Source organism: Amblyomma americanum, chromosome 7, assembly GCF_052857255.1.
Source record: "Amblyomma americanum isolate KBUSLIRL-KWMA chromosome 7, ASM5285725v1, whole genome shotgun sequence".
Classification (NCBI taxonomy): Eukaryota; Metazoa; Arthropoda; class Arachnida; order Ixodida; family Ixodidae; genus Amblyomma; species Amblyomma americanum.
Genome location: NC_135503.1, coordinates 135,232,855 through 135,304,943, shown reverse-complemented (window position 1 = coordinate 135,304,943; position 72,089 = coordinate 135,232,855). Strand labels below are relative to the sequence as shown.

At 45.5% G+C, this 72,089-nt stretch overlaps 1 protein-coding gene across 1 annotated transcript; it reads left to right on the top strand.

The window, feature by feature from the left end:
- The first annotated feature begins 39,354 nt into the window (after window positions 1-39,354).
- LOC144097473 (thiol S-methyltransferase TMT1B-like) lies at window positions 39,355-60,820 on the top strand. Its single transcript, XM_077630193.1, has 4 exons — window positions 39,355-39,485; window positions 47,797-48,445; window positions 53,724-53,873; window positions 60,543-60,820. Exons 2-4 carry the CDS (start codon window positions 48,071-48,073, stop codon window positions 60,774-60,776), a joined length of 759 nt encoding a protein of 252 aa, XP_077486319.1. The 5' UTR covers window positions 39,355-39,485; window positions 47,797-48,070; the 3' UTR covers window positions 60,777-60,820.
- Window positions 60,821-72,089: the final 11,269 nt, after the last annotated feature.

Below are 72,089 nucleotides of genomic sequence, written 5' to 3'. Positions count from 1 at the left end.
TACGCCTTCTAGTTGGTTGGGTTCGCGTGTTACGGTATCACCTGATGACTGGAACGCCACAAGCATGAGAGATATTATCTTTTTTTTTCGGGCCAGCATAAAACGCTCAAAGGTGCGACATGCCCACTGTAGTAAAAGAAATAGCAATACAATGCTATCAAATCTGCCCTGCACTGCAAGTAAGAACGCGGCAGTGCCAAAAATCACGGAGCGTATTTAAGGGTACTTACCGTCTTTCAATACAAAAGTGATGTTTATTTATTATTTATTTATTATTAAATTTTTTCTTGCTATTTAATGGCATACCTACTTTTTAGCATAGAGTAATAAGTTAACGCATGTGCTGGTTTGGTTTATGGGGGTTTAACGTCCCAAAGCGACTAAAGCTATTAGGGACGTCGTAGTGGAGTCCTCTGAAAATTGCTACCATCTGGGGTTCTTTGAATGTGCACTGACATAGGACAGTACACGGGCCCCTATAATTTCGCTTCCATCGAAATTCGACCGCCGCAGCCGGGATCGAACCCGCCTCTTTTGGATCAGTAGCTGCGCGCCATAACCACTGAACCACGGCGGCGGCTTAAATGAGATTTTGTCGAAACAACTGATTCACAGTGGCGGTCTATCATTCTAGTCTTGCAGAAGCTCTACAGTCCAATCAGAAAAAAAACTGATCACTAGGTTCATCAGCATCTTGCACTCCGGTGAGGTATGGTATGGTATGAGAACTAAAATAACTTCGCTTTTTTTGTTTCTGTTGCCAGACATCCCAAACCAGAATTGCGTCCTTACCATAGATGAAGCAATGTTGAATTGTTTCACAAAGATCACACAGGCGGCTGTTGACAGATGACACAAAAATGCTTTTTTTCTGAAGCGAAGTCATTACGAGCAATGTTTCCTCGTGTAAACTGTAGAAGAAAGTTTTAGTGCACGGTAAAAGTAACAATTTTTGATCCTTACCTCTTGTCTAGTGCTCTGTTGCTCTGTCTTTTGAGAAATTTTTCGTGGCTTTCGCCGAAAGCTTTTGTAGGTAGTAGATTTCTATAAAAAATTTCAAGGTAAAAAAAAGCGTTTTAGTGGTCTCTGGGTTGCGTGCCCCCTGGCAACCAAAAAGTGCTGTGTTAAATTCCCCGAACTTTCAGAATACATTTTATTATCTTTGTCAGCATGTGGATGTAACCTGGATTTTTTCTTGCTGACTTTTATGGTTAACAACGACAACGCCGGGCTTCGTTACCCATTACATACAATGCATTCGCATTGAAAGAAAACTACTAAAATTCAGTGCGGACCAGTTAGCGCACCAGGCTCCGTCTCGAAGCTGGCTGAGGGTGGACCTCCTCAGCAGGGCCAGGAGGGGCGGTGCTCGCGGCCAAACCGGGCACGGGAATGTCTCGGCGGCTGCGACAGGCCGCCTCCGCCGCAATACCCGCAGGCAGCGTGACCGCGCTCGCGCAGCGCTCGCGCCGCACTCCCCCACTTCGGCTGCCCTGCTTACCAAGCGTCTCCGCAGCTGTGAGCCCTATACCACCTGGCGGTGAACTGGCCGAAGATGCGCCGCCCCGTCACGCATGAGCGCACTCGGCTGCACTCAAAGAAAAGGGAGCGTGCGCCTGAAAGCCGTGTGTCGCACAGACTTTGTGGTGTGCCGTCAGTAGCTCGGAGGCCCAAAATACACACAAGCGACATCAAAAAATCGTCTGCGGCGGTGGCTCACCGCTCATGATGCTGACTGTGCACCCGAAAGCCGCGGGTTTGATCCCGGCCAAGCCGGTCGGATTTCGATGGAGGCGGAACAGTAGAGGTCCGTGTACTGTGCGATATCAGTGCAAGAGCCCAAGGTGGTCGAAATATCCGGAGCCTTTCACTACAGCGTCCCTCATGGGCTCAGTAACTCTAGGAAGTTAAAGACCATAAATCTAAACTATGCTTAGGCCTTGAATAACTCAAATATTGCTCATATAACCGACCCGAAAAAACGCCGCCGTTTTCTGTGACGACAACTTCAAAAACAGGACCGACTCCGACGTCGCACTGCACGCTACCGCGGTAAATATATGTTGGCATGAAGGTCCAGCGCCGTGATGCAGTTCGTTTGTGTGGTGGTGGAATATATAAACCTAATACATTCTCTGCACCTCCGCAAAGTTTTTACAAGGATGGGTTTATTTGCAGGATGAGCAGGCATACCCACCAATTCTGGACAAAAGCGCTTTTTAGCGGGAAATCGTTTAAGAACGCAATTTTCTATACAATTTTAAATTCCACAATAGCAATAAATGTATCCGCAGATCACCCTACGGCCGTCTCGAGTTTTTTTTTATTCCTGTTTTTGCTACCGCCAGAAGAGGGGCGGATCGGGCTGGTTGGTGCACGTTTTTCATTTTTCTAAAGCGCTAAAAGAACGCGGACAGAGAACGGACAGACAGGGACTAGCGCTACTTCCAACTTTTTTATTTCTTGAAACTGCTAGTGCTTAATACAGTGCTCAAAGGCTACTTTGACACGGCAGAAGATTGCACGTGCGCGATAAAAAAGTGTAGCTGCCGAAACTGACAGAAACCAGAAGACATGGGCAAGATTACGTTCGTAGGGTGAGGAATTCGAGTGCTTTTTTTGACAATGAAATGGAAGGAGCGTTAATACAAGTTCTTCCCAGTGATGCTATTTCCTGTGCTTCGATAATCTCTGGGGTAAGTTGATCGCGACTACGTCCGATAGTATGACACTGATTTAACAATGGATCACAGTTTCGGCACTTACTGCAGTTAATGGTTAAGTTGCTTAAAGAAGAATTTCTAACTTATTGTTGTTCTGGCGTAGCCGGTCGTTGAGACATCAGCCTGTTTATCCAGTGTACTTTTTGACACAAGATAGAAAGATGCAGTAAATAACACAATCAATACAGTTCACGTACGCCGTTTGGTGTTTGATACCATATTTTTGTTTGACCGAGGGGTAGGACTTCGCGAGCTTGCAAAGCTTGCTAAACTTATGAGGGGCCGTAAACACAACTCTCACGTCTAATTTCTGCGCTATCTTTTTTTACGTTGTGGGAGCACAGCAACCTTTTTTTACCACTGCACTTCTGTGCGATATCTTCCACAAGCGTTAAGGTTCCTAAGGGTGTATTCTGCTACCGAGACCAGAAGAGGAACAGGGTAGCTAGCGGCGGATAACCGGTTAACTTACTAATGGAAGCTGCGGGGCATGCAATGGTGGCTGCCGTCAAAAACGCTCCCCATTGGTTTTCGATGGCAGTCTTAACTGCTCTATGCGATCGCTGGAATCACTTTAAAGGAAATATTTTGCAACATATCAGAATAATGGACCATGATCTTCAATGATGTCACAACAGTGTTTTAAAATTTTCCAATTTTCAAAGTTTTTGCCGAGAAAGCTGGACTTGAGGGAACGACCACCGTCAGGATAGTTGTTGCTGTTTTCCTCTGAAGGAATTGCACATACCCACAGTGGGGGAATGGCCACGGTGCCTTGCACATTCAAACATTACGAAGTTTAGGATTGACATAGGGCGAATTTAGATAAATAAAACTGACCAAGTAATCTCTCTGATGCAATGATGTTATTACGAAGTTAATCGCACACCGGTGTAAGGACATATCGCCTGGCGCTTCCCGAGATGAGCGAAGAGCCGGAGTAGAAAGTGGAAGCCCTAATTAAACGCGGGCAATCTCCTGATCAACCCCTCGCAGAGAAGCAAGCCGCAGGCAGGAGAGGAGAAAGGAATCAAGTGGTTCAGTTTCGCCACATGATTCACAGAGGTTCGACGGAGTGAAGCACGATCGGCACAAATAGATATAAAACCGTGGTATTCGACACCACAAAAGGGTAATGGGCACCTCGCATTGCCTTTAACTGCATAAATGGACACTACAAAGGAATGATAAATGCTAAAATCCGTTCTAGCAAGGAAAGGCTCATTACTCAAGGAGCGCAGTTTCAGAAAACATTGAAATCGGGATACTGTCAAAAGCGCAGTGTTATGATTAAGTGGCACCACAGGTCCACAAACGGCAGACTTTACTCAAGTATCAGTCACCACATCAGCATCAATGCATAAATGACCGGGTACCCAGTGAAAACGCACTTCATTAGCATGCGATGGAATGAACAACCTTAGGGAACGGCGCAGAAGAGCGTTCCTCGAGCCGTCGAGCGCTTTCAGGACAGAAAGCCTATCAGTAGCAATTATTACCTGATTTACTTTGCAAGACATCTTTTGTAAGGCCAACTGAATCGCAAGCAATTCGTCAACGAATGCAAGCGCAAAATCAGGAGCCCGAAAAGAATAACTCCAATCAAGAGCCCTAAAATAAATGCCTATAGCTGCCTTGAGGCGAAGTGGGGGCTAAGTACGGAGTTAATGTTATTTTTTCAGCTTCTAATAAAGTATGTAATGTAGGGGCCGCAGTACAAGGAAAAAGCGAAGGACATAGAAAGAGGAAAGTGTGTAACATCAACCATGTCAATCAATATGTCCCGTGCAGGACTGGCATTGTCTACCAGATCCCGTTGTTCTGTGGTTCTACGTATATAGGTTAGTCCGGCCGGTATATTAATGTACGCCTCATGGAGCACGTCAATTCCTTGGGAAAAAAAAGAGTCGAGCCTAGCCAAGCATATCTTGAGGTGTAAATGCCCACCGTACTTTGTCGAAACGGAAGTGTTGTTTGTGCACAATGATCGGCGCACAAGGGAGATAGCTGATGCCTTCCATATCATCAGAAAGACAAGCAGTTGCGTCAGCACGCCTTCAGTAACCCTAACCTCCAGGGAAATGAGCCTGTTGAAACAGGGGATAGCATATAGACGATAACTGCACGAGCCTTTGATAAGGAGTTATTTTTATTTGCATTTTTAATGAGTGCGTCTGTGTTTGACCATGCGCATGTGCGTAGTTCTGGTGCACGTATAAATTGACGTGCTTACTTCAAATAAAATCTAGTTGTAAGATCAGCGCCATCGTGTGTGTTCCCTTCGTTCTTGGTCCTTGTTGCTTAGCGCTGATTTAATAGTATGGACCTTCCAACGTTATTTTGAGGAATACGGAAGCTGTGCTCATTTGGCAGGCAAGAGGGGCGCTCGTGAAGAGCGGATAGGCTCCCGTTTGCGACCACATTGCAGTCACTTACTACCTCAAGAACAAGAAGTAACGTTCAGACCATCCTTAAGAAGCTTCGATGCGCTTTATGCGACAACTTCCTCGAGAATATCAACTTTTTCGTGGCCCTCAGTGATGTCACTAAAGCTGCAGTAAACACCATGCGAACAACAACGCGGACGATTCAACAGAAAGCATTGCCAAATGAGACATGCTCGAAGTGCAGTAATGCCACATTCGACGTGTGAGCGAGGCACGGCAGTTTCGTCAGTAGGCGCTGCGTAACAATTACGGCCTGGGCCTAGTTGCATGTGAGGAAGCCCAGGCAGCATTTTCCCCGAGTGATTTCGCAGCTGTAACGGAAGTGAAGGGGGTCGTAATGTGAGTGACATATACCGAGTGTTTTTTTTTAAGTTTAACGATATTATTGTTAAAACTGTTAAATACATCAGTACTGTCGTGCAAATAGGTTGCAGAGCAAGGTGTGCATTATGTACGTGATAGAGCACAAAAATTAGGCGTAAATTTACATGCAATTGCCTATTAAACTATTTTATTTTTGACTTAAGGAGCAATACGATTTGAAATTGAAGCCTGCGAAATTTGAATTTAGGCCTAAGTATTGCAATTTTTTAATCGGCAATGTGCCTCGAAATATCGACCGTCAAAAAATACGCATTTGAAAGCTCGCTGAGTTGGCTTTCCCGTGTCGCCGATTTGTAAAATGCGGTCGCTCGCGTTTTTAATGCCTCAAATACAGACGCTGCTTTTGCTTTTTATGACGAAGAAGCAGTGAACGTGATTTTTTGTAGTGATCCTAAGCGCAGCCGGACCATTTTTAAATGAACAATGCAAACCAAACTGCCCATTAGAAAATTTAGAAACTTCACTCATTTTTCAGTTTGAAAGCCTTCAATTCTGTCATATCTAAAATAGAAAAAAAAGATTATCAGTTGCTTTAGCAAATTAACCGTCTATTTATTGAGCTCTACTCGTACATAATCTCCGCCTTGTTGCGCAATCCCCCTGCACTGACAACGCCGATGTGTCTCTCATGGTTGCTACAACAAATATGCCTAAACGTTAAAAAAAAAATCACCGCTATGAGTGCAAGGGCATCTCTTGCAGGCAGCCTGAGAAGTAATGCTAGCCGTTCTTGACTGGGCAAGTACAATGTTTTTCTCTTTTCGAGACCACGCCTATAAATGACGGCACAACGAAGAGTTTTTTTTCTAGACGTTTGCATTATTAAAAAAATATCGAATAGCCAATTAAAAATTTTGGGGTCCTTCTTCGCCACAATTTGAAGACGAAAAAGCGATGGCATTTAGGTTGCCTTCTATGGTGTCGACAATGATTGTATAATGTTCTTTTGAAGTTCCAGCCAAAATATCGGTTGGAACCTGTTCCATTGCACTTATATGAATTGCCTGAGTCATCAGCTTCTAGAAAGTTCGAGTAACTACAATTGAATTTTTTATATGCAAGTATGCTAATTCAAAGCACTAATGCAAATTAATCTACCAACTAACCTCGCTTCACTTTTTAACAATTTTAGGTGGTCCCAGTTCCCAGATTTTGGGGGCCGTTTAGCATATTTATGGGCGCGCTATGTTGCCAATTTTTGGGGTATTCATAATTTCCAAATTTGGGGTGCACTGCTATTTGTCCGCTCATAGTCACATGGTGTTGATCATATGAGCACCGTATCAATCACCTTCTTAGATCTCGGCAGTACTCATACCACTATTGGCAAAGTGTGCAGATGTCCTAGAATGGATGTTTGCAAAAAACAGCGCACCTTAAAACAAAGACGGTGGAAGATATAACGACAAAGCGCTGTCTGCAACTAAAAACAACAAATCATGCCTTCTTATAAATGAACCGAGCTAATTAATGGGTCCAGTTTTCTCCTTGAACATGTAGCGCGACAAAACCTGATCGCTTTCAGACAAGCAGCTAGAAAATTCAGCGTCCGGAACACGATTTGCCACTTGCCTCACCATGCCAAGTAGTTCAGGGTGCGACGTTTTGGGTTCAGCGGCGTATTTTGGGCCCAGGCTGAGAACGCACTTCGTCCGGCAGCACCACATTTCCGAGCGTGTGCATCTTGTTGTTGAAGCTGGAGCGCTGTTTCGCTGTGTTGGCTCGTAGATAGCAGAGCTTGTACTGCCATAGGGCTTCTGCAGTTCTGTCAGCAAGAGCAGAAAGCTCCCGCCACTTCAGCTTCGTTCATGGGGAGCTGTCGAGGCCGCGAAGCTGTAGGTACAGAGCTTCGCGATAGAAACGAGCTTGTTGTTGCCACTGAGAGCGAAGAATCTTCATGATTCTTGTTCCATGGTGGAGGGACGGCTCAAAACCTCCCAGGAAGGTTTTGACTCAATCAGGAAGCAACTTGACTCGAATACAATAAGCCAAAGTACGAGCACTACAAACAGCAGCAGCCAAGAAGGCAACGAGGCGTGAAGGGAGGCCAAACGGGCTAGTTGGTGTGCATACTTCGAAAAAACAGCGTACCTTAAGATAAGGACTTATTTGTTTCTCTGCTCATCCTTCACGCCTCGTTGTCCTCTTGGCTGCTGCTGTTTGCCGTGCTCATACTTTGGCTCATTGTATTCTGTCATGTTGCTTCTTGATTGGGTCAAAAGTCTCCAGGGAGGTTTTCAACCGTCCCTTAACCATGGAACAAGAATCGTGAAAATCCTCCGGTCTGAGTGGCTACGGCAAGCTCGTTTCTACCGCGAAGCTCTGTACCTGCATCTTCACCGCCTCCACAGCTCCCCAAGAACTAAGATGAAGTGGCGTGAGCTTTCTGCACTTGCTTACAGAACTGCAGAAGCCCTATGGCAGTACGAGCTCTGCTAGCTACGAGCCAACAAAGCGAAACAGCGCCCCAGCATGAACAACAAGGTGCACACTCTCGGAAACGTGGTGCTGTCGGAGAAAATTACCCGCGTTCTCAGCCTGGGCCTGAAATACGCCGTTGAACCCAAGAAGTCGCACCCAGAAGTACTTGGCATGGTGAGGCAAGTGGCAAATCGTGTTCCGGACTCTGACTTATCTAGATGCTTTTCTGAAAGCGCTCAGGTTTTGTCGCGCTACATGTTCAAGAAGAAATCTGGACCCATTTATTTTGTCGCTTCATTTCTAAAAAAGCATGATTTGTCGCTTTTAGTTGCCGACAGTGCTGTGTCGTTATATCTTCCTCAGTTGTTGTCTTAAGATGCGCTGTATTTTTTTCCAAATGTCAATTAGTAACTAGCCACTTTGACCATGCTTGCAAGAAATGGATGGATGGATGGATGGATGGATGGATGGATGGATGGATGGATGGATGGATGGATGGATGGATGGATGGATGGATGGACGGACGGACGGACGGACGGACGGACGGACGGACGGACGAATGGATGGATGGATGGATGGATGGATGGATGGTGGATGGATGGATGGATGGATGGATGGATGGATGGATGGACGGACGGACGGACGGACGGACGGACGGACGGACGGACGGACGGACGGACGGACGGACGGACGGACGGACGGACGGACGGACGGACGGACGGACGGACGGAAGGACGGACGGATGGATGGATGGATGGATGGATGGATGGATGGATGGATGGATGGATGGATGGATGGATGGATGGATGGATGGATGGATGGATGGATGGACGGACGGACGGACGGACGGACGGACGGATGGATGGATGGATGGATGGATGGATGGATGGATGGATGGATGGATGGATGGGCGGACGGACGGGTGGATGCATGGATAGACGGAGGGACGGACGGACAGGCGGATAAATCGCAACGTCCCTTTTCAAATTGGATCGTGGCAGTAGCCATCATGCTCATTGTTTCACCGTATATTTCCCTAAGCAATCAGTCCAATTTAAGGGTGTTGTCTATAAATACGCTATTCTCTTTAAAGGGACTCTGAGTCGGTTTTCAAATCTGCTAAGCTACGGTTCTGAAGCAGACTTCTCGTTTACCACGTATGTGACATTATTTTTTCGAATCTGGTTAAAAAAGCTGCGCAATCACTTCTGTTGTGAGTGTTGTGAACATATAGAACGTGTAAGTTGAGTTTTGAGCACCAAGTTCAACACAAGGTACAGGCACGGAGAGAAATAAACGGTGCACGCGATTTTGTTCTAAGTGCTAACACGTCTTCCCCGTATGGAATGGAGAAACATTGTTCATCCATGAGAAAGCGCCCTGGCGTCCCCTACCAGTATGCACACACCATGCCTTGCAATTTCTATTGGGCAACGCGCGAAAAATGTTGGATGCCGATAGCGTGCTCCGTTTACTTTTGTCCGCGCCTGCCCTTCTCTGCGTCTGAGAGCACGAACAGCTACTGCCGTGACGATGCCATCATCCACTGTTTCCCCAAAGATCAAAATTTCGCAGCGCATAGGGCCGGTACTGTAAAGATTGAGAAGTTCGAGCCCGCCAAAGCAAGCGTACTACTCTGGTCGAAGCACTTTCTAGAAAGCAGCTGCAAGGAGAGCACGTTTCTAATGCGATCTCTAGGGCTTTCTCACAGAAAGGCACAGCGGAACCGCGACATAGTTCCTTCGAATTTATTGCGTATGCGAAGCACAGCACCACTGCCAAGCTCCACCTCTACTGAAAGAGGAAGCGTGAGCTAAAGACTTCTACTTCTGATTCTCACTTATTTACATTGCGATAGATCTAGTCTGTTTGAGCTGTTGACCGCAATGCCATGTTAGACAGCTTCGGCACATGGCGACGCTTGCATGTCTCCTTTTATCTCTCAAGGGGACACACTGCAGACTTTTGTATTAATCATCGCGTAAATCATCGCATAACTCACGCGCTGATGACTATTCGCGTGGAGACGAGCTATTGACAACAGCCCATTGTTGTGCCGGAGGTAGTGGTGGCTGTGGGAGGAGCTTCCCCGCACGGCAGGTGCCTTATAGGCTTGCGGAACCTTTACGGGAGCTTTATAGAGGCTCGGCATGCATCCTCACCTCAGCGCGCCTGTTTCCAGATATCCCGTGGCTCGCTCAGCGAGGCTTGGTTCAACGCGTCCAACAAGCAGGCATGCATCGAAGCGGTTCATATGTGACACCTTCTTTCTCCACCCGTTGCTGCTTGTTCACTAATCATAGTTGGGCGACTAAAATGAAATTGTTCGACAGAGGTCTGTCTGGCTTGGGATGCCAAATTTAGCGAAAAATGAACGGCAACCAAGTTATTTTAAGAAAACACGACGTTTGGAAAGCTACTCTGTTACTTCGTCAAGGTGTGACTGCGGGCGGACTGCAGCTAGGCTTTCACATATGCATAGTCGATCGCCGGGTTGCCAAGCTTAAACCATGGATGTAGGAAGAGAGAAGGGTTCCGAGGGTGCGTTTAATATTTCCCGGAGTCTACTTAATGTGCCATGACTGAATCACAGCCTTCTGCGCGCGTTTGGCTTGATCCAGCTCAGCAGTTCCGTCAAAGTCAGTCCTGTGATAACATGCCCCGCAGTGCTCGAATTCTACACTTCGCCCACTTTGCATAAGTCATCAGATTTGTGCTGTTGGGTCCTTTCCCTGAAATTCTTTAGTTTCCAAGCATGCAACGCCGGGCACTCGGAGCAGGGTATTTAGTACACAATTCCATGGGCCTTTTCTCTAGGATTACGGTCCTGTGGGAAGCGCAGGAACAGTCTGATGGCGGTAACCGGATTGAGTGTTGTTCGCACCCCTTCCATTCAGTGAATACGGGCCAAGTTTTCGCTGACGCCTTTTACGCATGGAATGCATGCGCATTTTTCACGCTGGCGTAAGCTTGGGCTAAGCATATAATTGTTTATGAGAGCATTAGATAGTGCTTACGATTGTCAAGTACGCGTCTGTCTACAATGAAGTTCAAATTGACCAAACAGTAACATCATAGCATCACATCGCAACAGTGCGCGCGTAGCGCCTCAATTGATAGCTATACTTTCGATCTGTTATATCTGTGCCAGTATAGCGGCCATCGAAGTGGGACTGCCATTTGCAAAAAACTATGGGGCCACCCGTTTGACGCAGAATGTTCGAGGTGGTGTCAAATAACCTGTCATGTCCCTGAGGATAAAATTTACTAATTTAGATTTGGCCCAAAATATGTGTGAGATGCGCAATGATGACCTTTCTGCTCCCAAACTGTGCATTCCGATGACCTTGAGACGGCCATTACGACTGAACCGTTTGTCGCAGGGGGTTCCAAATGGAGTAAAACAATTCGACGTGTTGTGATGCACACGCTTATAAAATTTTGTGAACTGATATAACGAGGAATTAAACCGGATATAACGAAGGTGGCTGTAAATATAAATTTTAATCATTAGCGTTAAGGGACTGCCTTCTAGCCTTATAGCCTTAAATGACCGCCCTGCTTTTGAGCCGCCAGTCTTCCAATCTCATTTTGCAAACTGCTACCGCGGATTTCTTCACATGACCTTTGTTGTCACGTGACCATCCACATGACTTTTCACCAACAGAGTTCCCACTTCGAGTTAGCGATCAATTCGCTCTCGCCCTGCCATATGCTAGCAGTCTCCGCTAGCTCATTTGATAGAGCCATTGCACCGGTGAAGCGGTGGTCCTGGATTCGAACCACGGACCAGGCGGAATTTTTTTTTAACTGCGAAGTTTATGTGGAAGCTGTATGGCTTTCCTTTGTAGCCATATGGCGGCGCGAGGGTAGATTGCAATGAGTATTTTGCTCCCTTATTACGAATTTACCCCACCTTGGGGGATGCACCTATACATTTGACCATGACTTGTGTTATCTCTAGACCCAGGAAACTGAGGGAGAGTGGCTTTGCCTGCGTCGAGAGCCGGGTGGATATCGCCAGATTCTATTATAAGATGTTCAATTGTTTCTACAGATTACCACAAAATGCACATGCGTCATCGTCTTGGTTCAATTTATTTTGCTGCTTCGTGTTTCAATATAGCCTGGTCTAGCTTCAAAGAGTAGTGCACTTCCTCTCGAGTTATCATAGAAAGATTCCTTCCTGATCTACATTTTTCAATTTCCGTATAGTTGAAGAGTTTGCTTTTTCGCATTGAATTGGTTCACTTCTCGGCTTTTGCGTTTTTTACCTTTCACCTAGCACTTTTTAATCCCCATCATTGTTTCCTGCATATGCTGGTTAGTTTTCCCACCTTTTTCCGCCCCTGTGAGTTAATGCTCTTTCTGCAATAGCATTTAAACACCTTAGCATGCCCACCTGCTATTGTCAAAGTGTATGAATTATTCTTTATATAATAGCTTACCCTGAGCTTCCCGTGCTTCGAACTATGCCCAGTTCATGTCCCCCTGTACTGCCTCGTTTGTGGTTTCGCTGTGGACACCTAGCGCTAATCTTTCCACAGTTTTCTTATTTATTTCTAGTCTATTCTGAGCCCTTAGGCACGAAACTGCGTTCCCAAAAGCAACACCTGCCACCATTATTCCTTTAAAAACACATCTCAATACTTCATACCTGCTGTACTCTCATAATGCATTTTAATAGTAAACTATGACACGTCTCCAAGCAAAACTTCTTTATTTGTAACCGAATGTTTCGAAGCCAGTTGTGTTTAATGAGAACAATTATTAACTGCGCAAAAAGTACGGGACAAGATAGAAGAACCACATGAGACAAGCGAGAGACTGCGCTTGTCTCGAGTGGTTCTCTCTTGTCCCGTCCATTTTGAGCAGTTATCCATTGTTCCTATAATGTCGTACCAGCTAGTCCCTAACCGCACTCTCCTAGATGTGTTTAATGCCCTGTGTTTTATTATCACTTCATCTCTTCGCCCTTTTTTCGAAGCCTGTTGCGTATAATGCCCTGTGTTTTATTATCACGACATCTCTTCGCCCTTTCACGAACCCTAACAGTCTGTTTGTGCTTTTCGCTGTATAACCTTCCTTCGTTTGCCCATACACCGCGATATTTGTATTCTGTCTGTCTGCTTATTTCATGGCCCTTTATCGTAAGCACCTGATCAGTGGAATCGTTGAAAATCATCACTCCAGACCTAATTGTGGCAGCAGTGTGCATGGAATATAGATATAACTTTTCTGTGCTGTCTACAACGTCTGACCCGGGCGGCGACATTAGCCGGCGACTTTGACTGCCACTGGCTTTCTACACGTGCGGAATCGGCAAAACCACGAAGACATCACGTGGTTCACATGCGTCAGCGGTAAGCTATAAAAGATCGACGAACACAGCTCCGGCCTTCAGCTTGGAAGCGGTGTGCATGGAATGCAGAACTAACTATTCCTGCGCTTTCTGCAGGTGAGGACCAGTTTTATTGTGTTAATGATAAGAAATTGCAGTCGCACTGCTGGCAAACACTGCATGAGTTGCCTGTTTTGATGTGCTTGGATTCAGGGTCTTGACGTTGTTTGTGCGTTTTGGGAACTGTTTTGTAACCTCTTTTTGTTAGCTACTGAAAATGAGCAAAGAAGTGAAATATTTAACAAAAGCCGTTGAATGTTACATATGCGAGATGTGGGCTCAGCTTCGAAATTTCAAAGGCATTATGAAGCACTGCAGCGACATATGCGACGGCGTCAAAAAATCAAAACCACGATATAAGAACTTGGGAAGGAAGTCAACTGCTTATAAGCAAAATGCTAAAAATCGATTGCTTGGAGAAAAAAATGAACTAGAGCAGTACCAGAAAACAAAATATCTATAAATAAAAGGTGGGCCTGAGGAGGGTGATGCAGTCGACATAGTAATGAGGATTACAAATCTCGTGAATGAGCCAATCGTCCACTCTGATATTGATGTTTGCCACCGCATCACTACCTTCAGGTCCAATGAGAACATTGTTGTCCATTTTGTACAGCGCAGAAAGTGAGACAACGTTCTTCAGAAATGCAGAAAGCACAAAACTGAAGCACAGTTCTTGGCTATGGTGGCCACAGTACAACTGTTTAATGACATGGGCACCTGACTAGCTCAAAGAAAAAACTTATTGGGGCAGCAACTGCCGAAAAGAAAGACCAGGATGGAAGTTTGTGTGGTTGACTCTATGCCGAATTCTCGCTAGGAAGGTCTAAGAGGCAAAGATGGTATATATTGTTAGGATTCCAAGCTAGATTACATCACCAACATTATTGTCTACTTACGAAGCACCTACAATGGAGACAGGAAAATTGTTCTTCCTATCATGACCGCCACACATTCAACAAAAATACAGTAATATAGGGATGGACTGCTCACAACCAGGTATCTGAATATGAGAAGTGTTAACAAGTTAGATGATTTCGAAATGTACCTCGATTGTGTTGCTATAGGATTTATATTATAGTCTTCACTGAGGCCTGCTTCACTAGGAATGATGTGCGTCCTCACATCTAGGGTTATAACAGTGTAACCATTAAGAGAAAAAACACAAGAGGCGCCGGAATAGCCATGTACTTTGAGTAGTTACTAATATGTAATTCTTCACAGCCTAACAAATCTGAATGAAAGCAGAAAAATCCTTTTTGTTAAGGAATCGAATGTGGTGATAGCTGCTCTTTGTAGACCGCCATCCGGCAGTGTAGCGGAATTTCCAACATTTTTTTTAAACTTAATCACTTGAGCTTCTAGCTCCCTCTTTTGTTATTTTAGATGATGTAAACATTGATGCTATGTCTGAGGACCCGTGTGCGAAAGAATTTGGAGCTGTTATTCATGAGCATGGTTGCAAAAATATGGTAACGCTACCAACCAGGTTTCTTGCTTGGTGTGATAACAAGTAATATGATTGACCACATGCTTGACTTTTATCTACTTTATGTTGCAACAAAAAACCACGACAAAGGGAAAAGGAGAATATTGCTAGTTCGAACAAGAAGCTTTGGAAAATTTTCGTTTCCTTTTACAGCATGCAAAATTTGATCGCACATGTAATGATGCCGACCCCAAAACTGCGTACCAAATGTTTATTTGCCAATCTGTCTACCGCTAAAACACTGGTTTTCTTCTGCGAGAGTTTAGAGCAAAAATCGAAAAATATAAAAACCGCGGTTAACCAAGGGTCTAAGCAAAAGATTTAAAGAAGGGGTAAAATGTATCATGCTTTCATACAAAATCGTCAACCCGCCTTGCTTGTTGAGTACCAAAAAATATCAGCAATAGACTGAAATCGGACTTGAAAAAAAGCAAGAACTGATTTTCAGAATGAAATGTTCATTCAGATAGCCGGAGACCAGAAAAAAATGTTAGATCTGATTAGTGATGTTTTGAGGAAAAGCAAACGCATTCCTGTGAAAGTTACAGTAAGGAAAAACGAGGGCGTGGATGGGCAGGAACTGGCGGAAGAAAGGGTTCGCCAGTTTGTTACCATCAGTCAATGTTCAGGGCAAAATACTGGCACGGATAATTGCCGGCAAAGAAATAGATTGCCAAGAAATTGAGGGAATGAACGCAAAATTAAAAAAAAACATTCCAGCAGCTTGAGACGGTGAAATGAAAGCCTTGCCACTGCAGTTTACTGCACCTATTAGTACCCCAGTAGTGACAAAGATTGTTAATGCAATGCTTCTCTCTAGACATTATCCTGATGAATTAAGAACTGCCAAAGTCGCACGCGAGTATAAAGAGGGTGGAGTTTTAGACACTATTGGCTACCGGCCGATTTCTGCCCTACCAATTTTTCCGAGGATATTTGAAAGTTGTTTGTGACCTACTCGTATTCTTTTTGAAAAGCAAAGATTAATTAATAGCCACTACGAAATATTTGCTTCCAATGAAAAAAATTGTCGGAAATGGTCCTAGTTGGTGCAAAATAAAATACAGTAAAAATGTCGATTTTTCCTTCAGCTTGGTTTAGTGTGCAGCACAATATTCTGTAAAAACAAATCTCGATAAGTATGGCATACGAGTAATAGCACTTCACATAAAGATTGTATAATCGCTACCAGTATGTGGACATCACCCATTTAAATCGGCGTATTATTCATTAAAATGAAAATTCCATATGCTGTGCGTGACGAATTCACCTTAGGACCGTGTCTATTCCTAGTATATATTAATGGCATTACTTAGATAACTTGCTCTGCTGACATTGCTTTATATGCCGATGATACGAATATTTTTTGACTGGAACAAACAAAGCAAGCTTGTAAAAAGGTGCACATGAATACCTTCCTAGGTTAACACACTGGCTTATGAATAACAAATTGAGTTAAAATACAAGTAAAACTGAGTACATAATGTTCAAGACCCTGAATAGGCGATACTGCCCCGCCATTAATATAAGCTCTTACGGTATTTTAATGAAACAGGCAAAACAGCAAAAATCCTTGGCCGCGTGATTCAGCGAAGACCTTTCATGGACCATGCGTGCGAATGAATTAAAGGAACTTTTTGCCCTAATAATATGAACCATTTAGTAAATTCGAAATCTCATACCTGCCTTCTGAAAACAAGTATTTTTTATTGTATTTTTACTCTAGGTTAAATTATGCAATATTAATTTGATAACCACGAAAACCTATAACTATATTAAAATAAAAGTCGCTGAAAGAAAGGAACTAATCTTCTGTGAGAATTACACAGGCGGAAGACGCTACTTAGGAACCGGGCCACGTTTCATCCAATACAATATGCCAAAAGCAAACCATGCATTTAGTTTAAATTACTGCAAGGAAATTCAGATTCTAAATAAACTCTATGTCCCTCAGAGATAACATAGCACATACCAGAATAATGTATAAGTTTCTTAGTTTATTAAGTTTTGCCGCTCATGACTGAATGATTTGTATTATAAATAAAATTTTTGAATCCAAGCCTGCTGAATCACCAAATCCGTCGTTCACTGTAAAAAATAAAACACTTTTAAAGGAGTTTTCAGGTGACTATAACTCGCACCCTTGCACCCGGCCCAGACAGGAATATTGGTGTTTTCATACACCTTTCACGCAGGGGGTTTTCGCCAAAGAACCAGCCCAAACATTAAAAAAGTGACCTAAAGGGTTTGGGACGATGCGCACGCTATTACCGCCGAGCCATTGCGTTTTCGCACTTCTTAGGCCCCTGCACCCTTCAGAAGATGCATCCAATGGGTTCATATTTTTTTCCCACTTTTTTTGCTTTCCTTATGTGTTCTTTAAATTACCATTATAATGCTTACATGATGTAATATACCTGTATTACTGGAGCTCTTCGTAGCAGTACACAGGCTGTGCGCCAAAAGAAAAAAAAAACATTTATTGACTCGCAACTCACAAAACTGTATAAATATGGAAAATTTTTATTGTCAGAACAGACATGCACAAACAAAGCACGAGAACCTTCGGCAATGAATTCCTTACCGACATCCAAGAAACAACTGCACCATGCGTGCTTTATTGGTGTTATGGTGCTGCAAAAATAAGATTCAATTGCAGTAATATCTACCTCCCAATTTTTTCGGAAAAAAACCAGAAATTCATGCTTTTGCATCATTCTACACCAGCTTGAGGAAGGCTTGGACTGTGACACTAACTCCCAGGAATAGCTTGTACGGAAACATAAGGTAGCTTATGCTGAACATCTATAATCTTGACAGTATGGCATTTGTAGAGTGAACAGCACTGGTGAGCCTGCTGAGTAGTCATCCTCCCTCGACGAACAGGTTCTCAGCCACCTCAGGATTCGCAGAAAGGCATGCATGGTGCCAGTCTGCATTTTACACAAAAACAGTACATTTCATATAACTTTACATTGCTCAATGATGCTTATAAAATGCGAACATACTTCCCATTAATGATGTGTGATATTATGAGTGCTAACGCTAACAGAGAGACTAAAATCTGCTCATATGGCGAGCAAGCGCCAGATACTATTCCCTAATCCATTCTAAGGAGGCCATTGTGGTTTAGGAGGAAATAGCTCTAAACAGCATTATAAAAGCAAACTTTTCGCTAGAAAGCTACCTGTTAGAAAATGGACTGAAGGTGGGCAGGCGATGCAATTAATTCGCACGAATTGCTACAAGCTAGTGCAAACCGCTGGCCTTGCTGTTGAGTGAACTGCCTATAAAAGGCCCAAAACACCACGACAACAGACGAAGATATAGCGCAATTCATAATGCTTTACAATCACACCAACGACAAGTAAGTGTAACATTCACTGTGACAGAAGAAAATATAATACCGGTGTCAAAATCAGCAATGCAACCCCTTCTATGACAGTGGTCCGCTTCAACGCAACACAAAAGCATGCATTCATTATTATACCAAGTATGTGACATGTTGAAAGGCGGGAAACAGTGCCAAGTTAACATATCTTCTGTGTCTGTAGCCACTAAACTCAAAAGCCACCAAGAAAAATTTGCACTCTGTCACTAAACTACTTCACAGAAAGCCGCCAGGCCAGTTGTTAGATGATTCTTGGAAAAACCGCGGAGGGTAACAGGACACCGACAAGATGACAAATATACAGCGCTGACTAACAACTGAGGAATTTATTGCTTTGCTCGCAATAAACAGAGGAAGCATCATTAAAAATTCCGAGAACGCATGTCATGGAATCATCAATTTTTGACATCTCTCGTGATTATTTACCCAGATATAATCATGGATTATATCCGTGACTGGATTATATATCCAGTCAATTTCCTTTTTCATCAACATTAGGGATGATGTGCTTACGCAGGTTGAGGAATTCGTACATATGATGTGCACATCATATATCTCGCGCAAGAGCTGTCGATTATACTTCCTCACAATTTTACAACGTCGAAAGCGCGGAATGCATTGTCTTGCTTCCTCGCTGCCATATCCTGTCTACGTTGCCGAAATGCTCCATTAGACGAATGTTGACACGCCGGCCTTTTTTCTCAACATATGATGCTCTGCATGAAAAAGGGACTTTGTAAACCAAGTCAGTCTCGCAAGCTGTGAATTCGTATCTTTGTTTCATCTTACACCGGGCGGTCTTTCAAGCACCTTTGCTGGGTGCGTTGCATACTAAGTTTACAGCAGCCCACCCGACCACTTTCTTCAGCGCTTGGCTGACACTGTGCACATATGGCATGACAGCTAACTTCCATTATTCTATTTGAAGCCTCGGTGGGGTAGATCGGCATATTTCTTTTCTTACCTTGAAGCCAAGGCTGCAGATGTGGTTACCTGAGAAACTAGCTTCACGTAACCACGTAAGTTGGGCCTCGACACTTTCCTGCTTACGGTCAGTACCCAATTTCTTTAGGGCATTCTTCAGTGCTTCTGTAGACACAGCATTTCTTTCGGCTGCAGAAGATAACACAAACACATATGGGCCTGTCCGATAGACAGTCATAGATAAACTGAAACTGTACCTCCACTGGCGTTTCATTTGTCAGCTCAAAGCTGGCAAGACCATCGGATGTCTTAAAAATGTTAGCACTGTCTTTGGGTTGCCATGGTTAGCTTGTGGATTATTAGGAAGTTGTACACAAATCAGAAGGTCGTTATCATATTCGTGCCACGAAAAGCTTCTATCAGTTGGCGATCTTGACAGGCAGGTCAGTAAAAAGTCACTGAGAATTGATGCAACGCAGGAACCGGTACATACTCATTGCCACTGAATGTACAGATCATTATTAAAGTTTACATAGCTAGAACGCAAATAGATGGTTAACAACTACAGGAATCCATCCACATTGGTTCTGGAAGCATGCTGCTCACATGGAATCAATGCCTTCTCTTACCATCTCAAACAAGGCGGTATGTTGCAGCGTGTGATGTAAGTCATTGATTACAATGGAGTAGACATTTCTTCTGGACCGCAGTTCGAGAGGAATGCAGACATTTCTGGCTGCTTTGCCATGAACACGTCTTCCACAGGGAGCAAGGAGAGCAAGTCCTGCAGATACAGCCCTAAGGGTTGCTGCCATAATCCTTGTTCAGAAACAATTACACCAAGAGGCCAGTTACCCTTGTGTGTTTGTGCCGTTAAGCAGGCACAAGCACTCAGCCTTCTTCACAGCCAGCCCTAGTTTGGTCAAATTGTTGGCTTCACACAAGTTTTGGGCTTCGTTCTTCCATATTTGGCACATGACCTTCTTTTGCAGCTTGTATGATTTCTTTGCAATGGCTTCATTTGTTTTCGCAGAAAGCAGCTGAAATTAGTATGCAACGCGCCCAGCAAAGGTGCTAAAAAGGCAGCCCCGTGTTAGGCGAAGCACAGAGATAAGTTCAGAGTATGCGTCCGTGGCTTAGTGTACAAGATCCCTCTATCATGAGGAGCGTCATTTGTTGGGAAATAAGGTCGGTGTGTAAACATACATTTATTGAAACATGTCGGAAACACCAACAGGACATGCATTATAGCAAGACGCCTTTCGGAATATGAGTGCATTCCACAATTTCTAGAATTCGAGATTTTATAGAATTTCTGTAAAATTCTGAGGAAATATAATCGATAGCACATGCGCGAGAAATACTAGACGCACATCATGCATCAAAATTGTTCAATCTGCGAGCACATCGCCAGTAATGTTAACGAAAAAAAATTGACTATCTGGATAAATAATAACAGATGTGAAAAAACGACGATTCTATGACTTTCCTCTCCTGCATTTTGGATGATGGTTCCTGTATTTATTTTGAGCGAACCAGTAAATTTCTCAGTTGTTAGTCAGCGTTGTATCTGTGTCATGCCTGTGTCCTGTTATCCAGCGTGCTGTTTTGCCAAGACTAATATACTGTCACACATTGTTAAGAGATGAAGTCTGGATCTGGAAGACGACCACAAGGGGTTCCTAGCAGATGTTATATTTCTGAATCCACTCTTGGGGAAATACATACACACAAACGTGTGCATTTGGAGATCACAAATGCTAGCTGTAGCATCGCAATGTTCACAACAAAGTCAGGCAAATTTGTTACTCTACGGGATCTGGTTCCATTTCTTTAAGGCATGCGTGCACCATGTAGTGAACAAAAATACAAACTAGAAAATAGGATAAATAATTTTGCAAGCATCACTACTTTAAAATGGTGTTTACAAACGGCCACATTCATCCTTAGGACTGACCTGCATTTCATCTGCCGTTACATATGAAACCAACCAGCCAGATGAATGAATCAAATTTCCTCGAAAATTTAGCGAAGGTACACAGTCATACCACTCCACTGGTCCAGTTAAGTATACTGCTCAGGAGCAGCAGTATCCATATGGCGGGAATTCCTGAACCCAAAATTAGTTACAAAGCAGTACAAGTTTGCGCACAAGAGGGAAAATAAACGGCATCATATGGAACCATTACAATTATGCAAGCAGAAAAAATTGCATTCTACCCTCACTTCAGTATAGTAATAGAGCTACAGAAATATCATAAAGGCACCTTCAAACCAGCACACAGTTCGCATTTAAATGTCATCGGGTAATTCCACGCCAAATCATCCCGAGTTAGTAGTCATCCATCTTCGATTTCTTAGAACAATAATGCATTGTTGCATTGCTATGATAAACATTAGCCCAGCTTCTTTTGGGCAGAATAAGTTTTGTTGTGTCGTGGCCGCCATCTCACATTTCAAAGTGGTAGCCAATCCTAGCCTTGTAAAAATTTGTCACCACCAAGTACGGGCAGAACGCTCTTTCATTTCATTCCTCCATTCTGCCTGCTGCCCTTCATTTCCGCTGCCCCAGCTCAGGTGCTTCAGTATCGATGGCAGATGCTGGGGTTAGCAGAAACCTTTTCCTTCCTTTTTATTATTAATTTAAAACACCACTTAATACTACAAAAAAATTTCTAAAAAAATTCTTACGCCTGACTATGAAACTTTTTTATAGAAATAAAAAGTATTGCGCTTCCTTATGCAGTAAATTGAACTTATTTTATTTTGAACAAAACATGAAAGAGGGTACAAAATATGAAAATTTTAAATCCTATTTCAATTTTTATGTTCTCACAGCACTTATTCCCACTATTTTTCTAAGCGGTGCAGAGGGCAAAGAAAGCGATAAAAATGTTTCAGAGAATAAAAAGCATAAGGCAAGTCAGCAAAAGAATTCTAAAGCTGAGAAAACTTGCTTTTTGAGACATTCTGCAGTTCATTTCATACTGAGTTGATCTTAGTTAAATTACGAAAGATAGGAAGTTGCACAATGTCATCTATTGGCATTTATTCGTTGAAGTTTAATAGGAGCATTTTTGTTTTAAGTCAGAAAACAATTTTGCAAAACGAGTCCCTGCGTTCAACATCTGACATTTCTCCTTGCCTTTTCCTCACTGCAACAGACTTTGCCGCCGGCTGCAAATATACACAAAGCCAGCACTCCACTGCTCGAATACAGTGGTGTGCTGGGCTTCAATGCCGCCAGGTTCGGCAATACAGAAACCTGCTGAAGGGTACGTTTACAAAAAGTAAAAATGACGTGCCCGGATGGCAGAACTGCTATTGTTCGTCAACACATACAGTACTGAGCCAGGAAGCACATTTTGTGGCCTAACCAATCCGAGTTAAAACCCTCTACTACCATGAAACTAATTTCAATTTTTCAGTGGAATGGACTTTCTCACCACGTCATCTGCGAAGAGTGCTTGTGAGTGCCCTGGAGGAACTGTGAGGTCCTTGGCAGCAACAGAAAGTATTTCGAGGCCCTAGAAAGGTCAAATACTGCTCTATGAGCTGTTTATATGGGTTAACAAAACTATGAAGTGTGTTGTAGCGCTCTGAGTGCTTCAATAAATGACTGAAGAAAACGAAGGTGAGCTCACTAGGCGGCTTACAAGAGCACTATTCATTAAGAGGAATACGCAAGTTTCAGCATATCGCGCATTATCTCTCTCGCAACGGTGCATGCTCGACTTAAATCATGCTCGAGTTGAAAGTGACAAAAAGTGAATGAACATGCCAGCGGACCTTTAAAAACCAAAATATAAGGAGCATCCACCCAGAGTACGTTGGAGAGATCAATGCTGGGCTTGAACGCAGGGGCACAAATTGCAAATTTATTTTCTCGCTTAAAACATAAATTGTTATAATTAATCTCTTAGATATAAACCCCACTGCCATTAGAAAAAAAACGAGGGCCACATCACCTTGCAACCGATGGCTGAATATGCCTCAGAAATAAATGTTTTTCGCTGACATGCGTTACATTTTTTTTATCTTCGAAACATTTTTATCAGCTTCTTTGCCTTCTGTTGTTGTTGTGTTGGGTTTTATGGCACATAGACAACTGAGGCCATCATGCGCCAAGCACAAGGTATTGGAAAAGGTTTTCGTTGAATATTGTAGAAATATAAAAAAAAATCAACCGCATAATTAGCAAATATTCGTTTCATACAGGGTTTCAGAAAACTACGTTCAACAACACACAAATTGTTTTGCAATAATCCTGTGCTGACTACGAACTAGCAAGGATGTACAAAAAAAAATGAGGGCATGGTTAGGCTATGTACCCTGTTTCACGACACAGCATGATGAAGAAAAGAAGGGAAAGTGGCCCAAAAGGGAACCTAACATACAACATAAAAAGAAGCTTGCTGAAAAACTTAAACGCACCTTTGTTTCCACACTGCTCATGAATATTTCCCAGTGGCAACAAGGTGAAAACTGTGGGCTCACAAGTGGATGTGGATGTTTCCCTTGCAGACATCCATTTAATACCATCATGATTACAGACCGCCAATATTTATCAATTAGATAACTCTGGCCAGACAATGAACTTTTAAGAACTTGAAAAGACAAGCTAAATATACATAGCTTGAAGAGCACAGGATTCCTTAATCGGGGTGCCGTTCTAGAAACCACTGACAACTAAAATGGATGGCAGCGTCAACAAATTGCAAAGCGGCCTGATGCACAAAACGACCGGCGGTCAGCGCATGTGGAGCCGACCAAATTAAAAGTTTATCTCCGACGTCACGCTTACAGAATGCATTTTACGCAGAGAATCGGTACACTACCTACGCACACCTGCAAAAATTACCACGCAAGAATAAACCGCATGGCAAGAACTGACGAAATAGCGTTAAACGGCTTTAAATTTGACAGAACACACGTGGTAGAGCTCATAAGCTGCATGCGGCAGTACTCTGCAACATTCGTTTCGTCAAATCAAAAACACCTGTGTGCACAATGATTCTCGGCGAACTCTGTTCAGCGCTGCGTCTCTTCCTAGGATACAAGGAAAGAGCGGCCTGTGGCACTGCAGATCTTGGGACTTAGGTACTTATAATCGGCAAGCCCTGAAACCGCTCGTCCATAACATATCCTTTGTAAAACGGGAACCAGCATGCATGAAGAAATAGGATTGCTTACAATTCGAGACTAGTGCATGGTAGTGCTGGGCTGCACTACGTCTCCACATCATAACAACGCTCGTCTTTTTCACTAACGCCCACTTCACGGCAACGATTGCTGCAATGCAAATACATTCTGGCGCATGAACACGCAGACATAATAGTATCGCCCGTGCTTTCTGACTTCAAATCTTTACAATGTGAGCGAGCGCCGCCCTTTCTGCCAATCTAGAACAAAGAAACGCATTCGGAAGAGCGGCTGGTTCTGTCCTGATACGTTATATGCGGTACTTGGACAACATTGAATGAACATACGCACTTTTCCAGTTATATAACCACACTAAAGACACCTCAGTTCACTACGATACCTCGAAAAACGCGGTCCAACACGCGTTCTCGTTAACCGCTGATGAAGCGCGCACACCACGACGCGATGGCGAGCAGGCTGGGAAAAAAAAGTCAACAAAGGCCCTACAGCGCCGGTGACCGCCTAAGGGGAGAAATTGAGTTTCGCTTTCAGTTTTCACTTACAATGTCCACGGGACCTGGAATGCATTTTTAGCATCGGAGCAGCATACAGAGCGATTGCTAACAGTTGCCACTTATGGAAAATAAGAATCGATTAAACATGCTATATTTCTCCGGATTGAAAAGTTACAATGCAATGGGCCCCTTTTCGATTTTATTTTACTATTATTCCAGCAACTACATTTCGATGATGGCAAAATCTATAAAAATTTGTAGCCTATGTCGTCGTCGAAAGCGGGGGGTGGGGGGAAGCATGAAATATATTGCAGGAAAAGCATAGCACATTCTAGGACGGCTCCTTCCCGAACAGATATTCCGGAATGCTCCCGAGGAAGTTAGGGCGTTGCCTTCGGGAGGGGTTCCTTCACTAGTTCGACGTATTCGGCGGCAGTGTTGTTGACACGGGACAGGTGTAGTGCGGTCGTACGGCAGCGTTCCTGCGAACAGGCGTAACATGGATCTGTGGCATGGACTCAATGACGGTGTTAGGTACTCTTTTGTGGATGCGTCATGTCTGTTTGCTGTTTACAGCAAGCCGGGGCGCACGCGCCTTCACAGCCTGCCGTCTGCACGCGCGTCGTTTTGCGGCTGCGGCTTTGGAGCGGAGAGACCGCTCGGCTTACGCGCTGCGCTTGTAACCTAAGCAATCTTCGAAGGTCCGCGCAGGGACGGTGGCAGGGCATTCGTGGTGAGGCGGTTCAGAGAAGCGGGAGATGGGCTGGAGGGTGCCGTCTTATATGTTGGATAGGCATAATACCCCAAGGCCTGCAGCATTGCTCTTCATAAAATTAAATAGATCAACAAAACGCAGCAGTGATAGAGAGCAACACATACCGAAGAGAGGGCAGAATGCGGACTGCTATGGCGGATCGAAACCATCGAAACGCTCGTCAGATCTTTCTGCGGTCCAGAAGACCGTCGGCTCCCTTGGCGCCCTAACGACCCGCACAGCGTGCTAGCTTCCACTCGCAGCGCGTCGGTTTCGAATTCAGCGGGCGGACGGAAATGTTCACTTCAGGCTCTAGTAGTTCTAGCTCATGTTCTCTGCCCGGAGCGCTGCGGTGCATAGACGATGTTCACGAGTTTGCCCAGAACGGGAGCTGAAAGCACTGAATGCCTAAAACGCCCATGTGTTGTGCAATGCAAGTGCACGTTAAAAGACCCCGGATTGCCGAAAATAGTATGGAGCTTTCCACTACAGCGTCTCCGATAGCCCAGGTTTAGCTATCGGATATGAAACGCCGCATACCACAGCATTTACCTTTTATGGGTTGCAGACACCTCCTGCTACTCGTTCAGTCTTGAGGAGCTACGTATGTCGAGGCAAAATAAAATTTTTGTTTTGCCCAATTTGCACTTAGAGTTTCTCAACCTATTCTGGGGAGCTAATTAACTTCAGGTCTCCACAGCTGCCTTTCTTTCAGTTGACACAGTGGTTGCTTCAAGAAATAGCTAAGTTTGGTCCTGTTTCTTGAGAGTGCTTGGTGTGTAAAGCAGAATGATTTGGCGCAGACAGTACTCCGATTCAAACATATTGTCTGAAGACGTCCACGTAATGATTTCTCTATTCACTACGATGCAGTTGTGACTGCTTTGGTATGGATTCAGTAAAGGAGCACGTTATTATCAAAACAACCAATGAGACGCTACTTTCACGACAAAGGTATTATTCCAAGACGTTTATTGGTATTTGTAATAAAGTCAATCACTGACATTTTTTTCGGGTGCAAGTGAACCAAATTTTTCTTGCCGCTGCATGTATGTTATCGGCAGCGAAAGATTTAAACCATGCCTCAAAGTCAAATCCCAACAAGTGCATACTATTGGCACTATCAGCGCGTTTGTACTGCTTTCATAATCAGTCAAGTTTTATAGCCATGTGGAATGTTGCCTTAACAATCGCGTCGATGCATTAGTAAAACGTGGATAAAATGCCAAACATGCATGTTACTGCTTCACATGTGCATGTGATCTTGTCACAGGAAATACGCTGGCATATTCTGTTCCGTAAAGCACACGATGTAGGGCTATATTTTCTGTTTTTATCATTTTTTTCTCCTCATTTAGTTGGACATGCAGCACTGAGGTGAAGCCAGCTTTAGATTTTTGAAATGAACACCCTTGCACCTCGATGGCACTACCAGGAGTATTAGGGACACATGCACCCGTTCATGCAAACTTCTAAAATTACTAGGTGCAGGATGGGAGCAGGCTTTTTCCCATTAGCCTTGGCCGCCTTTTAGACACCGTCTAAGGACAAAGAAAGCAAAACAAAAATGCGCTAAGCTTGAAGCGTGGAGCGTCTCCTACGTCTCCATAAGAATTAACCCGTCGGCAAATCTTCCTGGCTATCAGCTAATAGCATAATTTCGCCGGCACACATTTCACTGAAGAGCTTTTGCTCTCCGACCTTCCCGCCTTATCTGTACGTTTGATTATAAGCTATATTACTTTCTTGTGGCCTTCTTTCAGTATTTATCTCATAAGTCATGAATAGCAGTGATCATAGGAAAAAGCCCTGCCTTAATCCTCCCCGTATCTACGCAGTTGTCTGAATGCTTATCCCTTCACATGCAATTTCAACTATCGGATATCGTTTTTTTTTCCTTTAGGAAATCAGTTATCTCCCGACTTATAACTTTGTCTGTCAGCATTTTCCACAGGAATTCTCTATTCACAATTGTCGTACACACCGCTTATGTCTAGGAAGGCTGAATTTGAGGTATGGTTTCCACCTTTGCTATATCTATGCACTCGGTAAGCACGAACACATTATCACCTAAGCACCAACCACTTTTGAATCGTTCTGAACTTTTCCGCATATATTACAATTTTATGTCCATGGTGCATTTTTTATTTAACCACTTTCATCGTCAGCTTGTATTTCACAAATTCTATCGTAATCGGTGTGAAACAGTTTATGCTCCTCCTATCACCTCCACTTCATAAATCAAGTTCATTCTCTACTCAATCGCCAGCTGTTCGAAATTTTCTAATTTCTTATGTCTGTTTCCAATGGTTTTAAAACGTTTCCTTGCTTCTGGAACGGAGTTCTATAATAAGCTTGATGGCACAGTAGGGTGGTTTTTTGTGCTTGTTGGCAGTAAACAGCTAAACAAAAATGACGACAAAAAAGAACAGAAGGAACGCCAACTTCTAAAAAACTTTATTGTTCTCAAGCAGCACATTTACACCCCAGAAAAAAATACGTACTCAGTTTTGCACTGCATTTTCACATTCACAAAAATGCGATCTCTTTATCACTGAGAAAGATGGCAGGCGTGCTACCATAGGTGCGACCTAAACTATTTATCTTCTCGGCTTCAATAATTTCTCGTGTTAACCTTTCTGTGCTTTTAGCTATGACAACACGTTTATCCAGAAAACCTTTGCATGTTTTTGACTCGCCGAAAGAATGTTTTCAACGAGCTTCCCTCCTTTCCTGCTTTTTTTTTGTTTCGAGCATGATTCATTAAGAGCTCATTGAGGCAGCTTCGTGTGTGCCATATATATTTGTTACCACAAGATAAGGGAATCTGATACACGACACCTTCATCGCACGCTACGTACGGTTTCTGGTGCTTAACTGTGCATCCAGTGGCTTGCTGTCAATTTTTACAAGTTGGCACAGGTTAGCAAGTTTTTTTTAAGGGCCGAGAACACTACCGTTGTATTCGCCCTTTGACTTATTCTTTTCAGGTTGCGAGAAATCTTTTGTGGATAAGACATTACAACAAATTCCCCCGTCTGTCGAGACCCGGACGAGGGAGACATTGATTTTCGGGTTTCAGCTTCTTGAGAAGCTTTTCCGCAACAGATACTTGTACATGCGCGGAGTAACCAGCTTTAGTCAGCCTCTTTGGCTGCTCTAAGGAAACCAGCAGTCATCATATGAGTATATGATTTTCGGAGAGCATTTTAAAAACAAAGATTGATGTGGCTCTTTTTATAAGTTTTAGTGTGAGGAGTGATACGGCAGCGAAGTTTTGTTACGTCGCGGCTGGTAGGCCCAGAAAATGCCAGCGGTAAGGAAGATGAAGTTAATGTCTAAAAAATATGCCACCACCGTCTGGAAGACGTTGAAGTAATGAGCGTTAGCTGTTTGGTAGCGCCATCTATCGTTCATGCGATGTATTACCACCGTGATTGCGCTGCTGAGTGCTGACGTCACGGCCGCCATGTAAAGCGTAAGCATAAGTAAATATTAAACTAATTTTGCGATACTGGTGCCTAGCATGTGCTACTCATCGAGCCTGTTACGAATATGCCATTAGTAAAATCATGATGTTACCGATTAATTATTTATAAGCAAATTAATATAAGCCTAACCACGGCTAAATATTAACTTCATTAGTTAATTTTGGCGTCTAACGTCTTATACTCATGTAGAGGATTCCAAATATCTTATTCGTTTTATGATGACCTGATTAAATACTGTTATAAGCAGTCAAACATAGTCACGTCACTAAATATATAATGACGTCACAAAATCACTGACCTCACCAATAAATCACACATTCGATATACTAATGACGTCCCCAACCAATCAGCAATTGATTTGCTCTATCGATTTAATATGGTGGCCGAAGTGAGGTGATAGCAGACCCCAAGAAAACGAGAAACTTAATGAATAATAGGTAACGCTCATAAAATCCTCAGGGAGTTATGTATGGCAGTTAATTTGTTAACATAAGTGGACTAAAACAATCTGCCATAGTGGTTAGAATGCTAAGAGCATTCTACTCTAGTAAGCCGGTGTCGAATTAACAAGGGTTAGAAAGTAGTCAACAAGCCTAAAGATTAGTAGTAGTAAAGACTTTTATTCGACCATAATTTATAGGCCGAGCATGTCGACCGCCTGGGCGACCAGAAGCCGCTGTTCTTCTTCCCCTTCAGCGCCAAGCCAGTCGAGCCAGGTGGTGATGGATAGAAAGGGTGGGGGGAAGGAACCCGACTGCTGAGCAGCCGGGCAATAGAAGAGGCAATGGGCCAGGTCCGCATAGATGCAGGGGCAGTTGGGACAGGAAGGGTCCGATCGATAGCGATAGAGGAAGAGGCGGGACGGGGTGATAAGTGCATTCATCTGAATGTGCCGAAGAAGGCGAGACTCCGGCACCGTGAGTGATGGATGAGGAGGAGGGTAAAGGCGTTTGTCGAGGCGGAGCTCAAGGTAGACCTCTTTTATGGTGCGGCGAAGGGTGAGCCTTCCACCGTTCTCCGAGGGCTTGGGCCAGGCAGGCCTTCAAGGCGACTGACAACAGCCTAGTCCAATTTAGAAAAACACAGGTTAAGCAACCTGTGATTGTCTGCGTTTGTTTTTTCTGAGCATCCAGGTGGTCATTTTGTTGGGCTCAGCCTCCATTGTTACGCTTCCTTCTTCGCTCCTACCTACCCATGCGCCCGTAGTCTCCGTGGCCCCCCTGGAAAAGCTACTGCATGGCCCGCTAGTTGCCAGCCGATGTCTGCTCCAACCCTTCCACTAAAATGGGCACCATCTCATCCAAACCCTCAGTAAACGCCAGCTCCACGCCCATTCCTGTTTATTTCTGGCACTTCAAATACTTTCTCCTGGCCTCATCCAATCCCTCAGTAAACGCCAGCTCCACGTCCATTCCTGTTTATTTCTGGCACTTCAAATACTTTCTCCTGGCCTCACTATCTAGATTAACAGTAACCACGTCCCTGTGTACTACTCCGTTCCGTCCTAGCGCCTCCCGTACTGTGCACACCACGATCGGCGCCTGCGCTGCTATTGCCCTTGTATCGTCAACTCCCGGAGCTAATCTTTCCGCCCCTTGTGCGGTGTTACCGTTGAGAACGTCATTCAGTTCCACGGCTACAATTACAAGGTTACGCCCTGAAACATTCTCACAAATTGCGTTTCGTCTCGCTCAGTACCGCGTTTATTGTCCTCCTTTGAAAGTCTCCGCTTACTCCAGACTAAAGCTGATGCGGGCTCGTTGGTACATGTCGGCGGAGCGGATGCAACACCGCTTAAGACGGGACAAAGGGAGCGAAACAAACTCCTGCACAAGTGTGTGTCTTGAAACCTTGTTGCCGTACTCAGCGCTGCTGCTACATTCCCTTCCCTACTGGCAATGCCTATCTCGCTTTACCGGCTCCATTATAGCCCCTATGCTCTTTCTCTTGTTTGAGTCACCAGCGATAAGCACCTGCGTGCTCTCTACCTTTCTCCTATCTGCAGGTTATCTCTGGCTATTATCAGTTGGGGTCTTTTCCTGTTCCCTGCTGCCTCTCACCTTACCTCCTTTTTGGGACTTGCTTTGTTCCCTTCCTCTCTTTCGCTTCCAGGCTTCTAACCTAACACCTGTGAACAGCTGTTCACTAATTCTGCGGGTAATGGGCAGCTTAATCTTTTTTGGTGCCATTCTTTTGTGGCCGAAACACGTGCGCAGTGTAGCGAAGAATGGCTGCGCAGGCTGGGATCTTATACGTCGCAGCATCGCCTCGGGCATTACATTGCAGTTTTCACCGGTGTCAATCTAGCACCTTACATACATGCTTGCGATAACATTGCGATAACATACGTGCTTGCGAAGACCAGCGATTATCCCTATTTACGGCACTGATTTCAAGCGTTTGAAGAAAAAGTTCTTCGTCCTGTGTTATGTGAACTTGTGCGCTTTGTCCTTGGTTGCGCAGTCGTGACAGCGGCCTTTGACATGTACGCGCGAAATGGCTGCGGCCTCCGCATTTATTGCATTGTTTACCCAGAGCGGGACAGTTCCCACTTTTATGTTCATCGAACCACATCTAAAGCGAGCTCTCGGTTTTGATTTCGCCGCATCTATTCTGGCATAATATGCGTCCTGTACTTCATTGAAACGTTCTTTGCCTTGTTCGCAAGAACGGCAGATTTCGACAGATTTGCAGTAAGACGGATTTTCCAACACGTCTCTGCAGCAAAACTTTGCCCCTAATTCCGAAAATAATTCTGCTCCGCAGTATTCGGTCTTCTAGTGCGCCAAACTCGCACTGCTGTGCAAGGGTCCGAAGTTTTGTGAGCCAATCATTGAACGACTCACCCTCTTGCTGGTTCCTGGATTCAAAGCGAAATTCTTTGAATGTCAGGTTCGCTGTTGGCTTGAAGTGGTCCTCAAACTTTTGCGTGACAATCTTGTTATCGTGCTTGTCGGCGTTATTCCCAAACGTGAAAGTGTTGAATGATCGCCTGGCTTCTTCGCCGATTGCCATAAGGAACTTGGCAGCTTGAACCTCCTTTGCTTGCTCTATCACCTTCGTTGCTGTTGCATATAGGTCGAACTCTTTCTTCCAGACGGTCCAGCTGTGAAAAGCGACTCCCGTTGTGTCCAGCGGTTTAGGTGGTAGAAGCATCGATGAGGCCATTTTTTTTAACTTTCGCGGCCGTTACTGCTGGGACAGTTTGCGCCTGCAAGGCAATGTTTGCCATAAGAACGATGGCACGAAATCGCCCCCACCCCACTTCTGACACAATGTAGCACGCAAGCATGCGGGAACGAGGAATGAAACTTTATTGCGAAGTGCGCCGCTATTAAACGGGCAACTCTTGGGCTGAGACATGTGCAGTGATCGCCCTGTGCGCGCGTGTAGCTGACGGTGCACTCTGCTGCAGGTGGTGTCCTCAGTCCAGGACTGCAGTAGCTTCCTTCGGCACTTTGACGGTGGCGACTGGGCCTCCTGGTCTTCCAGGGTACATGAAGATGCTTCCAGGATTACACATGTTATAGCGTGACTGTCTGGAGTGGTTTTGTTAGGAGGGTTGCAAAATGGCCCAGCTGAATGGGTGAATTGTTCTGTCAGCCCGGGTTCATATATTAGATACGCGTATGACATATATTAGATACGCGTATACGCATATTAGAGCGTGTGCCGTCCGTGTATGTCTCTTCGGTGGGTGTGCTTGATGTCGACTGTCATGGAGGTGTGGTGTCATGTTTTTTTGGTATGTTTGGAAATTGGATGTTACGTGGTAGTTGAGGCATTGGTGAACTTGTGTCAGGTTAATGAGGTTCAGTATGTTGCATCCCTTTAGTATGTTGCATCGCTGCTCTGTAGAAATCTATGTTATTTCGGTGAGAGACAGAAAGAGGCCAGTGTGTTGAAGTGGCTGAATTGAGGTGTATATGGGTAGACCGAGAGCGTCCTAGTGAAGTGCGTTGAGTAAAGGTTCAGGTTTTCTAGTTTCTGTTAGTGTTAGCTTTAGATACGGGGCGGTGTACCGGAGTCTGCTATACGCGAGTGCAGTGACAAGCTGCTTTGCTTGTTCTTCTCTAAGCTTGTGTTTTTTTTTTCTAACGATCCATCGGATTAGCTGTAGGAAATTTCGACAGTCGTTTAGAAATTGTACAACGTTAGTGTTTGCGTTATTGTTGTCATCTATTTCCAGTCCGAGTATTCCGCTCGACGTCACCTTTAGTGCTGGCCTAGCAGGGTCAGTTGTAGGGGGCGTTTGTTTTCTTTTGGTATTCTGTTCGATTTCTAAGGAGGAGTTCCGACTTTTCTTTAACGTTGGACTCCGGCTTTGAGTGAATGATTAACATGCTGTCTGCTTCCCTGGGGGGTCGTTCCCGAATCCTCTGAACATCCGGTTTCGCACCACGAGCTAATGTCGTCGGCGTACAATTTATGATAACGGCTGGGGAATTTGGGTAGTTGCCTGGATAGAGGTGTCATACATAGATAAAAAGGGTGGGAGGTATAGAGCAGAGGAGCCCCGAGGTATTAAAGGGCGCCGCTGCCTCAGCTTATGCCAGCAAAATGACTTGGCCACGTACCCCAATGTCTCAGTCAGTATTCTTTAGATTTTTCTAAATTAAGAGTCACACAAGAAACAAAAAAACAGGAATGCTATCACCGCATCCGGTCTCGCCTCATGTTTAACTGAGGCTGTGCATTGCACGTGGTCGTCTTCATCAACTTCCATCCAGTCGCAATAGACGCAGAACACACCCGCCATCGCATTGTCCTATTAAAGGTTGTTAAGCACTGCAAAAAGTCAATAGTGTGCTACCACTAAGCTTCTGAATCAGCGATTTTCGACGATCTTTGCCCTAAAACCCTACCCTCGAACTGAAAGCGAAATGCAACGCGGAATGCTTGCGCATATACATCGCATTTAACAAGTAAGCTGAATCGGCTGCAATTTTTTTGTCAAGAACCATAATGCGGCTCTTTATTCCCAGTTGTGCCTCAAGCATGTGGTGCTTACAGTAAATAAAGAAAGTGGGTTTTAATCCCACAGAAACTTATATCTTTTGCATTCGCTTTATTTGCTCCAGTCTTCTCGTGGTCAGGAAAGCCACGCAAAAATCTGCCGACAGAGGGAGTTTAAAATGTTGAGATTGAAAGCATTTCTGCACTAAAAGCTGTCTGCATTCAAAGTGCACAAATGTGTGCGTACAAGGTGCCCTAATGGGGTACAGAGACACTGAGGGAAATTGCATCCAATAAAGGTTTTCAGTAAAAGCTTATTTTCTTTCTAGCTATTTTGACGTTTGTCCAGCAGTGGAAGAGGCACTCATAAAATCGGTTTGAAGAACCTTTCCAATAGGTCGTCTTGAACTCGTGAAGTCATTGAGGAAATAGATGGCTGAAAATTTTGGTTTCGTTGAATTTCCTTTATGGGGTTTAACGTCTAAAAACGACTGAACTATAATGAATGATGACATAGTGGAGGGCTGCGGAAAATTGAGGCCACCTGGGGTTATTTAGTGTGCACTGACATCGCATAGCACACGTGCAAGTAGCAATTCACCTACATTTAAATGCGACATCCGATTTCCGGGACAGAACTCGCGTTTTTCGGATCCGCAGCCGAGCACCATAACCACTCAGCCATCTAGGCTGCTTGGGTAACAAGTGTTGGAAAGTATGGGGGTATAATGTGTGGCCTCTGGGATCCGAGCCCCAAAATCAGAGTCGAATCACGCATTTTATTTGCAAAATCAGCTACTGATTGCCATACCTGTATTCCATGTTTTGCTCTTTTAATCACATTACATATTCCGTTTTCGGTTATAGTAGTCTCCGCTGATTAAAACACGGTGTGTTATCGACACAGCCAAACTTAATTAGTCCTTAGGGTGCAGTACTTAACCAGGTGGTTGCTTCGTATACCCAATCTTGCGCAGTTTCTCAACCAGCCCGACAGTATGTTTCCTTAATTTCTTCAAGTTGCTTGACTGATCAAACGTGCGAGAGAGCCATTTGCTGCCGCCTGGCTCGCGATATATGCGCACAGCCCGGTAAACTTTGAGCTTCCTTGCAGCGAGCCAAAGAGTTAGGAAGTGGAGTTTCGCGCCCTGAGAGAAAATGCGAGAGAGAGAGAGAGATTGCAACATTACTTTGGCTCCAAAATTTTGGTCTCGGATGGGTGGGGCCCCTAGTCTACTGCACTTGTTGCAGCTGCCGCTTTCTCAGCCCGGCTGATCAGCTGTCGCGTCTCTTCTAGGTTCTCGCTGCTCAGCGCTGCTTCCCAATGCTTAACTTTAGTAATCGGCATTTCACGGGCGGCCGTCATATTTTTGAAGCCCCGTGGCATATGATTTAAGGTCGGTTTGTCCCCGCATCACGGAAATGCGTTTTGATTTTGTGTGGGGTGAATTTTTTTGTGGATATGCGGATATGTGGGAAAGCGTTTGTCTGCAATTGTCTCCAGTGAACCCACTGTTCCGTATTGAGCCACAGGCGAGGTTTTGTGCATCGCATGGGGGCGGAATGAGAATGAGCGTGCGTATATTCCAGAAAAATTGTCCTGCATCTGTTTTTAAACATGTGTCCTTGTTTTAAAGTGCAGTGATTCAACATGTATGCGGAGATTAAAGATACTGCTCTGTATCGATGACTGAGGCGTTGTTTTAATCGATGTCGTGTGCCGTGGTGCGGGGTTGTTAAGCCAAGGTTGTTTTTTAGCATTATTGTGATGTTTCTTCAAAGGCCTGATTAAATGGGCTGATTCGTCAATATATTAAACTTTTACCAACTAGCGTGCAATCAATTGCACGGTAGTTGGTAAAAAAAACTCCTAGATATCGGCAGCGCTCTACTAGCCCTTTCACTCTGAGAAGTTTCTTCTCCAGTTTGCTTCATGCCACAGGACCGATGTCGGCCTTGCTGTCCTTGAGTACCCTGGCTGGTGCTTTGCGGACGCCTGCAGCACACGCTTTGCTTTCCCGCCTGAATCTATTGATGACAGTGTGGTCTGACTTATGCCGTCAGCTGCGATGTTTCACATTTCGTTTCTGCATGCTACAGACAGAAGTCGTTGCACACATATACGGGAAAGGTTGCCTCGTAATGAGTTTACATTGTTGGGAGCGTTTTGAATATGCAAGAGCCCAGTAGTAGTCTTCCCAGAAATTTCCTTCGGTTGCTAGAATGGATAACTGGCAAACGCTACTACTAGAGTTTCTGCTGGTTGTCTAGCCTGAGATTTCGATTGAATTTTCGAGAGACCCGAATTTCGCGAGAAACATAAGGTGGCAAAAAATTTGTCACCCGAGTAATTTGGGATGGGCGCTAAGGCGACTATGACTTCTTCGTCGCGAAATTTAGCAATCGCGAAGTGTTCCGATAAAGCGATATTAACCGAATTGCTTAATACTGAGGCCACCGAACATAACCCATTTACCGCATTCAAAACACTCCGAACAATGCGAACCGCCCACGCGCCAACCTTACCCTTGTGTGTGCGAAAGGACATTGCGCAGCGGGCAGCAGAAATGAAAAGCGAAATCAGAAAACGCTCCAGCAGCCGTTCCCGCACAGCGTCTAAAACCGAAACCCTGAATCAAAGCCACAAAACTCATGGCCGCAGCCTTCCCCTATCTCTTCCTCGCCCTTCACAATGATGTTGGCCGTCCCCAATCTTACCTGCGCTCCCCGCCACGTCGTTCAACTTAACGCTACCTGCCGACCTGGCCCTGTCATCCATGAAGAAGGAGCCGAGCCGGCTTTGAAATGTCAACACCTAATGAACGGGAAAATTGTGGTTGGAGAATATATCTTTAAATTAGCTGCTATAAATGAGACAAAAAATGTATTGCGTATAGTGACTTAATAGCACCGCTTCTTTTAGAGCGACAGCTATACTTTACGACCGAAGCTGCAAAAACTGAGCCATTGCTGAAGCCTTCACCTTGAATAAATAAATATTGCCGCGACTGGCATTCGAACCCGGAGGTCCGCGAACAGATCAGCTTCACTGGCCACTGCACGATAGCACTACGTTATTGCCGTGACGTATTACCCCTCCTATTAAACTGCAACACACTCTCGCGCTGTGCATAACAATTGTCGTCTTTATCAACTTATCAAGAGATTAACCTGAGTATGACATCGCTGCCAGATGTGCCTACGATCCAGCAAAGCAAACCCATGCGCTAATCAGGTTCAACACAAGCTTGTTACGCACGTGTACTTGGTTTAACTAAGTTAAAACCCTAACATGTTTTTGTTTTTTTCTTCGCGGTTCCTTTAGAGTTATTCTAGCGGCTGTTATCGTTTTGGGTGTTTCTGAAGCGCAGCACACATATTCCAATTATCCTGCAATAATGACGCTGCCACTTCCAACGCGGACTAAACGCACAGGGAAACAATATAGTGGTTACGGTTATCTGCAAATAGGCAAACACATGTTGATTTATTTACTGCTCTTATTCGCCAAGGTGAAATCTGAACTGCAAAACTTGTACTAGTTATTGATTTTGAGTACTGGATTACTCTTTTTAAAAAAACAGTGTAATAACGACAGTATCGCGGAAGAAGGCAAAAAAATTGCCCCCGATTGACTCCATTCGTAAAATGTAATACAATCAATTACATCATTAAGCTTAATACGGCTTGTGCGAGCTAGCACGTTTGCCCTTATTTACGTTTGCTTACCTCTGCGTCACTTTGTATAAGCTTCAAAAGTCCAGTTGCACCCAAATTGTCTTGTAGTCGCCCCTCGGTTTTCCTCTTGCGATAAGATGGCTGAGCTCCGAGTTGCGATTCGAGTCGCCGTTTCCTCTGTTGGGTGGCCTCTGAAGCAACTGCGCGTTCCTCCGGTGACCCCGATTCATCATTCCCCTCTTCTTTCTCGCTCTTCGTGTGCTTCCGCATACCGTTTTGCAAGGTTACGCTGTCCTCGCAGCTCTTCGGCTTGCCGCGTTGCTATGTATCCTCTGCACCGGTTGACTCACGTTGGCGCCCTCTCCTTTTGCGCTGCTTCTCAGCTCACCGAGCTCGTCGTCCGGCTTCGAAATCGGTCGCCGGACCAGCGTCTTCGAATGATTTACCGTTTGCTGCTCTCACGTTGTTGTTGGACTCATAAAATGGCAAATACCCACAAGGCGGATTGCCAGTGACCGGGCGGCGATACCAGACATTCGTCAACGCGTCATCTGCTGTTCTGCGCTTGCGCGAATATACGGCAACATTTCTGAGAACGGGTAAGACACCAATTAAAAAGCGCAATTCGTGTTACTAATAGTGCGTGCATTCTTGCAAGTAAATTTTTAGGCGTGTTTTTAGATTAATAACAATAGAATGACTGCACAACGCAACTTTCAAATATAAACAAACATTCACATTGTGATCATTTTACTGTTTATGTATGTGTATATATAAGTGCTCCTTTTAGTTGCGTTCGAGTGGTGCTTAGGGCCCTATCAGGCGGACTGATTTTCGCCGTTTGCCCTCTGCATCAAGGCCCTGTGTTGTCTGAATTTCTTGAATAAAAAAAAATTCAGTTCACGATTCACCGAACCTCACTGTCATCTAATGTTTCTGATCGCCTGTGTTTGTGGGGCTTCATGGATGAGGCGTATTTGGCTGTTCGCTTCCTGTTTTTTCGTTTCTACCCTGAGTTCCTTATCAGCACGCAAGCCAATGAATTCTCTACCAATATGCGTTACCTTTGAGTTTGCATTTTGAAATATTTCTAATCGAAATTTGGCATTTAAAAAGCTTTGACACCAGCCGGAAGAAGAAATCGGAAATGGCTGCACTGCAATGTTGCGCATGCGCAGAACATCAGATCGCGCGTCGGCAAATGTCTGGTGGTGGTGACTTGGTCCTTCTTTTTTTACCGAACAGCCCGAACAGCCGAGGCAGCACAAAGTCAGGATCGAAACCACTGGGAAGGCCGCCGGCGACGGCTTGCATGCTCTGTCGACTTCCAGCGGAGTCTAGACTGGGAAGGGGGATGGAAACCATTTAGCACCACTATTGTTCGATGATTGTTTGACTGCCTTGTGTTCTAAACACCCTTGTTTTTACCAATGACGCATGTCCCCGTGAACGCAGCGCTAGAAATCAAGAATTGTCGCCGAATGTATGCTCATGCCTTTCATGCGAGTAACAAGGAAAAGACTACGTCAGTTGGGTGCAAGTGTTTTCGTGCATATTACTTGTCCAATAGCCGGTACTCACGACGGAAGGCAAATCTACTGGAGAGCCTTGCCATTTTCCTCGCACATCATTCGCACAGTTTTTCCTCGCCAGCTGTGAGCGTCCACCCCGCGTTCTCAGATATCGTGAAAGCAAGGAAAGAATGGCTGAGGGCCGCATTACGTGAGACTGCTGCAAACGTGGACTTAGAGTAGAGAAAAGAATACCAGGTACGTGTGCTTTCCTGTTGTCATTAGAAAGATTTAGATGGCAGACACTGAAAATTAGTTTCCTGCTTTTACAATGCATCTTTCTCCATTGTTTTAGGATATCTAAGCGTTCGGCTTAGCGTGTGCACCATAGCCTAATTTTTCTCGGTATTCAAGCGCCAACTATGCGCGATAAAAGTGCAATCTCTTTTCACAACAATGTCCGTCCGAATAAACTGAACCATTTTTGTTAACTTTGTCTCCTATAATTCAACTCCGCAGCATATTCTGGACTGCAGACATTAGTTCTCGAGGAGAGGCGGGTTTCAGCACTAATCGTCAGAGTTATCCATTGCAGGAGTCCTTGAAACTGGCTTATTATCTAATAACGTGACGTTTGTTTTTGTTTCCTTTACCGAAATAGTCAGTTGTTGCTGTGATATAAAAGAACGCAGCTTTGCTCAGCGTTTACGTAAGATAGCTCGGCGTCACTTTTCATCCCTAGATGCGGCCGCATACAGCAACAAGTGCATGAGCCACACCACCAACTGTTATGTGAGAGAAGATTTAGGGCATGCCACGTAGCGCACATTCATCATGCGAACCAGCTGTATTCACTAGCCGTGAGTGTAGAAAATGTGAGTTTGGTCCTTGCATTCAAGGTAATTTTCCTAGCTGCCGGATGTGCCTGAGATTCTTCTCATAGTTCACCGCATATGAGTTTAAACCTGATGCTGTATCATAGAGGTGACATCACTTGTGCTTAATTTGACGCCGAGTCCAAGAAAGGACATCCGAATTCAAAGCGTCGAAGCGCGATCAATGACATATATACATCACATTTTACGTATTAAACGCAACGTTTACAAACGTAAACGCCCCAGAAAACAAACAGGTTTACAGTATCAGTTTATTGCTTTAAGCATTCGATACTCCTGGTCGCCAGAGAGCGGAAATGCGATCATGTCGCTTGCACTTTGTCCAACAATTCCAGTCATTTTTCTTTCGACTTGCTGCTTGGCCTTTTACTACAACCTGACTATTGAAAAGTTCAGGACCATATTTGCTGCTTTTTTTGCAGAAGATAAAACGCTTTCCTAGAACGCTCAGTCTGATTATGGACATGTTGGGTGTAACCAGGAACCGAAACACGAGATTGCCTGTAATTTCGTGCCTAGCCGGTCTCCGCGGCCTCACCAGCTAATTTCGTCGTCGGCGATGACGGCTGTGGAAGCTCTTTGGGACATTGGCACTTTCATTAACGTGACCATTATCCCAACTTTTGAAATTGATCATGGTGCCATCGCCAAGGCCGTTGCGCGGCTTGTTTGATTTCCATGCCACGCGGAATTATTTCATCTGGTTTTCGAAGCCACGCACTTGCGCATCTGCGCACCGCTCAGTTACCATCATTTCTCAAAGAATGACACGCACATGACGGGATGCACTCTTCGCTGACGCGACAAACTGCGAAGTTTTGTGCATAATCCAACGCTTTCAGATAATACATTTTCAAAACTTGCTTCAGGGACGCGGCCACGTTCGGTCGCAATTTTAAACTAAAAGAGCCGGGAGTGTCATCTCTAGGGTGGTGACAGTAGCGCGTTGGTTTTCTTGTTTTTCTTTTAATTCACTGCTTGTATTTTGTCGACGTATTGCTAAGATCGCATGCGCTCTACGGCTGGGGTTAAGAGGGCAGGATATTCTGGGTTGAGGTTCTGGATGCAGATTTCGTCCAAAACTGAAAGCCATTCTTTCCATGGTTGCACACAATAAAAACGAAGAAACACGACGTGCCGCTTGCCCCGTTGTAGTTTGGCTTGATAAAACTCGTCACGTGGTTAATATTGTCATGGTGTTGGTGACAAGACCGGGACCCGGCAAGAGAGGGCTCGGCAGCTCGTCCTTCGGTAGGAGAAAAACGGCGAACTTCAACGTCCTTCAATCCGCGCGCCAGCAGCGTCAACGTGTTTTTTGCTTCAGCGCCACCTGCCATTCCCCCCTCTTAAAAAAACGCGCACAAAAAAGCGTGCGGACACAAGCACACACAAGCTCACTCAAGCACACAAGGAAGGCTAGAAGTATCTGGGAGGTCACCGTGCAAAATATGGCTTCATGTGTAACACATGGACTATCTCTGGACGGAGTGGTCGACGACTTATCTGCTGTGAAAGTGCCGCGTCTAGTAGGACCTCGCAATTAACGTCGCTGATGCGCCGCAAGGCTTTATAAGGACCGAAATAGCGGCAAATGAGTTTTTCGGACAAGTCTCGCCGTCAAACCGGTATCCATACCCAAACCTGGTCGCCAGGATTGTAGATGACATGTCTGTGCCGGAGGTTGTATCGGTGCGACTCTATCTTGTTGCTGTGTGATGTGAACACGCGCTAGCTGACGCTCGAGCCTGCTCGGCTTCGTGAGTAAACTTCTCAGCGTCAGCAGAAAGTTGGTCATCACTTGCGCAAGAGAGCATTGCGTCGAGCATCGTCTGAAGCTCTGTGCGGTAGGGGAGGAAGAACGGTGTGCAACGGGTCGTCTCTTGAACTGCTGTGTTATAGGCGAATGTCGCGTACGGTATGATCATGTCCCATGTCCTGTGTAGCACATCGACGTACATCGCCAGCATCTCCGCCATGGTCTTATTAAGCCGCTATGTCAGCCCATTTGCCTGCGGGTGGTAAGAAGTAGTATTACGGTGGGTCGCACTGCTTAGCTGAAAAATTTCGGCCATCATCTGGGAAATAAAGCAGGTACCTCGGTCGGTAATGATGTAGGTCGGGGTGCCGTGCCGAAGTACAATCTGATTCATGAAGAAATCCGCAACCTCGGACGCTGTGCCACGAGGTAAGGCTTTGGCCTCGGCGTATCGAGTGAGATAGTCTGTGGCAATGGTGATGTACCGGCCGCCACCCAAGGACAAAGGGAGAGGGCCGAGAAGGTCCATGCCGACCTGATCGAACGGGGCACGTGGTGGTGCAATAGGTTGGAGGAGCCCCGGAGGCTTGACGGCCGGGACCTTACGGCGCTGACATTGCCGGCAGCTCTGCACATAGCGTTTAACAACAGTGACAAGTTTGGGCCAGTAGAACAGCTGGCGTATTCTGGAAAGCGTTCAAGAGTATCCCAAATGGCCAGAGGTTGGTTCGTCGAGGCACGCAGAAAGGATTTCCTCTTGAATTGTCGGCACAACGAGGAGGTCCGCTCGCGAACTGGAACCAGGGTTCTTCTTATATGCACGCCTCGTTGAAGGAAAAACGACAGCTGTCGATAAAAACATTCAGGAACGCTGGCTGGCTGACCTTCTCGATAATCGATGAGGGGTCGTAACACTGGATCGGCGCGCTGCTGAGTTGACAAATCAGAACAATGAATAGCCCCAAGGAAACTGATGTCGTCGTCCGTGTCCGGTGTAGGAGTTCGACAGGCGCACGAGAGAGGGTGTCGGCGTCTTCATGCTTATGTCCGGACTTAAAGACAATGGTAAGGTCAAACTGCTGCAGGCGAAGGCTCCATCGCGCCAGGCGTCCAGACGGGTCACGCAGGTTGCCCAACCACCAGAAAAAGTGGTGGTCAGTGACCACTTTGAAAGGGCGACCACAAATATAGGGGCGAAATTTCGCTGCGGCGCAAATAATGGCGAGGCATTCTTTTTTGGTCGTGGAATAGCTAACCTCTGCACACTACAGAGCGCGGCTTGCATAAGCGATGACTCCTTCAGCGCCATTCTGGCGTTGCGCGAGAACCGGGCCGAGGCCGATGTTGCTGGCGTCGGTGTGTATATCAGTGTCACCCCGCTCATCAACATGGCCAAGAACGGGCGGCGTTTGAAGACGCAGGCGGAGCTCGGCGAAAGCCACGTCTTGCTCGTGAGACCAAACAAAAGGTGTGGCGTCGCAGGTGAGGCGAGTCAGCGGTTCTGCGTGGCCAGCAAAATTTTCGATAAAACGCCGGTAGTAACTGCACAGCCCTAGAAAGCGCCTAACAGCTTTCTTGTCACGTGGGGGTGGAAATTCCGCAACCGCTGCAAGCTTGTTGGGGTCGGGTTTCACGCCGGCGGCGCTGACGACATGGCCGAGAAATTTCAGCTCCTGGCAACCGAAGTGGCATTTCTGGGGCTTCAATGTGAAGTTTGCTGAACGAAGGGCTTCGAGGACCGTCCGCAGGCGCACAAGATGACTAAACGAGTCGGCGAAAACCATCACGTCGTCGAGATAGACCAGGCAACACTGCCATTTAAGACTAGCAAGGACAGTATCCATCATCCGCTGAAAGGTGGCAGGCGCAGAACAAAGACCTGAAGGAAGAACTTTAAATTCATAAAGGCCGTCTGGAGTGACAAAGACCGTCTTCTCACGATCCCGTTCATCGACCTCAATTTGCAAGTAGCTACTTTTTAGGTCGATGGACGAAAAATACTGAGCGCACCGAAGGCGGTCTAGAGAGTCGTCAATACGTGACAATGGCTAAACGTCCTTCTTCGTGACTGCGTTCAGCTTCCGGTAGTCGACGCAAAAACGCAGAGTGCCGTCTTTCTTTTTAACGAGGGCGACCGGCGAAGACCATGGGCTGTTGGAAGGCTGGATAACGTCATTTTAGAGCATCTCCTTAACTTAGGACTTAATTACTTCGCGCTCTGTAGACGATACGCGATAGGGGTGTTGACGGATTGGGTGTACCTGAACGTACGTCAAGATGTGGTGCTTGGCTATGTTAGTTTGACACACTTTCGACGTGGAGGCGGAATGCTGAATTAGAGTAATAGTGCACACAGCTGTTCCCGTTGGCTGGTTGACAGCGCGGAGTTGACATCGAGGCTCTCGAGGGAGAAAGGAGGCTGCACTGGTTCTGAGGAGAAGCACTCAGAAACATCAGAGTTGCCTTCGACAAAGGCTACGGAAGTGCCGCGAAAAAGATGCCGATGCTCGTGCGTAAAATTGGTAGCTAGTACTTGTGACTGGCCGCTATTAAGATGGATCAGACTGCGAGCCACGCACACGCCTTGCGTCAGCAGTAATGAAAGGTTGGTTTCGGCGATGGCGTCACCGCCCTGAAATGATTCGCACTCAACCGTGATAAAGGCGCTGGTTCGAGGCGGCAGAGTGACAATGTCCGGAGAAACACTCACCACCTGGCTTGGTCGTGAGGCATTGCTGAGGGCGGCAGCATTCTACGTTGAAAACGTGACTTTCTTATCGCGCAGCTCAATAATCGCCTCATATTCACGCAGAAAATCGACACCTGAGATGAGGCCACGCGAACAGTTATTCATAACAAGACAGCAGAAGACAATGTGGACCCCTGGATTTTAACTCTGGCGGTGCACATGCCGACAGGTGCAATCAGATGACCGCCCGCAGTGCGAACATGTGTGCCAGCCCATAGCGTGAGAACCTTTTTGAGTATGGTCGCGAGCTGGCTGCTTCGAATCGAATAATCAGCACCAGCATCTAATAACGCTGGAACGTAGCGACTATCCAGTATCACAGGTATGACTAAGGAGGGCCGCTCGCGAGTTGGAGGCTCCGGAGGGATGATCGGGCACAGGCGTCGTTGTCTGCAGACTTTGGCACCGGGAATTCGTCGGCGTGGTGTGTTCTTTCTAATAGCGTCAGTGCGTCGTAGGGATCAGAGAGCGCAGGCGTCGTAATCGTCGAGGCGCCGTCATGTGTCAGCGTCGATGTGTCGAAGCGAGCGGGTATTGCGAACCTCAAAACCGTCGAAGCGTCGTTGTGTCGAGGAAGCGTCGCTGTGTCGGAGTGAACGATGACCGCGGACTTCGAAACCGTCGAGGCGTCGGCATGTCGTGTCCGCGTCGATGGGGTGTCCCACGCACAACGATGTCCAGCGAGCCCACCCCCTAAGGTCGCTGGCTGCAGTTTTCCCGCCGTGGGCTGGGCGACCGGCCTTGCGCCTTCCGGGAAAAACTCGCGGTAGATGGTGAAGGACGACCCGTGGGGGATGGGGATCGAGCCTGCTGGCGACGAGACTAAAGCCAAAGTTAGACTTCAAGGAAATCCGCGACGGCCCGGGGTCGTTCGCCATTGCGGAGTCGAAGAGAATCGGCGTGGAAGCCTTCAAGGCCCACACGGCGGTAGGGGCAGTGCCGATACAGGTGACCTGGTTTGCTGCAGTGAAAGCATAGGGGGCGTAGGTCGGATGCGCGCCACACGTCGGCGTTGCGCGCACATGGTCGGGGAGCTTCCACGTACTGCAGCACGGGTGCAGGCGGCCCCGGCACTGCAGCAGGAGCCGAAACGATGGACGCCGAAGCCCGAGCAGGGCACAGCAGGGCTTCAGCGTGGGGCTTCAGGCGAGACAGGAGGAGGAGATGGACGAGCCTCAACGACAGGAAAGGACGGCCGGAGCAGTTGCTGCACCTCCTCGAGGACAAAGGTCGCTATGGAGCTTGGAGGTGTGTGAGGGGCGCCGTACAGCTGGCGGACTTCGTCGCGCATAATCAACGTATGAGATCGCGTAGCAGGGAGGCGTCGGTGCCGTGGAATGGCAACTCGACCGAAACGGAGGCGGCGGACACGGGTCGATCGTACGCGGCGCCCTTTGCTGAAGAACGTCACTTTCAATCGTGGAAGACTCAGTGAGAAACTCGATGACAGTCTTCTGAAGGCTGCGGACAAGGCCAGCAAAAAGTTGCTCCTTCACGCCACGAATGAGATGGCGTACCTTTTTGTCCTCGGACATTGAAGGGTCGGGCACGCCTGAAGAGGCGAGTCATGTCCTCTACATACGCTGCAACATTTTCATTTGGAAGCTGAACACGAGATTGCAGAGCGCGTTCGGCCCGTTCGCGACGATCCGAGCTGCCGTATGTTTCTAGGCGACGACGCCGGAACTCACTCCAAGAGGATAGCTGATCTTCACGGTTTTCAAACTAGGTCCGAGCGCCGTCGTGTAGACTTCAGTAGACGTTTCTGACGAGGGAGGCGTCGTCCCACTGGTTGAATGCCGCAACTCGCTGGTAGTGCTGCAACCACCTTTCCACGTCCTCAAAGATATCCCCGTGGAAGGACTTCGGGATGCGGGGGTTCTGTAGTGTGAAGTAGGGTGTGGGCGCCCCATGCATTGGGGAGGTCCCTGCAGGCATTCGGGTGGTCGCACCAGGCATTGAGTTGGCGCCAAGCTGCTCCTAGGACATACCCGATTGGTCAGGCTGGGATGGTAAGCCTCGAATCCGGCGGTGAGCGCGGTGGACAGTCATCTTGACGGGTACAGGACTGGAGCGCCGGCAAACCGTTGGGGTACGGGACATGAGATCGATCCCACCTTCACCAGATTTGTCACGGTGTTGGTGACAGGACCAGGACCTGGCAAGAGAGGGCTCGCAGAACGTCCTTCGGTGGGAGAAAAACGGCGAACTTCAACGTCCTTCAATCCGCGCCAGCAGCGTCGTCTTTTTGCTTCAGCACCACCTGGCATTATGCGGCTGTGCAAAACAGTTTGCAGGTACGCGTCATGAGCCGTGTGCAGGCCGCATCTCTGCTCACCGTTATTCCTTACCTTCCTTGTCTTACTGGCGATGTGAAGCGCAACAACCCTTACACGTGGCTTAAAACACTTCTAAAACCGCGGCTGAAGTCGCAGTTACAGCATTAACTTCCGCGAAGTGTGGGCCTCAATTAGAGCTCACCTTGCTGTATCGACTACAGCAAGAAGGCACCAAAACAGGAATTTCCCCTTAGCTGTTTTTACAGTTGTGTTAAGGGATAAAAGATTAATTGATATATTTATTTATTATTGATCGTAATATTTTTGTAATATATTCTAATATATTGGTTGCATAATTTTTCATCGATGACTTTTGGTCTCCATAATAATTGAGAGGCGTGTAGCCCACCGTAAGTATACCCATATCGGTTTTCAGAATTTTAAGGATGCAAATTTTGTGAACATCTCGCCATATACGCGCGTTTTCGGAAGGCTTGCACGCGTAGCAAACCCTGCAGTGTACGTAGTTTTTCGGTCAAGGGTAACTGCGTTTTCTAAACTCTAAAAAATGATGCGAAAATTACTCATGGTAGGTTACACGCCTCTTAAAAAGTAATGAGGCAACAGGTAACAGTAGAAAAGTAGAAATTTATTATTAGGAAACCAGACTATTTATGACGTCTTAGCATTACTCTGATGCGATACAGCGCTGACAATGCTATGCCGAAAAGAGCCAAATTTTAACTCAAAGAGCCTAGTTTAAAGGTTGCCCCGTTGTGAAACATCCAGTTCAACATCACGGCTTATTCCAAGCCATTTCTTGAAATAATTATACAATGTAGGAATACAAGATTTGGCGCCAAATTACCATATTTTTTGCTTGTCCCAGGTTCCTGGTTGCATACCCTTCGACAATATCACATACGTCCAAGGTGCTGCAAGAGAGAAGGGTAGCCACAACTTTGGAGAGAAGCACCCCGTGAATACCGCCATACGCACCTGGGTCTCCCCTGCAGCGGCCATCGGGAAAGGAGCAACGAGCAAGATATACAGAAAGAAAACGGTCCCGTAAAGCAACGGTGGTGACGGGAGCCGCTACACAGTGACTGGAGGGCATTCTCAATCCAGGCACGTGGGCTTAAATCCGGGCGAAAAGTGCAGACATGCGCGACTTGACGCATATTTTCTTGGCTCATGTCGTCTTCGCTTTTAGCGCCGTCAGTGGTTTTGTCCTCCTGCCAGCTTTGCTTTTGAGTCATCAGTTCCAGGAGGCCTTCTTCGCCTACGTCTACAAGCTCTGCCTGAAGATCTGGGGGGTGGACTTTGATCTGTCGAGACGCGCTGTGCTCGCCCGACTCGAAGGCCTCGTCTCTCACGACTCAACCCTCAAGTCGCGCGGAGCCGTCCGCCTGTTAGAGGTGGGCGCCGCGCATGGTCCCAACCTGAAGTTCATGCAGCGCCCCGTCGAGTACTGGAAAGTGGAGCCCAACACGGCCTTCAACGCGACCTTCCAGACAAACTTGGCTGCCAACCCGAAGGTGTGCGGTTGCTCTTTGAAACTCAGTATGAATTCTGAATGAAATTTCTTTCCAGGCGCTCAGAGCTACCTTGTAAGGATGTAAAGTATGCTGGTTGAATGAAACATTTTCTTCTTCAATATCAATATCATTCTTTTGTTACTCGTCCTACACCGCAAGCGCTTGGTGTAAACCCATTTTTGAATGTAAGTTCAAGAAATATTCTTCGTAATTGTTTTAAATGTATAAAGTGCAGGCTATATATCTACGCCAGATGCCTGCTGACATCCTAAGAATCGATGCTAATGAATGGCAGTAGCGCTAGCAATTTCACTTTCCTGCAGATTTTGTTGATTCTCTGATAATTAACTGAAACTTACTCATGTGGCAATAATATATTCCGCTTAAAGATATTTCGTGAACCCAGTTACATTCCCAGAAAGTAACCATGTATCTGTGAAAAGAAAAATTACTGCTCTAGGCGTCAAGTTTTTATGTCTCTTACAAAATATACAACGCCGTTGCTGCCATTAGCTTGAGGAAGCATAGAATTAGCCCAAGTGAATAAAAAGCGTGGTATGCGCAACCTGTGAAGATATTGTCTGTAAGAACCTCGAAGCGTAGGAGGCAGCGAGAAAAAGAAAAACAGGCATATAGCAAAGCGAATGTATCATCAATATTCCCATCACCCTCCGATTTTACACTCAAGCGCACTTCCCTACACGTCGTCGTCGACATGCGTTCAAGGACATCCGCATACAGCCCAACAAAACCGCGTGCGCCTATGCTACTTCAGCGTATGCAGTAGCTCCGGCACTGGTCTTTTATTGCCAGATTTTCCTTTCCTTTCGTTCTCCTTTAACTTCCTTCTATTTGAATGCTGCACTGATAGCGACAAAGATCGTTCCATTCGACAGGCTCATGCACATTCCTTTTCCGTCATACTGCAAATCACTACCATTGCTACTATCCCGGTGTTTTAGCCTTCCGAGAGCCACCCGGCCACGTGAAGGAAAAAAAAGAAAAGCGATCAAGGCTGCCTGCCTCGACATGAATAATCTGCCGTCACTGTTCAAAAAGATCTCATTTGAGGAAAAGAAAAGCCAGAAGAAAGCACGTTACTATCGGCCTATCCCTGCCATCCCTGCACCTCGTCCAACAGCAGGACAATGGCCTCTGCCAGTAACCTCCGATTGGCGAAAAGCTGGGCAAAAGGAGACATATTGTTACTTAGCGCCACGTAACTCAGAAACGCGCAGTAAAATCAATGAATACTGTTCAGAAAGTACTCGCTGCCTGTGTCCGGCTAAAGAAAGGCTGACGAGATGGCTCTTTCTCAAGCAATATGAAAATTCCGATTTGACCCTCGGTGAACAAGAAAGAGATTGAAAAGGAAAGAATTTCTGCACGTCACAATATTCGCTATTGAGCACTAGGAGAGCGGAATCATCCTGAATAAACTTATTTGCTTATTCATTACAACTTGTTACTTGTCTGTACACATTACATATTTGGAAAGGTTTGTTTGTCGCAATCTTACCGACAACTTCTTTTGCTAACAGCCTTTACGGAGGGCAAGGGGATGTAGGGGGGGGGGGGGGGAGCAGAACGTGACTTCCTGGTCTTCTACATGGTCTGAGGTAACGATGATGGTGGTGTTGCTTCAAAGATATGCCCTTGTTTTGCAGGGGTTGTCTGAACGTGCAGTAAGAAAACAACGTGAGGGCGGACAATTAGATTCATGCGGAAGAAATGCGACAGCATTCTTCTCTGCCTTCTCTTCATTTGCGCTATCGTCCTGCAACCAGGAGCACGAACCGTACCACTACCACCACTACCGCAACTTCTAACTTCACTAAGCTACTACCATCGCTAGACCCCAATCTCTCTCAACTGTCACTTAAGTGCCTCGCCAAGTTGCCTGTACTATTGCTTCATTACAGCCAGTGTTTCATTATAGCTGGAGTTTCGTTATAGCCAGCGTTATGGCAAGCTGTAGGTGGACAGGGATACTCACTCTAAATGCCAGCTGCTACGGTTAGCAGGTGGTAGTTTCACACTGATGTCGATGCCGGACAGTTTTCGCGGTCAGTGCACCAAAAATATGAATTATTCCTGGCTGACGCTGTGAAGGCAAGGTGAAAGCTGTGCAGATCTTTTTTTTTCGTGCATTCATGCTAACTAGTGTCTCGGGGCCCCTACAGACGTCCATCGCAAACCAGTAACGCAAATGAGGGATCGTGAAAGCCTGAAACTGCACAAGGTGCTTGGTAACCTAATTAACGAAATCTTTCAGGTAATAATACTGCTTCGTTGTGCAACTATCTCTGACTAAGGCCTGCTCGATTTGACCTGCAGCCACGCGCAAAGATGGTGCTCGCGCACTGCGACTCCAACTAAATGGAATGTTCATTTGACAGTTCACAGAGACGGAGCGAAAGAGTTACAGCTGTGGCCCTGACTCAGAACAAAAAAAAACGGGAAATAAGTAAACTCTAAAGAATCGCGCAGCCAGGCTACAGGCAAAGTCTAGCTGTTGAGCTACCTGTAATCGTTTGCAGGTAATTGCAAAAAACAAAACCGGGTTCGCTTTTCGTACGGTCTTTGGCATGCAGATATGCCTAAAAAGATCGCGTCATTGCCCATCGCTAGCTTCGCCAGCTTCGCGTGGATTCACTACATTGCGTGTTCTTTTATTCGTTTAACTGTATTTGATATTGCTACTGTACCAAACATTAGGGCTAGTTGTCTGTTTATTGGGCCGAAAATCGTGCTTAACCGGTTACAAGTTAGGCGCTATTTCCTCTACAATCTCCTTTCGCACCGTACACTTTCTCATTTTGCCCCAGTTATCACGGCAAAATGTGACCTTGTCAAATGTTTATTATTTTCAGTTTATGCCACATTATGTGTCGGCTGGCCTTTTCATATTTACTGAGCGTGATGCGAGGAGAGTAGCGAATATTTTTGTAATATTTCTTTGCCGGTTCTTGCGGGTACAATAAAGGAACCGAGGATTTGCAAACTTGTGTCGCGTTTCGCTGCGCTCTCTTATAAGTAACCCGTGAGACACCCTAGTGCGCCACCTTCGTCATTTTACCTACCCACCTGATTTTCTCCCGCCCCCTGATATTTGCCTTTTCATGCAGTCCAGCTGCAGCAAGTACATGTGCATGTGGACTGGACGAAAACAATGCAATGCTGAGGACTCTATGCACTGTCGCGAACGACACATCCGCTGACCTTGTCGCTCTGGCCGCTTGCGCTAAGCGTGCCTGACATTTACTTTGCGATCTTGCTTTCTTCATTTGCCGGAACAGTTCGTACAGCGCACTAACAAGAGTCATAGATGAAGGACAAAATACTGCTATGGTCTACGAGGCAAAAGGCACGACTCACGAAGCCTTGTCTCTGAAGACATTGCATCACTGGATACACATTATCGGCTGTTTGCGCGCGAGACAATGATACCGTAAAGAGGAAGCAATCACGTTTAAAAAATATATATTCTGCATTAACAATGCACATTGAGACCCAAATTGACCCATCAATTGCATAAAATATGGGCGGTTCAAATTATTCAACACAGGTTTTTCTTTGAAAAGGGGGGAGAGATATGACAATGCGGTTGGCGTAGGTGGATTTTACAGCTTGGCGGACATAACATAGCTGACACAGCTCAATAATTAATTAACTAACTAAATTTAACTATTCACCTTTTTTATTCGCTATTTTAGGGGCGAAGATTATATTATGAAATTGACGGCCGGCAAGATCAAAAGTGAGCTCATTTTTTAGATTTTCATAATCAGCATTGAGGTTTGAAATATCGAACTTGAAAATGAAGCATTTTGAAGTTAGTTGACTGGGCTAACCGCATTGCGCATTTATAAAATGTCGTCGCTCGCATTTCTGAAACGGAAAACATAGAAGCTTTTGGTATATATTTATGAAGTGAAAACAAATAAAGCGATTTCTGAATCAGGACTACGCGCAGCTACATGTCATAAATATGTAATGCGAGATACCAACGCAACAAGCTTTAAAATGCGTAATTTTTAAGTTCGATATCTATCCAAGCATATTATTGATGAAGAAAACTTTAAAAATGTACTCAATTTTGATCTTGCTGGCCTTCAGTTTAGCAACATAATCCTGGCCCCTAAATTAAAAGTAAAAGGTTGACTAGATAATATTAGTAATTGTTCATTCTCGAGCTCCAGCAGGTACATAATGTCGCCATGCTGTAGAATGCACCTGCACAAATAGCACTCTTGTATCTTTCGCGCCTTTGCTAAAAACTCTGTATATAATACTTTGAAACAGCATCTAACGAAAGTAAAGATAAGCTGGCTAAGCACAACTTAGACAGCCTCATTCTGTGCATTGTTTTTTTTTTTCGTTTCACAAACGAAATACGATATAAGGCAACGAAACATATATCACAACGAACTTTATTTATGTTGTATGCAGCATAAAAAAGGATTTCTTGTCTTTTATAGGTACTCAATGGTTTAGGATTGCTGGAGATTGTAACTAGCCAAATAATTCTCTTTACAAGTCTAACAGTGCGGAAATATGGTCGCTTATTAAGGGCATTCAGTTAGATGTTCAGAGCCATTTCGTAATACCTTACACTCATGAGGTTGTAAAAGCAATTACAATGTCCACATATAGTGGAAAAAAAAGGTTCATCACTTTGATTGCTCTGAATGTTCGTAGGGCTCACTCTTAGTGAAATATATTAATAAATGTGAGCAGTTTGCGTTTATTGAAACGTCCATTGTATGTTCATGTATAGATAACTCTTTGTCATTGCTAATGCGAAAGTTTTCGACACGGTGATTCTTTTGAATTGGATGCTGCTTCAATTTGCGCTTCTCAGATTAGATGTCCACTTTCCGTCGCCTAGAGCCACTGCTCAACACCAGCGTGCCATGGTATCCCTCGGGCAAGCGAACGCGTACACATATGTAGGCATGAGTTTAGTTCTTGCGTATGTACAGTGCGCTAGCTTGTTGCCAGTTCACCTTCGTAACAGAATTTAGAGACACTGCTTTGATATACAGAGCAGTGTATATTAATGAAAAGCATAGAACGTAAAGAGTTAAATAGAATGCAAAAGTCTATGAATCAGGAAGTATTACACATTCCCGACCACGGAAGCTTTCTATCCCATTCTCTGGTTACGTGTCCACCAATGCCGTGCATCTAAAGATCATAGTCATTCAAAGTAATTATAACGGGAAGCCTTAAATGACGCTGGTGTCATATCAGACGAAACGCCTATTCTTTACAGGTCAAGATGGAGCGCTGTGTCGTCGGCTACGGCGAGGACATGAGCATGCTACCTGACGGCCACTTCGACGTGGTGCTCTTCACATTCGTGCTTTGCTCCGCCAAGGACGGTCGGAAGCTCGTGAGCGAGTGCAAACGAGTCCTAGCAAAGGTGAGGCTCTAGCTTCCATGAATGGCATCCGAGCTAAAACCACACGAGTACCTTGCACACAGAAATGAAACCTGTTTTTCGGTGAAAACAAAAGGATCAGGCACCATCATGTGAAACATGCCGGTGGCTCATTGGCTAAGGCATGCGGCTGCGTAGACAATCCAGAAGGGTTCGTCCCAGCTTCCACGATGAAATTCATTCCAAGCGGATTGTGAAGGTGGCATCAGGATGATATTTACACTCATGTCAAATAAATTTAAGGATGCAGTGCACGCTGGAAATTTAAAAAAAAGATGTATATTTGTTTTTCATCGCTGTCTAACGCGCTAACCTTATTGAACATTATGCGGTTACTCATATGATTTGCTGCCTATTAATAGAGCCAGAATGGCCAGGTTTACAAAAGCAATTGGGAGACAAACATGCATTATTTCATTGTAATTAGCCCTTACTTGCATTTGTGCTGTACATATTGTCGAAAGGAAAATTGAATGTTCTGCTAAGCTAGCCTTATTCTTTGCCAACGGTGCAAAACAGCAACAAGGGTCATATTCCCGTACTTACGCCCGTAATCAACACGGCCGCGCAATGAACGCGCCACTTTTTCGGCTGTCGAAAGTGCAGCCTGTTTTTCTTTCGTATAATAAACGTTCCACTTTATTTGGCGCGCGGCCTGCCATTAATGATAAGAAATGTTTGTAGGGGCCCCTTTTTAACGCTGCAGCAACTACGCGATCATATAAAGCATCATCTCTCGAGGGTCAAGCTTAGAACGCCTAATTCTAAAGGACGATAGTTAACAAAAATGTTGCGCGAGGAATCCGAGAACCAACAGAAACCACTCGCGGTAAAATCAAAAAAGATTTCGTGGCTATTCTAATAACTAGAGCAAATATTGTCACAGCGGTGATGGCAGTCCGGCGAGCAGGAAGACAGCGAAGAGGCTTCCAAACAAGAATCTTTATCGGGGTTTACTCGCGCCCAGTAGGTACTGAATGATTCAGCGATGGCGGAAAGCGTGCTCAGCGGTATTTGAAAAGAATGCCCGCCGCTCTCGGCGGTGCACAATTTAAATTTCACAACGAACTTCAAAGATACGGAGCGCAAGTAACCACAAAAGCCTGGAAAAACGCAGAATCGGCTCCACCTGCGCGCGTTGAATCGAGATAAATCCGATCGCGCATTGCCTCACAAAAAAAGCGATTAAGCCGCGTGCCGGCAGCTTTAAAGAATGAGGGAACAACTACTAAAAAGCATTGCGTCAGTATAACGCTCGCGGAAGTAAATATGTGGCTGAACTGAACTAATTGGAAATAAATGTTGATAAAAGAAAGGCTGTCCTCTACACTCTGAATAACAAAAATCGGCGTTAACACGTAGATCAAGGTGCACAACTCAGATTGAGGTTTTAAACACGTTTCAAATACTTAATAATCTAATTTAGCGAAAATCACGTGGAACATATTATGCCAAAACTGTCTCGCGCCGTTGGCCTGACGTAGAGAAGCGGGCTTATTCTACTACCAATGGTAGTAGAATATGTCCGCTTTTCTACGTCAAATGGTTAAACTCCTATTATTCAATGTACCGTTTTACTCACTCATGAATTTCGACCAGCAAGTTGGGGAACGCAACCAAAAGTAATTTGCAAAGAGTCGTAATAGGGCATGAAAAATATTAAATATTGAAAATGTCGCGAAGAGCCAACCTTCCCACCATCTGCTTTTAAGCACGGTATAATGAACGTAGAGTAGTACTCGCAGGTTTAAAGTGACAAATAATATTTACCTTCTATTACGGTTGGGTTCTCTTTGTGAAGGGCGATATTTTATGACTGCAAAAGACCAAAACCATAGGTAATAAAACCGTGCAGGCCAGGGTCTGGTTGGGACTACAAATGGTAAACAGAACGCTACTGCACTTGTTAAACTCTGCTGAATACATGATAATACTCGAAAAATGAGGTACAAAAATAAAATGAAATTGTTTTTCTGTCGGGAAAATCTATTGATGTGATAAAACTTTGACATGTTTTTTGCCTGCCGTTTATGTACAGTCGGGGACAAAAGTCCATGGATCACATGTTTCTCAAACGAAGCCTATAGTTCTACTATTAGCCGCCGGCTGGAGGCCACACTCGTGGAGATGAATGAAGAAAATTTTGACTTTCACCGCCGCAAGTGATCTCTTCAGCAGCCTGTTAATTGAAGAGCTAGCTACCGGTTTCGTTTGAGGCACACGTGATCCACAGGCTTTTGTCCCCGACTGTATGCTTTTGAGATTAACATAATTTCGTTCAAACTACACACACAACATGTACCATATTTTCTCTTGTCAAGTTTTTCAGCTTATATACAGCTTGCTATTTGCAAGTTTTTCAGATGCGTTTTTCCGTTTATTGGTGCTTCATGCAGTTTAGTGAAAAACGTTTTGCTTTTTCTTCTCTTTAGTTGTAAAATCAGTTGTTCTGTGTTTTGCGAACAATTAATTTCTGTGTTATGATTGTGTTTTTTGTGCTTTACGTTGGTATATCAAAAACGTTTTTTTGTAGCGTGAACTACACTGGCCGAGATTTAGCGGTTTCGCGTGGCTCCTGGAGGGCCATGCTGCGCATGCGCGAGGACCAGTGACGTCACACGGCGCACAGCTGGCGCGCCAAAGCCACCGCCGCCGCGCGCGCCTCGCCTTTCATTGCCGCGGCAGACGCACTGGTGACGGCGCGTGCCAAGCTGTGTGGCTCCGTTGCGCAGTAGCCAAGTCTGACGCTGCACCGGAGCCGCTTGATAGCGCCTCTCATTTTGTGCGCAAGCGCAGAGGAATCAGTGGGGGTATACATATAGCGGGGCGTTTGCCAGTGTGGTATACCCATGAAGAAGGAGAGCGAAATTGCTGCTCAGCGGTAATTGAAGCTGAGCGTAGCTCGCGCTACGTATATCCTGGCATAGCCGAGCTAAGCCACTGTTATTTTTTTTTTTGTGCTCTGTACTCTGAGGAGCTGGGAACCAGTCAAGTTTATGCGTCAGCTTTTTTGTGGCACTCACTTGTTGAGTGAAATAATGGTTATTATTTAGATCAGCCCTAATTTATAACTATACAACTTATTGTGACGAGATTCGCGGTGTTAGTTTCGCTATAGTGAACTCTGTAATTTCACTGGACCTCATTATGACCTGCGACGGTAGTTATACGTGCAGCTTTAAAAATTATGTCAGTTGATGAGTATGCTTACGACCAAAAACCATGCTAACGAGAGCATTTCGTTTTATCTTGGGGAGTTGTAGTAGGTGTTTATATTTATTTCACAAGTCTAAATGTAGCGCTGTCTTTCCGGCTTCAACTTTTGAAGCCAAAGCTTTATTACGCTAGGTTTTCAAGAGGGCAGCATCAGCGCAGTCACGTGACAGGTGTCACGTGGTGTCATGTGGCAGGTCATTTGACCTAATGACATCATCATAATCTGCCCACCGTGGCCGGTGGCAACTGCCCTACCGGGCACTTCATCGACGCTTTACAGACAATCCGTTCGGCAATGTGTGGGGTGTTTGTGAACGTAGCCATGCAAAGGAAGCTTTTGCTTCTCACCAGGGTTAACCAAATTTTAAGCCAGAGCTAATATTTTTCTGAATAGTTTACCCCGCATAATGACCGCAACCTCAAAATGCTCAGAGATTTTTATGACAAATGAAGAGCGTCCATAACGTGAGTAAACATCATGGAATTTGTTGTATACAGAAAAATCTGTGTGCTCCACTTATCTTGTGTGAGGCACGCTATGCCTTCCCTCCGGCGGAGTTATTTTCCAAAAAGCTTTTACCTTTTGGTTCGAAGGTTTGAAAGGTAGTGCAAGGGTATTCATTTCCACATGATGGCTATTGATAGCAGGCATAATCAGAGCCCTTGTTCGGAGAGCCCGACCGTTCATGGACTCGCAAGAGCCAGGTCCTGAATGAAGATTTTTTGCAGAAATTTTTTCCGAAATGAGCTCTTCACGATATAAAGAATGTTCTGCAGCAGCAAGTCCAGCTGAGCTGCTCAGAAGCGTCCACACGGGTGAACCCAAAATGCGAGCGAGTCTTTCTTTATCCGAGTCTTCCAACGCAAACCTGAGATTGCCTCCCTTAGAACCTACAAGCAGATTCAAAAAACATGTTTGAAATTTCTGAAAAAAAGGAGCTTGAAGTAAAAATAATATATTCCTTCTAGCAAACCGCAAGCCGCGGCGGACGTCAGTTACAGTTAAGGACCATCTTATTTAGGTATCTCACTAAATAAAATACAATAACTTTGCAAGCAGGGCTGTCTAGTGGTTAGTGACATTGAGGTGTACGAAGCCAAGGAGAAGAAGATGCTAGATCAGATTTAGAATCAAAGAAAAAGACATTCTCTAAGGCTCTTAATCGCGAGGAAATCCCCTCATTTCCTCCGCAATAAACCGAAACTCCGTGTATATTGGGTGGAGGAACCTCGGTGAAAGCACCACATCCGCTGATGACACGTTACCGCGACTGCAGTGCAAACTGAAAACTGCCTCCTCTCCTGTGCCGCCTTATGCACTATTGCTTCGTCACTCTCCAATAGGCCGACCATGGATTTGGCGCCAACTATTATTTTTCTTGCAACAACCGGCGGGGCAGAGAATGTGCAGGACGAAGCACTTAGGAAAGGTAGTTCGAAATGGGCGCCATAGCCACTGCAACAGATCATCAGCGGTCATTGCGCTGAACCCGAGCCTTTTGTGCACCTCATGTGCTTAGCTTCCTTTCGGAGCAAGAAAAAGCGGCGGGTTTCTTTGCTCTCCAGACTGATTTCATATTGTCTTGTCCGTCCATTTCCGGTAACTGCAACAATTACCCAATTTAAAAGTTTATTAGTGTTTTTCAGTTATCTATTTCTGATTATTTTTATAGTAACCGACATCCGCCGCAGCTGTATTTGTTCCTGAAAAGCCTTTCTTTTCCAATATTCCTGTTGTCAGGAATTTTAGGGAGTGTTCGCTGAAACACCCTGTTCATTTCTAAAATATCATCTGAGACACCGCGCTCCCATTCATTGACGGCAGCATGGCCCATTTTAATACTTTGTGATATTGCTTGTCGTTTGAGATATTCGAGGCTGCTCAATTGTGAAATGATTGTGAGGCCAGGATTGTAGAACAGAGATGTAGAACAGCTCAGAGCCAACTGACAATATAAAATTTATGCTGGCATTTCCTGAATCACTAGCGGATACTAAACGGATATTTCGGGGAATATTGTTCTTTTTTTTCAGAAAATTGAAATGAATGTGCGTCCGGTATTGGGCCCATCACATCCAAAAATCTGAACTTTTTACAACAAACCTATTAGTAAAAACAAAAACCGATTAGGTGTATGGCTCCCCAAATTTATTTCACAGAAATGCAAATTAAATAACTAGAATAGCAAAGATCAACGAAGGACGTTATAACTAGAATGATTTTACTCTATGAAAACTGCAAGAAAATTGCGCTTCCAGAGAATGTAAATCGTGAATATCTGCAACTAGCTAATTCTAGTTCAGGTAGTTGAAGACATAAAGACCAAGCAGGTCTTAGACACGCATCAAAGTACACGTCAAGTATAGGGCCTATCTTGGACGCTGAAGTAATAGAAATGAATAGGAGGTTGCAGTCATGCCCAGTCTAAATGGCTTATAACACAAGCGGTAACTTTGGCGCAGAAATTTTCTTCAGTTCGCTAGTGGAATGTTAATTCCAAAAACTCATCAAACGCTACTAAGGCCATAGACTCTTACAAAATCTATTTGCAAAACAACGAATCCTAGGAGGCGTACTCAGGCACTTTGCGCTGCGAACAAAAAAATACTGATGATTGTAAATGCCTTTTGGTTGAACATTTTTGTTTGTATGATGCTTTAACACGCAAAAATTGTTTATATCCCAGTAAGCAGCCTGACTGGCATTTGTTCCTAAATATTTGCGGAGGAACGATACCTGCATACAGAGCAGAGGGAACTTCTGGTTTTGATTGGCTGCCGACACCTACAGAAACCGGTTCAGCGGCTGGTTATTCTGGGACTGAAATTAAATTATATGCTAGCATTAGTTGCATACGGGAAGAAAATATGAAATTATCACTGCCACTAGGTTCCCTCTAATATCTTCTTGGCCTGTGACTCCCCATAACACATGGCATTCTGGCGGTGGTGTCTACCCCCTTGAAGAAACAGCGCAAATGAAACAGGAAGTAACCAGAAGAGCCACTACACTTGCTGTAATAGGGTGCGCGCAGCAGCGATATTAGTATCCGCGTCATGGCGACAACTTTCGTACCAAGATGGGAAGGATTTGTTCAAGAGGGAAACAAGAAAGAAAAGCAATGGTTTCGGAACATAAACAAGTATCCACAGTGCGATGTACCAACCTCTACGGTTACTGCTCTTGATTCTGAGGGAGTTCTGAGTTGCTTTGTCTCAATACGGCTATTCCTTATGGCGGTAAATTTCTAGATAGCATCACCAGGAATGTGACCTAGGTGCCGTTTCTTTTGTCATGCCCTTGGAAGGCAGCAGTCGTGTCAGCGATCTGCAGGACAGTCGCATATGCTCGGTCCAGATGGCTGCCTGTGGAACGCTGTTGCATGCAGCTCTCACAGACTGGACGCCTTCTTCCCATGGCTGTTGTCTTCGCAGGGCGGTGTGCTTCTGTTCAGCGAGCACGTGGCACATCCAAAGTGCAGCGTATCCAGGTACCTGCAAGATTTCTTCACGCCGTTTGCCAGAAACCTCACCTGCGGCTGCCACATGAACCGGGAAAGTGCCGACGTCATCAAAGGAGCTGGTTTCGCCTCCGTAGAGATGGAGGAGCTTGTGCTGGACATACCTTTCGCTTACAACCGGCACATATTTGGCGTCGCTCGGCTGTGATGCACTAGTTAACAACGTTGGGCACGTGAACGCGTATGATGTAAAGAAAAAGTGGAATACAATTAAGGTGAAAATCTTCGATGCCTTTTAATAGTGATGATCGTTCAAAGACTAAATATACGTCTCTTGTCGTCTGCACAAGTGAGTGCGACATGAGGACGTGCCTCTGCCGTGAACAGAAGCAAATATTAATTTGTTTATGGGTCATCTGTAACACGGGTTTTTCGTCTTCGAGCTAAAGGAGGTGACATCCCACTACAGCCCTTCTTGACAAGGGAATAAATATCGGGATGTGAAAGAGTTCCAGAAAAGGGCCAATGAGAGCTGGTTGGTACATTTTTTGAAGAACTGGATAAAACAGCGCTCCGGAAGACGAGCCAAGAGAAGGACAAACACCAGCGCTGGCGTTTTCCCTTCTCTTGCCTGGTAATCCGTAGCGCTGTTTTATCCAGTTCTTCAAAAAAGTGAAAGAGTAAACCGAATTATTCTTTATTTAGCAAAATGCACAAAAAGGCAACAAAGAATGCTGTAGTTTTTTAACCATATCTCCAGCACATGTCAGGTGAACACGTGTTTCAATCATTCCGAAAAAAATAAGTTCGTTTATACAGCTGTCACGCATCTATCGCTCCTTCAACATCATCTTCTGTGCTAAAATTTGCCGCCGGGCGCCACCTTAAAAGGAGCAAAATTTACGCAATCGCTAGGCGCTAATTTGGATAACTACAATGGGTGCGGAAGGCGCCATTCATTGATCTTCTGTGCAGTGGCGCGAGTTATGTGCGGCCTTGAATTTTCCTGCTGCCGCACCGTACTGGAAGTCAGAACGCTACGGCGTACTGAGTTGCCGAGCATGTCTCAGTAGGAACTGCTCTTCACGTGAGCCCAACAGCCATGTAATGCTCCAAAATTGGTCCTCTATTGTACCAGCATGCAGAGATGGTGTAGAGGTAGAGGATCCGCCTCGCGTGCAAGAAGACCGGCGTTCGGATCCTGGAGCCACGCATTTCTCCACGTTGTTAAAAAAAAGCTCCGCATGTCGATGGAACTGCATAATAAGGCATGGGTGCGGGCGCCATAAAACACCAAGACCGACAACGCGCTTCCTCGCCAGAACAGGATTCGGAAACCATAGTATAGTACTTGGCCACTACCTCCTATTTGACTGAACCAAGTAAACCTCGGCCTTCAGTCCCCAGCGGCAGCGGAAAACCTGACCAAGACGGCGGGTACATTTGTGAGGCAGCGGAGGGTGCTAGGGAGCTCTGACTCCGGACATTCCGCCACTGGAAACTTAACCTGGCAAGAATTAAGGCTAGAACTTTATCCAGTGAGGCTAGTCTAGCAGTGCTGTTCGAGGTGGTAGCGGGCATTAAAGGGAATGTCAAAGCGCTTAGTAAGGATTACAGGACAGATTAGGCGCACACAGTGCTAAGGGGTGGATACGTACTATACCACAGTGGATTAGCGGAGAGACGACAATTAGCTGTGGGCCTCCTAATGAATTGTTATATAGCTTGCAACATGAAGGAATTCTTTAGTAACAACGAGAGGGTTGCAGTTATCGTAGTTAGCCTTAATGAGAGGAACAAACTGAAGGTTCCTGCCATGATGACCCAATCGCCGCGAAAGCTTCTCTGAACACGACGAATCAGCAACCAGCAAAGTAGACACAGTACACTGTACTGATGGCTGACTTCAACGCTAAGGTACGAAAGAAGCGGGCTGGAAAGCAGGCAGTATGTGGCCATGGCATATGCTCTACGAATAGCAGGGGGGAGTTTTTTCCAGATTTCCCAGAAAGAAAAATTAAAGTATCGCAATTAAGCCTGCTTAAGAGCGGAAATGCGAAATTCATTCCGTTTCTTTTTTATTTCGATTTTTATTTTGTATTTTATTATATAAGATATTGTTCTGCTTTTCTATTTATTTTGTTTTTATTTTTGTTTTTATTCTTTTTACTAAGTCTTCTCACGCATTTGCATGGTTTTTCATCGAATAAGTCCCGCAAAACCTGCTTCAGACATAGCATTTATTTTCATTAATTCAATTTAATGAACTAATTGCAATTCATCAACTAAACTTTTCCCGTTGAAAGATCTACTCAGGCACTACCAAACACAAACTTTTGCACATTCATCTCCACAGAACAGCATAATCGTGCGGACAAAATTTGTGGACACTTTTTCTGATGCGACATAACCATATAACGTTTTCCCATTAATATTTTACACGTCATAAATGCCTTCTTCCGCTAACTAGAGAACAGAAATTGGACTTAGAAGACTCTCAATGGAGAGACTAAACATGAAATAGACTTCATACTATGCGGTCACCCTGACATCGTGAAGGATGTGGAGGTCCTTGGAAAGGTGATTTATAGGCACCACAGAATGACAAGGTCTCGAATCATCTTAGACCTGAAGAGGCAACTGGGGAGACAAATGAAGCTGAAACTTATTAGCAGGTTAGCGTTTTATGCTATATTACTTTATGTTGATGCAGAACCAATATTTCGCTCAAACTCTGGCAACGATTTAGTGTTCTAGCTATGAACGATAATCGCACAGCTATCATTACGGAGCGCGCAGCAGAGGTAGGCGAAAGGTTGGTTCGACAGGGTTATTTACTTACTTAATTATTCATTTGATACTGCCAACTGTCTATTGACAGTCCAGGTAGGAGGGAGTACATGAGCAAAATCAAGTAGTATGCACTACAAATAAAAATAAAAAAATATTAGTGAGAGGTAGGCATGAAAGAGGGCGCACAAATACATACTATTTTAACAGTAAACAAAAAGCAAGCAAAACCTCGATGACACGTACAGTCACGGCATTAACAAAAGAAGCACAGCAATTGAGCCGTACAAGCTAAAATAAGGAAATAGCGAGACGCAAAATAACGAGCGTTATTGCAATGGTTTCACGCAGATAGAAAGAATTTTATTGAAGACTTCTTGACGATTTCTTTTGGTAGGGCGTTCTATTCTGCTATGGTTCTGGTTAGAACGGGAAACGATACGTGTTATTTTAGTCTCTGGCATCACAACTGTTTTGCTACGCTTGCCTCTAGTTTCCATTGATTTAATAACACTCATGTATGTGTCAAAATGTCATTCTCGTTTGATTTTAGACGATATCAAACAAAGTTTGTAGACTATGTCGTTTACCAGCAAGCTCTCTCAGGAGACGAAAGATGCATTTTTGAAACGCCAAAGTATGTAAGCATCAAGCCCCACAGAGAGAATAGAATTGGCAGAGATATCAAAGTTAATCAACAACCGCAAGCTAGCTGTCACAAGGAAGCCTAATATGGACAGAATCGAATGGGCTCTAGGAAACGGTGGTAGCCTAAAAACGGTGGAATGGAAACTAGGCATAGGCAAGAGATACAGACAGCTAGGTCATTACCAATGTGGATAAGATAGTTAAAGCAGCCTAACAGTTTTACACAAATCTACAAAGTAGCCAATGTATTCAGAATGGTATTGAGAGACAGTAGCGCACATCAATTCGTCATCCCTTCAGTAACGAACGAGGAAATAAACAACGCCAATTAGAAACAATGTAAAGGCTGAAAGCAGCTGGTCAGGATCAGGTTGCGGCAGATGTGTCAAAGAACAGAGAAGAGATTGTGCTCGAAAAACTACCCACTCTGTATACACAATTCTTTATTACCTCGAGTGTGCATAAGCTTGCAAGAACGCTAACATAATCAAAATTTCGACCATAGGAGACGTCAAGGACTCGAAAAATAACATATCAGGTTACTGCTCGTTGCCTCCAAGGTATTTGCCAAGGTAATCGCTAATTGAGTCAGCACAAACTTAGGCTTCAATCAACCAAATGATGAGGCAGGCTTTCGTAAGGGACACTCGACAATATTTCATATTTACACTATCAATCAGGTGATAGAGAAATGCGAAGAATGTACCAAACACCTGTATATGGCCTTCATTATATACGAGAAAGTTTTCGACTCAGTGGAAACTTCAGCAGTCATTCAGGCATTGCGGAATAAGGGTCTTCAAGAGTCTTATGCGAAAATAAGGAAAGATATCTACAACGACTGCACCGCTACCATAGTCCAACTTAAGCTGAGCAATAAAATTCCAATTTGGAAGAGTGTCAGGCAGGGGGACACGATCTCGCTAGTGCAATTCACCCCCTGTGGAGAGGAGGTATTCCCAGGCCTGTACTGGGCACAGTTGGGGATCAGATTTAATAGAGAATACCTAACTAATCTGCTATTAGCTAAAGACAATGTCTTGCTAAGTCACTAAGGAGATGAACTGAAAAGCATAATCAATGATTTAGGTAGAACAGAACGACCGGTGTTAACATGCACTAAACCAAAGTAATGTTCTAGTATCGCAAAGGAACAGTTAACTATTGGTAACGTGCTGCTGCAAGGGTAAGACAATACGTTCGTGGTCACCGCTGGTCCGGATCACGAGAGGGAATAACAAGAAGAATAAGATTTGCGGCGGAGCGCATGTGGCATGTTCTCTCAGATCATTAATGGCAGTTTACCAATATCCCTCAAGAGAAAAGTAAACAATAGCTGTATCTTACCAGTACTCACCTATGGGGCACAAAGGTAGAGGCTAAAAAAAAGGGTTGAATTTAAGTTAACGACATTGAAGCGAGTTATGAAAAGAAAAATGATATGTCTAACTTTAAGAGAACGGAAGCGGTCAGTGTGATTGAGGGAACAAACGAGGGTTAACGATACCCAAGTCGAAGTGAAGAAATGGCCTTGGGCAAAGCATGTAATGAGACAGCAAGATAACCATTGGTACTTAAGGGTAAAGCATTGGATTCCAAAGAGAAGAAAACTACAGCAGGGGGGCGGTAGAAAGTTAGGTGGGAGGATGAGATAAAGAAGCTTGCGGGGATACGGTGGCTGCAGATGGCAAACGACGGGGTTCATTCGAGAGACATGAAAATGGGTTTTTCCCTGAAGTGGGCGCAGTCAGGTTGATTATAATGATCATACATCTTTACAGGTAAGCAAGGCTTTGCAAAATAATTTCATGATGCAGGAAGCAAAACTTACGGAGGGCACATTACTCTTTGAGGCACAGAAGTTTGTTTTTGCGAGAAAACTAAATTTTATTGCACAAACTTCACAAGGGCACTCAGAAAGTAGATATAAGCAAACATAAAAAATTACATATGGCAGCATTGATGATCGAAGGTGGTCACCTGAGGTAACCACCGCGCTGGAATGGAGTGTGCGTTCACTTTCTGTGAAACTCGGCAAAACATGTTTTGTCCTCCCTTAGACAAAGAGGAACGTTGCACGTTTCACACGTCCATGCCGTTTTTGATGGTTTTGCTTTTGTGCTGCATTTCGCACAACGCCTCAGCGTGCGCATCTTGGGTTGGTGATTTGATTCTGTGGCCCCGACAACTGGGGCTACATATGGCCTGCACCTCTTTATTTCTACTACATGGCTGCTTGACTGTCTTCATTTTGGGGAGCAGACCTGTGCTTCCGCGCTCAATGTGCAGATTTTATCTCTTCTAAAATCTTTCTAGCTCATCTTCTGAACCCCTTCCAGTTCAGAATAACGGCCTGAGCGGCGAGTTGGTTCATGATGAATTGAACGGCTACGCAAATCAGGACACAGACAAGAAAGAGACACCACATGACAAGTGGTTGAGCATCCGCCTCGCATGAGGGAGGTGTGGGGTTCGATCCCCAGTGCCGCCGGGTACCTACCGGTGACACAATGGGTACAAGCTTTCCCCTGGTCTGATGCTTGGCTTATTTAGGGTGAAATGCTTGGAAAACGGGTCTTTGACCCCACCTTCCAGTTCACTGCATATTAGGAAGGCGTTCACGATGCAGCAGTCAAGGAAATCAACAACAACTCGAGGCCACAATTTTTTTTTACCTTGGATCAGTCTGATTTTGGTTTTTTTGGTCGAATTTATCAACAAAAGTAATGTTTTGATTGTAGCGCATCTGGGCAGGCTACCTTTGTATGTGTTCTATCTCTGTTTTGTTTCTTTCTGCATGTGTTTGTAGTGCAGGATCATGGTGGTTGGAGACCAAGTGGACGGTTCGCTTTTTATTCCACTTCAGACACGCCAACCCAACATTACTATCAGAGCAGTCGGATTCGCCTCTTTCCATTGTTTTACCCGCCTGGAACGGCGGCAAATGTTTCCGGTTGGCATTCGCCGTTCCGCGGGCATATATGGTGGCAGCTCTCAACTCCTTGAGAAGTGGGTAGCTTGTGAAGTAGTAGTTGAAAAACACACGGCGGTGCCTGCCAGCACAATCTTCAGTAAGGCTTTTTACAACCCTGACACCGAACTCACGCTACACTCTGTTGGCCGACTTTCCGGTATAAATGTCGAAATTAAGACTGTAGCCATGACTGAACACAGCATCCATACCTTGTAGCCTCGCTTCACGGGTTTTTTCGGCGTGTATTGAATTTTATCATCGACTAGTCATTCGCCAAAAATTCAGTTGGCAAATAGCTGGCGGCAAATGTCGCGGCCCGTTCATTCACGAGTGGTCGCACTTTATACACGATGTCAAAATGCGGATTTCCCCTGCTTGGTTGCAGGTTGCAGATTATTGTCATTTATATGGAGACGAGGTAGCAACCATCCAAACCGTTTCATTGTCATCAGGTTTGATATGACTGGGTCATGAAGGTCGGGAGCGCTAGACCAGCCGTCTCGATAACTAAGGGTTCTTTTGATGCCCCTCAGAAGATTTATTCCTAAAAATGTGCGCAACTCTTTCACATTGGTCGGCTTGTATGGCTTGTTTTCTTGCTGAGCATACAGGTTTGTCTGAATGGTAGTGATTCTGTGAACGAGTCTCGCCACAAAATGCGAAACACCTCGAAAGGGGTGTTCACTTCAAGGTCCTGGATGTCTTGAGGCACACCCCTTTAGCACATAAAAGAAAGGGGCGGAGATACTCTGTAGCTCTGACTCCATATAGGGACTGCACCAGGACAGGGCGACGTTTCTTAATTGCTTTCCGAGTCCGATGAATCACTCACGGCATGAACACGGGCTTCATTTGTGGCACTGGTACGCTGAATTTTAGCAGTAGTGCTCGGCTCCCACTCGTAGTCACTGTAACTGGGCATATCACCGCCACCACAGGTATCAGGATCCAATGAAATGTCTTCAAACTCGGTTTCTGCAAGGGAAAGCAAAATTATGCGTACAAGACCTTTCAGGCATGGTAGTCATCATCGTAATACTCAGCCACAGCACAATTAGGCCCTGACGCTCCGTGTCATTTGTGCAATAACTCTTCTGCACATTCAAGCTATAAATTATATAGTTATCTACGACATACTATGAGTACTCATCTTGAGATTTGTAAGAAATCTTGGGGCCAATCGCGCGTGGCTTCATTTCGATTCCTGCACGTAAAAAACAAAAAAGCAATATAACTAAGGAGGTGGCTCCACCTACTATGAACAGCGAAAAGTAGCGACATAATGCGGCACTAGTGGTTATAAATTTTACCCCTGTGGGGCGCTGAAAAAAAATGTTGAAAAGGGGGTCATCTGAGGTAACCACCGTGCTGGACTACCCCTGTGCTTTCAAGGCGAAAGCATTGTTTTATTGCGAAAGGTATATTTCACGGCGTCCAATCGGCCCACCGATTTGTGTGAAACATGTCCTTGAGAGTGACCTTTTGCAAGCCATAAATAAACAAACAATATGAATAAAATAAATATTGGTGCGACTGGAATTGGAACCCGCTGCGGCACAGATCAGCTGAGGTGGACACTACACGAGAGCACTAAGCTGCCGGTTCTGTTTACAGTGACGCTATGTTTTATGTGCGTTTGCTACCTACAAACATTAGAAAAACAGCGGCAAATCAACACACCTAAGGAACTAATCGCGAGAAAAGAGGCAATGCAGATAATATAGCTAATACATCATAATGCAAGACATCTAAGCAACAAACGTCTAGGAAAAAGGCAATGAACACCACAGCACTAAGAGTGAGTGTTGTTACGACTCTGCTTGTAACCTACCGCTGCCGCAGTTATTCGGACTCGCCGTGCTAGTTGCGTGCTTCACCAGAAATCGGCTCCAGGAACAACGCCGCTGTGCCGAAAGAGGAAGAAACATGGGCCGTAAACGGGGAGTAGGAAAAGAAAGACAAAACTATATTCGCATATTTACAATATGGGTTACAAACAAATACAAACTAGTTATAAGCTCACAAGAGGCTCAGAGATCTGTGCTCGATGAACGTGTCGAGCGCTTTAAATAGACCTTCTCATCGTCTTCCTGCCTTTTCCGTCCAATCACAAGGGCTTTGTCTTGGGCGCCGCCTGTGTGCGGAGCCACTGAGGCTCAAACGGTGGCTTTTCCAACTTTCCGGAGCCTGGCATTCATTGACGGAGTTCATCTCTCCATCTTCCTCGGCCGATCCACAGGGGTAAATCTCCCTAAAGTGTCCTTTCCTCAGGTCGCCTCCTCGCCCACAGGTGGGTGCGGCGATAACCAAACACAGCTGTCTTTTAGTTAATTAAGAGCACATGGCTCTACAGGAAGCCGGCCAGGGGAGTCCCGCGCCTTGGTCCAAGGGCCTCCCGAAGGCGGACCCTTCCAACGGCGGCAACTGCGCCATCAACAGAAAGAGCGAAGCGCGGATGATTGAAAATCTTTCGTCTGCGTGCGGGATGGCAGGCGTTGAGCGATGCCTCCCGGGCAGTGGCACATGGTCCCAGGGTCGTTACTGCTGCGTTGGGTGCTGCCTAATGGAAACGACTTAAGTCATGTAAACATATGGTGGCAGTTACGCCGCAGTGCAGGCGATGCAGGAAAGTAGTCGGCTAGACTTAGTGTCTCCGTTTGTCGCGCCGAGTAGTAGTAGAAAGCGGTTTAATGAATTAATAAGAAAAAGCAAGGAAAATATTTTCGCTGGCTCCGGCTTCTGCCATCGATACTGAAGCACCTGAGCTGGGGCAGCGGAAATAAAGGTTAGCAGGCAAAATAGAGAAATGAAATGAAAGAGGTGAGGGGACAGAGAGAGAGGGTAAGGGGAGAGGTAATATATACAAACTATTTACGCAATAAGAAATGTCTACAGTTTGCGCCGCTTTTCTTTTGAGGTGGTAGCACCTGCACTGCCTTTGGGTTTAGCTTAATTGAACACTGCTGCGGCCGGAACACACAGGAGAGGGAGATATAGTCATAACAGCTCGTTATGACTATCGTGTTTGAAGCGAGACAACTGAGGCAGCATAGCTCAGACGGGGCGGCTTTTTTCCGTGAAAACGGAAACAAAGAAAATGCGCACATGTGGCTGGCGCAGCGCACTCTAATAAGCCCCATTATCACAGTGGGCAAGAGAAAATGGAGAGAGCGAGACCGATGCAACGTGGTAACGCGGCGTTCATAACGCTTCGCGACGCCACAGTGGCTCAGCATCATAACGAGCTCATTATGAGCTCGTTAGGTCTCGCAGTGGTTGCAGGCAACGGTGCTCCCCGCAGGTACCTGAAGCTGCGTCGATTCTGCCTCTCGCCACATCTGGGCCCACTGGTCCTTGCTACTTCTTTAGCTTTATTCGATTCAGTGGTGGTTCACTGATCCAGTCCTGAAAAAGTGTTGCTGGTGCCAGCGCAGAGCAGGACCAGTTCTGTGGTGCAGGTGCAGCGCGTCAGCAGCGCCGCACCTTATGTGCGACAATTTTCAATCGAGCGTGTGCAGGCAGCTCTTGTCGTCTGCTCACCGTGGAGGTGTTCAATGGTGCAGTTCTCGCGTGTGTTTTCTGTGTGCGGTCGCTTTCGTGCATAACGAGACTTGCGTTGTCCATGGTCGACGACGGGAACATCACATAGTTCCATATTATGGAGTAGTTCTACTCTTACTACAGTGAATACCAGGAAAATGACTCCGTGCTGTCCTTTGCCGCAACTCACAATTGTTTGGACAGTGTGCAGCCGAATTTCGAAGGACTGTAAAAGCGTGGTTGCAATTGCTACTGCAATTTCGAATTCATGGGGCCCATCAGACTATCTACAGAGTCGTTCGAAGAACTTTCGGTGCGCTTCAAGGCCCTGCATATTTTCCGACGCCTATAGGGAGGCGCAAACAAATTGCCGTAGAGAGCCCGCCTCGCTCATTTAGCTCTTTATAAGCAGTTTAAAATCTACCTCGCTGCTTTGCGTGAGCAATGGCATCCCCGTAGCAGCAGCAGAATTAATGTCCAGGCAGCGCTCGGCGAACCAGCAGCATCTGCTGCGTGCAGGCAGAAGTACCGGCGCCGGCAAAACACGCCCGCGATTCCCCCTGCCCGTATTTTTCCAACAGCCCACACACTATTGCTGCGCCGTCTGAAAAAAAAAAATGTTTTGTGTGAACTCGCACTCTCACGGACCGCCTATAGCTATCTGTTACATGTAGCAGGTACCACAAAAACACAGAAAGTTACCTGCTGTCGCGCATATTTCAGCGTCATTTTCTCGCAAAATGACAGGACCAGTCGACGACTGCGAAGACATCCCTCAATTCAGCTTCAATACTTACGAGCATGTTAGCGTCGTCTGTGCGTCGTCTGCTCAAAGCTGTCTGTATGTGCACAACTTTACTGCACCTCCTTCGCGGACGGTACCAAGGTTCCTTGCACCACAGCGACACCACGGCTGCACCCAAATCAATCACGGACAGTGGTGCAGGCGGCGCTGTGAATCGAGGGCTTCAGGGTGCCTCAATGCCAGCGCCGCTGTGGGTTGAGGGTGGACACAACATAAGCAAGCGACGCCGCCATATTACATCATAACTTGCCTCTCCAATGTACCACGAAATGCTCGACTGGTAGCCCAGTGTAGCTCTCGCTGCAAAAGGCCGTTCAAGTTAAAGCACTTTGAAGCGCGCCGAGAGCATGAACGGCGCCGTTACAAATGCTAGCGCCGCTGATCCCGTGTGATTAAGTATGGCGGCGCCGCTGAAGTTGTCTCCACCCGGGCGCTGGCATTGAGGCACCCTAAGGGCTTTGGTGCAGCGCACCGTGAACCGGTACCGGCGGTGCAGAGAACAACGGCTGAATCTAACAAAGCTATTGAGAGCTGTAACGGTCTCAGAGAGCAAAGCCCAATGCCCAGCAAACAGATAGCGCCAAACAAACTTTAAGAACTGCCAGGCTGTCTTCCGTCAACAAAGCTTCTTGCGAGAAAATATGCTGCCTCTCGAAATTCACGACCTGCTCGGAAAGTCTCCACGTTTGACCAAACCAGAATCCAGATAGAATGTTTAGTTTGAAAGCAGAAAACATGCTCAGATTTTTATTGGTGCCATAGCG

Excerpts from the sequence above, each read along its gene's own strand:
- LOC144097473 (XM_077630193.1), top strand. The coding sequence starts at position 48,071 with ATGCGCGACTTGACGCATATTTTCTTGGCTCATGTCGTCTTCGCTTTT. Across the intron at positions 48,446-53,723 it reads ACTTGGCTGCCAACCCGAAG|GTCAAGATGGAGCGCTGTGT; the intron begins GTGTGCGGTTGC and ends TATTCTTTACAG. Across the intron at positions 53,874-60,542 it reads GCAAACGAGTCCTAGCAAAG|GGCGGTGTGCTTCTGTTCAG; the intron begins GTGAGGCTCTAG and ends TTGTCTTCGCAG.